Below are 72089 nucleotides of genomic sequence, written 5' to 3' on the forward strand. Positions count from 1 at the left end.
GGGACAGCTCATTACACGGGACAGCTCATTACACGGGACAGCTCATTACACGGGACAGCTCATTACACGGGACAGCTCATTACACGGGACAGCTCATTACACGGGACAGCTCATTACACGGGACAGCTCATTACACAGGACAGCTCATTACACAGGACAGCTCATTACACAGTACAGCTCATTACACGGGACAGCTCATTACACGGGACAGCTCATTACACGGGACAGCTCATTACACGGGACAGCTCATTACACAGGACAGCTCATTACACAGGACAGCTCATTACACAGGACAGCTCATTACACAGGACAGCTCATTACACAGGACAGCTCATTACACAGGACAGCTCATTACACAGGACAGCTCATTACACAGGACAGCTCATTACACAGGACAGCTCATTACACGGGACAGCTCATTACACGGGACAGCTCATTACACGGGACAGCTCATTACACGGGACAGCTCATTACACAGGACAGCTCATTACACAGGACAGCTCATTACACAGGACAGCTCATTACACGGGACAGCTCATTACACGGGACAGCTCATTACACAGGACAGCTCATTACACAGGACAGCTCATTACACAGGACAGCTCATTACACAGGACAGCTCATTACACAGGACAGCTCATTACACGGGACAGCTCATTACACAGGACAGCTCATTACACAGGACAGCTCATTACACAGGACAGCTCATTACACAGGACAGCTCATTACACAGGACAGCTCATTACACAGGACAGCTCATTACACAGGACAGCTCATTACACGGGACAGCTCATTACACAGGACAGCTCATTACACAGGACAGCTCATTACACAGGACAGCTCATTACACAGGACAGCTCATTACACAGGACAGCTCATTACACAGGACAGCTCATTACACGGGACAGCTCATTACACGGGACAGCTCATTACACAGGACAGCTCATTACACAGGACAGCTCATTACACAGGACAGCTCATTACACAGGACAGCTCATTACACAGGACAGCTCATTACACAGGACAGCTCATTACACGGGACAGCTCATTACACAGGACAGCTCATTACACGGGACAGCTCATTACACAGGACAGCTCATTACACGGGACAGCTCATTACACAGGACAGCTCATTACACGGGACAGCTCATTACACAGGACAGCTCATTACACAGGACAGCTCATTACACGGGACAGCTCATTACACAGGACAGCTCATTACACAGGACAGCTCATTACACAGGACAGCTCATTACACAGGACAGCTCATTACACAGGACAGCTTAGAAACAATAAACAGCTGGTCTCTAGTCATTACTTGACAAAAAAAGAGCATTTACATTTTTACACACAAATTAAACATAGTGTAATAGTGAAATGCAATGTATGCATGGCCGGTCAAATGCAGCTGGCATTTGAAAATACTGTAATCATGAATACGTACTACAAATAACCATTTATATTTATTGCTTAGCTGAGAGGACATTCTTATCAACGGTGACAATAATGAATAAATATTGCCATTACGCTAATGATCACACTCATGCATTGTATCGATCGAAGCATGAGGGTCTTGGCGAAGCCTCCATGTCATTATTATCTTAACTACTTCCTGGAACAATGAAGAACTGCATTCTGGTAATATCGGGAGCAGTCTAGAGGGTAAATGTAATCAATCACATTTCCACTGACGCTAAACATACAGGATCATTCTGTGCTTAAAAAGTCATTCTTCTGTCTGATAGCTACCATGCCTCCATGATGCTGTCTGCATCTAAGAATAGAATGATACTGTATGATATGAATCGGTCACACTTTATTTGGATAGTCCCATATAGATGATCTACAGATGGTCATACTATCAACAAACTATCTGTTGATAAGCAACTGTTTGCTAAGTTTAGGGTTAGGTTTGGAATAAAGGTTAGGATTAGGGTTAAGGTTAGGTTTATGGCTAGGGTTAGGGTTAGTGGATAGTTAGTTGAAATGTTGTTGACAATTATTGAACATCTACAAACCATCTACTAGGGACTATCCCAATAAAGTGTCTGAATGTACACCTCATGACTTATCCACATTTTACATCCTAACTAACTCAATGTCTTGTGGGCTCTCTAAATGAACTGATTAATTGTACAAATTATTTCATTCAGGCCATATGAGTGAAATCGTTAAGAAACATAAACAGCTATAATCATTATCACTGTGATATAATTGCTATTAATGTGATCCTAAATCTGATGATCTAGCTCTGGTTTTGTTTTGCAGTAAAATACAATACAATACAATGCACACATTTGCCTTTTTACGTACAACACATGCAGTAGGTCTTTTTTCTCACCATATGTGTCTAAAACATCTGTCTGTGTCAGCTTGAACAACTGAAGAATAAATTTAACCTTACGACACATTGGATGACACGTTGACATTTGTTAGCCACTGTAGAAATGGCTAGCCTGATCCTCAGCGACAGCTTTTCCACACTTTAGGTTCACACATGGCCGAATTACCTCCACTGTTTTTGTTATAATGTTTGTCACTCAGATAGCATAAGAACACGACATAAAGTCATGGCCTAAATGTGTAGAACTGTAGAAAATGTGTTTGAAAAGGGCAAAATAAGAGCCTGTGAGGCAGTGTTCTCTTATTGTGAGTGTCACATCCATTTAGCACCATCTTGCTTGGAAGCTCTGATATACAGATTTTATTATTTTATTCTCAAACCTTAGAGAATAGTTATGGATGCTTCAGAGCATGTTTCTCAGTTTTGACAAAGCACAAGTCTAGCACTTGTACCTCTAGATCTATGTAATCTAATCTGTGAAACACTAAAACACTCAGCCAAGAATAAAGAGAGAATAGAGAGAGAGAGAGAGAGAGAGAGAGAGAGAGAGAGAGAGAGAGAGAGAGAGAGAGAGAGAGAGAGAGAGAGAGAGAGAGAGAGAGAGAGAGAGAGAGAGAGAGAGAGAGAGAGAGAGAGAGAAAGAGAGAAAGAGAGAGAGGCAGAAGAGGCCTTAGGCCAGGCGTGTTTTGTAAGTAGATTTCTAATGTCTGCTGATGTCACGCATCTCATTATGGCACCCTTGAACTCGAAGTGCTAACCTGCAGGTGTCTGTCTTCATCAGTGTAATGTTTGTAACATAATTGTTCCACTTACATCCTGTATGAATTCAACCAAATGTTATTGTTAATAATAGTGCCAAAGTTCATCACACATCACACACTGGCTTCAGGACACAATTAAAGAAGCCCTGGATCCAGCTTATCTTTGTGAGTGGTCAATTAAATCATAATCTCTAGCCAAAAGCTACAGCAGAAACTGTCCTCATTCAAGTCACGCAGATGAAAAGGCACAGAATTCAAATGTCACATTTTTGAATGAGTGTTTATCATTTTTGTTGTGTGAATTTGGATCCCAAAGCTGTCTGGTTGGATCCCAAGCTGTCTGGTTGAATCCCGAGCTGTCTGGTTGAATCACGAGCTGTCTGGTTGGATCCCGAGCTGTCTGGTTGGATCCCGAGCTGTCTGGTTGGATCCCGAGCTGTCTGGTTGGATCCTGAGCTGTCTGGTTGTTTCTGTCATGTAATGAGAGGGAGAAATTAATCAATGAAGATGTTCTGTATACCTCAGATCAGTTTGAATTGCCTGTTAGATTTACGAGACACTGACACATTGTTTTCCCGGTCTCCAATAAGGCTCCTGTGTCTCCTCCATTCTATTTGCTTCAGTGACATTCTCATTGGTGATCAAATAGTTATAAAACCATTAGAGGGGCAGCTCAGTCATAAACCTGATTTATTAAACTACCCTCAATCATAGATTAGTCATGATATCAAAATAGAACCATTAATGATTGCCACCTGATTTCTGTTAACAAATCTTTAATTTACATTTAAGTCATTTAGCAGACGCTCTTATCCAGAGCGACTTACAAATTGGTGCATTAAGTATATTTTCCATAGGTTTACATCTCAAATGGAACCCAATTCCCTACATAGTGCACTATTTTTTACAAGGATTCTAGACAAAAATAGTGCACTATATAGGGAATAGGGTGCCATTTGGGACAGGTACCAAGTATATTTCCATAACAGGTGCTCTCTGAGGGTATAGGTAATAACACATAAAAAATGAATGTAATTAATTGTGACATAAACTGAATAAATCCAAATATAGCTTGAAGGAAAGAGGAGGATGAGCCTCAGAAATGTAATTAATTTCATATTTCATGTAAAATATAATCTCCAACTTATAACTGTCATAGACCTGATGTTTATAACACACACAGTTAGTTCTATGGTTACATTTTCACATCATTCTATAGTTTATCATGAGTGTTATAGTTTATCATTAGTGTTATAGTTTATCATGAGTGTTATAGTTTATCATGAGTGTTATAGTGATATAATATTTTGTGAGTAGTATACGGTTTACTACAATAGTACACCATTTATAAATCCTAACTATGGTTCAAGTATCCCTCTAAAATAAAGATGTACCTTTTAAACTTCCTCATACGTGTTCGTAACTGTCTTTGTGTGACCCCCGGTTGCAAAAATACAACAGGTCCTGAACTCATGTCAAACACTACATACAGTCATTCATCTCCTCAGACCCAGATACAGTGGGGAGAACAAGTATTTGATACACTGCCGATTTTGCAGGTTTTCCTACTTACAAAGCATGTAGAGGTCTGTAATTTTTATCATATGTACACTTCAACTGTGAGAGACGGAATCTAAAACAAAAATCCAGAAAATCAGCTTTTTGGTCTAAACTCCACTCGCTGTGTTTGGAGGAAGAAGAAGGATGAGTACAACCCCAAGAACACCATCCCAACCGTGAAGCATGGAGGTGGAAACATCATTCTTTGGGGATGCTTTTCTGCAAAGGGGACTGGACGACTGCACCGTATTGAGGGGAGGATGCATGGCCAACAACCTCCTTCCCTCAGTAAGAGCATTGAAGATGGGTCGTGGCTGGGTCTTCCAGCATGACAACGACCCGAAACACACAGCCAGGGCAACTAAGGAGTGGCTCCGTAAGAAGCATCTCAAGGTCCTGGAGTGGCCTAGCCAGTCTCCAGACCTGAACCCAATAGAAGATCTTTGGAGGGAGCTGAAAGTCCGTATTGCCCAGCGACAGCCCCAAAACCTGAAAGATCTGGAGAAGGTCTGTATGGAGGAGTGGGCCAAAATCCCTGCTGCAGTGTGTGCAAACCTGGTCAAGACCTACAGGAAACGTATGATCTCTGTAATTGCAAACAAAGGTTTCTGTACCAAATATTAAGTTTTGCTTTTCTGATGTATCAAATACTTATGTCATGCAATAAAATGCAAATGAATTACTTAAAAATCATACAATATGATTTTCTGGATTTTTGTTTTAGATTCCGTCTCTCACAGTTGAAGTGTACCTATGATAAAAATTACAGACGTCTACATGCTTTGTAAGTAGGAAAACCTGCAAAATCGGCAGTGTATCAAATACTTGTTCTCCCCACTGTACATCTCATAGTAGTACATCTTGTGTGTCCTGTCTTCTTTAAGATGTATTATATTTATTTATGTATTTATTTTTATTTAACCTTTATTTAATTAGGCAAGTCAGTTAAGAACAAATTCATATTTACAATGACGGCCTACCAAAAGGCAAAAGGCCATGTAGTGATTATGTAGTAAAACAAATGGAGAAACAAACATTCTGAGCCAGAGCTAAAGGTATTTTTGCTACATAAACGCATTTGCAAAAATGCTTGGGTCTCACAGGGTCAATAATCATCTTAGAAAGTAATCTTCTTGTAGAACTGGGAAAAGGAGGGTAAATATGATGAATATTAATGAAATAATGAGTATTCAACAACTAAGTTGACCCATTTAATCTTTGCTGTTGTACGTGACAGTTCTTCCAAAAGACTGCTTAGAGCAGCAGAGAGCAAGGCAGTGAATGAGTGAGTTTTGCTCATTGCTTTAAGTCTATGAGGCTATACTGGGGGTGGCAATTATTATAATATGTGATGGAAAAGTTATTTACAGCTTTCAGAGTGACGCACTTGAAATATTTGTATGCCTTTGTATCTCTAGCTGATCTCTTTCTTCATATGTCTTTATGTAATTCAGAAAACAGCATAAACGTAGCTCATTTTAAAGATGACAATATAAAATTAGCTGTAGGCCTCAGTCAAAACACTGACAAGGGTGCATTTGGAATGGTGATTCTTTGTTTACATTGCCTCAACGTAATGTGACAAATCAGATCATATTCTGTGCCGCTCAACAAGCAATTATTGTCTAACTCTTGGCAAATAATTAGTGTTTGTAGAACAAGCCTTAATTAACCATGTTTAATGTCACCTAAATCAGTCTTATTTTGTGCATACCTTCATTAGGAATATTGCTCATCTAATTGGTTTTGTAATGAAGGTAACAATATCCTGAATTAGTAGCATCTTCAGATTCAAAATCAAGCTTCTCACATTGATGAATACCTGCCTAGAGAGGCAACCTACGGGTGAGTCTGGAACAATTAGAGCTAGTCCTTTCCCTGTCTAATTATAGCCTGTGTCTTACATTCATACCCACACGAACAAGGTGCAGTGATGGTGAACAGTACATGTCAAACCCAGGAGGAAGATGATATGTAATGTCAGTGCTGTGACACAGAGGTTGGAGGTAGATGATATGTAATGTCAGTGCTGTGACACAGAGGTGGGAGGTAGATGATATGTAATGTCAGTGCTGTGTCACAGAGGTGGGAGGTAGATGATATGTAATGTCAGTGCTGTGACACAGAGGTGGGAGGTAGATGATATGTAATGTCAGTACTGTGACACAGAGGTTGGAGGTAGATGATATGTAATGTCAGTGCTGTGTCACAGAGGTGGGAGGTAGAGGATATGTAATGTCAGTGCTGTGTCCAAGAGGTGGGTGGTAGATGATATGTAATGTCAGTGCTGCGACACAGAGGTGGGTGGTAGATGATATGTAATGTCAGTGCTGCGACACAGAGGTGGGAGGTAGATGATATGTAATGTCAGTGCTGTGTCACAGAGGTGGGAGGTAGATGATATGTAATGTCAGTGCTGTGTCCCAGAGGTGGGAGGTAGATGATATGTAATGTCAGTGCTGTGTCATAGAGGTGGGAGGTAGATGATATGTAATGTCAGTGCTGTGACACAGAGGTGGGAGGTAGATGATATGTAATGTCAGTGCTGTGTCACAGAGGTGGGAGGTAGATGATATGTAATGTCAGTGCTGTGACACAGAGGTGGGAGGTAGATTATATGTAATGTCAGTGCTGTGACACAGAGGTGGGAGGTAGATGATATGTAATGTCAGTACTGTGACACAGAGGTTGGAGGTAGATGATATGTAATGTCAGTGCTGTGTCACAGAGGTGGGAGGTAGAGGATATGTAATGTCAGTGCTGTGTCCAAGAGGTGAGTGGTAGATGATATGTAATGTCAGTGCTGCGACACAGAGGTGGGAGGTAGATGATATGTAATGTCAGTGCTGTGTCACAGAGGTGGGAGGTAGATGATATGTAATGTCCGTGCTGTGACACAGAGGTGGGAGGTAGATGATATGTAATGTCAGTGCTGTGTCATAGAGGTGGGAGGTAGATGATATGTAATGTCAGTGCTGTGACACAGAGGTGGGAGGTAGATGATTTGTAATGTCAGTGCTGTGACACAGAGGTGGGAGGTAGATGATATGTAATGTCAGTACTGTGACACAGAGGTGGGAGGTAGATGATATGTAATGTCAGTCCTATGACACAGAGGTGGGAGGTAGATGATATGTAATGTCAGTGCTGTGACACAGAGGTGGGAGGTAGATGATATGTAATGTCAGTGCTGTGTCCAAGAGGTGGGTGGTAGATGATATGTAATGTCAGTGCTTCGACACAGAGGTGGGAGGTAGATGATATGTAATATCAGTGCTGTGTCACAGAGGTGGGAGGTAGATGATATGTAATGTCAGTGCTGTGTCCCAGAGGTGGGAGGTAGATTATATGTAATGTCAGTACTGTGACACAGAGGTGGGAGGTAGATGATATGTAATGTCAGTGCTGTGTCATAGAGGTGGGAGGTAGATTATATGTAATATCAGTGCTGTGACACAGAGGTGGGAGGTAGATGATATGTAATGTCAGTGCTGTGTCACAGAGGTGGGAGGTAGATGATATGTAATGTCAGTGCTGTGACACAGAGGTGGGAGGTAGATGATATGTAATGTCAGTGCTGTGACACAGAGGTGGGAGGTAGATGATATGTAATGTCAGTACTGTGACACAGAGGTGGGAGGTAGATGATATGTAATGTCAGTCCTATGACACAGAGGTGGGAGGTAGATGATATGTAATGTCAGTGCTGTGACACAGAGGTGGGAGGTAGATGATATGTAATGTCAGTGCTGTGACACAGAGGTGGGAGGTAGATGATATGTAATGTCAGTGCTGTGACACAGAGGTGGGAGGTAGATGATATGTAATGTCAGTGCTGTGACACAGAGGTGGGAGGTAGATGATATGTAATGTCAGTGCTGTGTCACAGAGGTGGGAGGTAGATGATATGTAATGTCAGTGCTGTGTCACAGAGGTGGGTGGTCGGATGTGGGCCGGGTCAACACAAGAACAGCCAGGTTACGCTCTGAGAAACACCATTTACAGGGAGAGCAAAACAGCTGGTCTCAGATGGGAAGGAAGGATTGTTAGATTAATTTGGATTTTAAGAATAATGACTAAATGATTTCACCCCAAATACAGTATAAATGTTAGAATTATCATGTAGTGTCAACCCACTAACAGAGGGGGCGGTACTAAACATTCAAGGGTGAAGGGGAAGGCGGAAACTGTTTAGAAAAGCCACCTAAATAATAATAATAATATAATATGCCATTTAGCAGACGCTTTTATCCAAAGCGACTTACAGTCATGCGTGCATACATTTTTGTGTATGGGTGGTCCCTGGGATCGAACCCACTACCTTGGCGTTACAAGCGCCGTGCTCTACCAGCTGAGCTACAGAGGTGGGAGGAGTCAAGTTCAGGAGGTATAAAACCGTATGTTTGTGTTTTTGGCGTCAGAGCTCTCCATGAATAAAAATACAAAAAATCATTCTTCGTGGTTATGGACCTTGAATCATTTATGATTAAAACCAGAGCCTTACAACCTCTGGTAATGATTCAAGCTTAGGTTGAATTAGAGATAGAAATTCACATAACAAGGATGTATTACATTCTCCTCCTCCAGACATTAACTCTCTGTGATGAGTGTGATAGAAGGAGTCAGGCGCAGGAGGGTAATCACCGAATGCAGAGTTTATTCCGTCGTACACAAATAGCGCTGGATAGCAACAAACGAAACAGGCACAGGGGAAAATCTACCCTGGCAATACAAGGTAACGGTAGCTCCAACAATAACAGGCACAGGGGAAATATCTACCCCGGCAATAACAAGGTATGAGTAGCTCCACCGAGCTCCACTACTCTCACAATTAAACAATCACCCACAAGGACAAGGGGGGCAGAGGGAACACTTATACAGGGACTAATGAGGGGATAAGAACCAGGTGTGTGTAATTGACAAGACAAGACAAATGGAATGATGAGATATGGAGCGGCAGTGGCTAGTAGGCCGGTGACGACGAACGCCGAAGCCTGCCCCGAACAAGGAGGGGAGGCAGCCTCGGCGGAAGTCGTTACACTCTCCCTTGTTTTCTCTCCATCCGAGTAGCCTTTCGTTGTGGGGAAATACTACTGACTTAGGGCTCTATTCAATCCATAGCGTGGAAGATCCGCGGTCGCGAGACTGCATTCACGGTAACCGCTGCATATGTCGGCTCAATCGGGAAAATGACCTTTTCATTTTAATGCGGATCTTTCGCGATACGGGTTGAATCCAGTCCTGACTTCTAACCTATCCTCTTCACTTCTTTCTTCACTCTTTTCTTTTTCACTCCATCTCAGTGGCCCTTTATAAAGGGGCGTTCTACTGTCTATCCTCTTAGTGCCTTCTGGGGATTAAGGCATCATTTGTGAGGAAATGCTCTGGCTTTAATGCTCTGGTTTGATCAAACTCAGAGACCACAGACTTAGTAACAACAGGAAAGATGGAATCTCCCATTATTAGCCATATACTTATAGAATTAACATTACTGATGCACTTCCTCTATGGCTGATAATTTCCCTGACCATAGTCATTAGTTAGATACTTCAAGACAAGCAAGCACACACATTCTCAAGATGTAATTCTATTTTTCACATAACATACTTTTTGCTGTTTGAATATACAGTATGATTCTATCAAACACGTCCAAGATAACATCAAGCAAAGCCAGTGTAACATGAATACAGAGCCACACTGCCACAGCATGAACAACGCTCACCAACAAGCATGTACTTAAAACAAAACTGTTGTTCACTCATCTGCCTTGATAAACAAATTACATGTCAGACAGGAAACACCAAGTATTCCTGGAATCTCTCCACCTGGTTGGAGGGCCCTGTTTATTACAGGAGGATTAGTAGTGTTGGACCTTTGACTATAGGGAGAGGGAGGGGAGGTGAAGGTGGGGCTGAGCAAGAGGGACCCCTCACTCTTGTTCTGTAACATGTGTCCTATATACTTCAATCAAGTGCTGTTTTCATGTTTTCCATCATGGCTTATTCAAGTCAGGTTGTTCTAAGAAAATGGGGTGCTTGAGCTCCTCCAGACTGAAGACATGTATTCATGAGATGACATGTATGGATCTAGTGCAGCAGATTAATGCTAAGAACTGTGTCAGAACCCCTGCTTGAATTAAGTACATGAGAATCTAAATTGGAACTGTCCTCCAATGCATCATGCATGACTGGTATGACTACCATGACTTACGCACATTACATGAAGTAGCCTACATACAATTCAGTTGGACGATGTAGCTTGCTGGGGTATGATACAGTCTACCCTCTCTGATGGAGTATCAAATGTGGATATTCTACTGTTCACACAGTGATTTATAGATCACTTACATTGGGTAACCCACATATAGAAGAACCTTCATAATATCCCACACAAAGTGGTGTGAAGTACAGGTAACTGCCTAAATAAAGGAAACAGTTGAGTAAATGAGGGATACAAAGTATATTGAAAGCAGGTGCTTCCACACAGGTGTGGTTCCTGAGTTAATTAAGCAATTAACATCCCATCATGCTTAAGGTCGTGTATAGCCCAGTTGCTACCATTGCTAGAAGAAAAGATCTCAGTGACTTTGAAAGAGGGGTCTCAAAGGAGCATAGGGGGTTTTAACGTGTGTGTGTGTGTGTGTGTGTGCGTGTGTGTGTGTGTGTGTGTGTGTTTGTTTGTGTGTGTCTCAGTCTCCAGATCTCAACCCAATTGAACACTTATGGGAGATTCTGGAGCGGAGCCTGAGACAGAGTTTTCCCCCACCATCAACAAAACACCAAATTATGGAATTTCTTGTGGAAGAATGGTGTCGCATCTCTCCAATTGAGTTCCAGACACTTGTAGAATCTATGCCAAGGTGCATTGATGCTGTTCTGGCTCGAGGTGGCCCAACGCCCTATTAAGACACTTCCGCTGTCTGCTGTGTAGTGCCAACCTCCCTCATACCCTCTCAGTCAGGGTAACAGAATGCAGAGCGATGGGGAAGGGTGGTATCAAAGGAACCAGAACATTCAAGGCTCCTCTTTGATGGTTATTCAGAGCGTATACTTCTGTCAATACTCCAGGGGACACGTGGCACAGGTTGCTTATTAGTGGCTCTGGGCTCCCAAAGTTCAATAAAACATCAGCTGCTAGGGAGGACCCTACAGGCCCCTACAGATGGTCAGTCCCCTGGCGCTGCCCCTGTTCAAAACACACTCATCAGGTATTTCTCTCTCTCTCTCTCTCTTTTTCTCTCTCTCTCTCTCTCTCCTACCTCGAGGCACACTAGGAAGATGTCAGTGAAATGGGCATTTCAGGCATTTCTATTCAGTCCTCCGAGGGTAAACTCAATCTCTCAGAACAGTGGAGCACCTTCAATGCCTCACTGGCTTCACTCCCCCATACAATGGCACCTTCAATGTTCCTTCTCTCTTTACTTGAATAATACAGTTGGAGAAGTGGAGAAGCAGCTTCAATAGCATCAGGGGCATCGTAAGTCTACTTTCTAGTCAACTGTCTTGACTCCTATGTTGATGTGTGCGAGCCTTTCTCCTTCCTGTCTCCTACCTGTAACATGAAGTAGAGCAGTGTTTGACTTGGACTGAAATAGGTTCCGCTACTCATTTTGGGTGCTGGTACTGTTTATATTTAGGTGCAAGAGCTCCACAATACTTTTGAGTTAATATTATATAAGAGGAACAGGAGCTCAAGCAGTAGAACATTTGAGGTGCCGGTACTCAGCTTCGGTGAGCTCCTGCCCAAGTCCTGCAGTAGAGCAGGGTTCCCCAACAGATGGCCTGAGGGCCAAGTTTTCCCAAAAAAATAAAATATATTTATTTTTAAATTGTTGGACATAAAAGACTGTAAAAACACCAGCAAATCAGCTCCAAGTGATTTTAATTTTGGAAATCTGTTCCAAAGTATTCCCACGCATAATAGAGAGATATATGTGATCATATACAAATGTAATAAAGGTTTGAAATTATTATGTTTCAAATATGAAATCTGTTTGGGCTTATTGAGGTCAATTTGCAGTCTACAAATTATTTGTAATTATGTTCCGGCCCCCTGACCATCCGTTCAAGAAAGAAATCGGCCTGTTGCTGAATCTAGTTTATGATCCCTGCAGTAGAGCAACCTCCCTCAATCTTTTTTTCCCATAATGCCTTTTTTCCTTTGCCATGAGCAAAGGTGAGTGGTGACTTCACTTGATATATTAGCAGGTTGTTTTCCAATTTAATCACAGACTGGTGGTAATTATTTTATTACAAAGCTGCAGTGTAGCTCTGTACTCAACACTACCCCTTGTGTGAAGGTGGCAGGGCCCACCTATTGCCGATAAAAAAACAACTTTATCAAATAATGTTCAAAAAACTATATTTTTCTCTCAAGGAATTGTATTCCTTTACAACTTGGGCTATGGTGAATATTTATTATCAAGAACTAGGACCACGTGTATTTGCAACACCTTATCTCTACAGTATGACCTCTCCTCAAATCTCCACAAGCTAATTCAGAACATGAAGAGCTTGTAAATGATGAGCCATCCGTGCCTATCACTCAATGAATCCCTGAGAATATTCCTCTGTAGGTGTGTGCTTCTTTCTCTTATGGCTCAGCAGGTCACTACAGTGTGCCTTGTTAAAGTTGGACAGCCCTGGAAAGTACCATGTGGACACCCTAATGACAATACAGTCAACACAGTAAGAAACAGCCTCTATCAAACAGCAACTGTCAGTGTGTCTACACATCATGCCCTTGGAGCAGCACAGACCGATATGATTGGACAAAGCAGATACATCACTTTCCCTTGTTCCAAGCCGACATGTGTTTTAATGGAACACTTTATCCTAATGGCCAGAGTGGTGCACAGATTCTCTCCGGCGTAGGATGTGTGTCTGAGCAGTCCAAAGGCCCTCTGGGCCCAATAAAAGCTTCACCTCCTCTCCGTAATAACTTCCTTGTCTATTGCAAATTACAGTCATTCCATGTAATTGCTTCGATTGTAAATTACGACAAAAAGCGTTCGCTTCTTGCAGGCCAAGCTTGGCCAGAGTATCTTTATTGAAACGTGTCAATGTGTTATTTGCTCTCGTTGATCTAATATCCTAATAGTCACACATTGTTCAAGTCTGAAGCACAGGAAGGACGTGACAAGGGTAGGACAATGTTACCTGACACAGGCTTGTACAGTACACCTGAGCATCCATGATTGAACCCTCCTGTCCTGGGTCTTTATCTAGTCCCTCTTACACTGGGGATATCCTGAATTGAATTGTATGGGCTATGGGGTGGCAGGTAGCCTAGCGGTTAAGAGCGTTGGGCCAGTAACTGAAAGGTCGCTGGTTCGAATCCCCGAGCCGACTAAGTGAAAAATCTGCTGATGTGACCTTGAGTAAGGCACTTAACCCTAATTGCTCCTGTAAGTCGCTATGGATAAGAGAGTCTCCTAAATGAAAACAAAAAGTAAGTTACTGTCCTTAGGGGACCCTCCATCTTTTCCATAATTAGAGGGTCCTTAGCTTGGCATCCAAGCTGATTTCAGTGTTGTTTCAAGTGAAATAATGTCGAGGACAGCGTTCAGTCTGGTTTAACCAGGCTAGTCGTCATTAACTTGCCACATCTCAATGATGCTGTAGCATTCACACTGCCTTGTCTCAGAGTTGTGATGATAGTCTCTGGGGAGCTATCATTAAGGCACTGTCTGATTGGGCACCCCAAGCAGTTACCTAGGATCCTCTGCTCCAAATCACAGTGGAATTGATTACCAGACCAACAGAGCCACTCTATCTCATAACCGCATTAAATAATCATTTCTACGTTTTGAGATCTTCATTTCAATGTCCTTGTTTTCTTGTTAAAAATGCTATTGGCGTAGCAATGACTCACTTAGTCAGAATGTCTACATTTCCCCTGTGCCCAAATACATAGAATAGTCATCCTTTCTCATTCTCCAGAGGTAAAATAACAGTCAATGAAGAGCTATCCATCACAATTCCATCTTAACCTGAGTAGTATATCTCTCTGTCTCAGCACCATCATTTCCTTCAAGTCAGAAGTTCAGGTGAAGTGCGGCAGTTTTAGGAGATACTGCCCTGTTATATTTTCCATTGATACGCATACATTTGTTTGCTCTCCTTTTCAATAATTTATACAATATTGGCTGACATTTTAATGAAAAGTGTTGTTCGGGATTGAGATGGAAAACATATAGCCACCGCCTTTGAGAAATTATACAGTATGTGTCAAATATTAGTCAAAAATGGCCCCAGTCCGTAGCTTAGCTTGAGCATATTGTTATGTTATATCTTCCATTGACCTTTTCACAAATATATCCAATACTGTGTGACATCTATTCCTGACAGAGAGTCTGAGTTAACTTTTACATTTCATTGAAAAGTATTCTTCAGGGTTGAGAGGGAAGCATATCACGTATTAGAACCTTTACCCTTTCACCTTCCCCCAGTCAAACCAGTTATAACAACTCATAAAGCTGTGGGTTTGTGTGGGCTTAACCATATAGTACATTGCTAAGGAAGAGAGCTGAGCTGCATCTGAAACTGACCATTCCCCATACACAGTCTGCTGGCCCTATCCACTGTCTCACGGGTAAAGGGGGGCTATTTGGGGGGGGGGGGGGGGGGGGGCTACCCCCCCCCCCCCCCCCCCCCCCCCCAAATTGTAAAGTGGTTATCCCACTGGCTATAGGGTGAACGCACCAATTTGTGAGTCGCTCTGGCTAAGAGCGTCTGCTAAATGACGTTAATGTGCCCTTGAGCAAGGCACTTAACCCTAATTGCTCCTGTAAGTCGCTCTGGTTAAGAGCGTCTGCTAAATGACTAAAATGTAAATGTAAAAAATGTTGTATAGTGAGAACAGGAGGAGTCCCTCAGAGCAATATTGCAGCCAGGGTTAGAATACTCCAGGATCAAGAAATACAGGAATTGCCCTCTGGTAATACATACAAACATGGCCATCAGTGTGCTGAGACTGTAGAATTAGGATCTCAACGATTCTAAACAGTGGTTCTAGCGGAGCATTCCATATTACTAATATTCCATATTGTTATCACTCACTCTCAAACTATTGTATTGATTTTTTTTTTATCAAACTATTTTTATGCTTGAATCAAAATAGTTATTATTTGGTTCACATGCTAAACTTTGAAATATATCCCTTCAGCTAATTAGGGAAACTTACTGTGAAACATCTTCAGTGGGCAAGTCTCTCCTCTTCGAGTTTTCACTATTGAGAGCAGGAACTGCCACCGGGGTTTCAACCATCTTTCAGTATCTTCTATTTCTTTTTTACTTTAACCGATCTCACTCTGGTTGCTTGATTCAAATAACCACAGACTGTGTGGAATTGCCTGAGTGAAATACAATTAAAAAGCCATTAGTGTTTTTTTTATGATCTTCCTTTTTGATGAGACAGAGAGAGATGGAGAGAGAGAGATGCTGTAACGATGCTTAATTGATTTTCATTATTAGCCTGCAGTACACAATTGGTTTACTTCGTCAGTTATATTGTAATCCCTGGAGCTTCACTACAGTATAGTGCAGCCCGTTTATAGTGAGAACATATGTTAACTGTCACAAAACTTCATTTCGTAAACGAAATTTCACATCAGATATTTGAAACGTGTCAAACCTGTGAAGCGAAGCAAAGCAATGATCAGACCTACTTATTTTGTATTTTTCTTATTTTCTTACTTACCATTCTTCAGGCCATCATCATGTATCAATAATGATAATTTACTGCCACCATGTGGAGATAAGTTAGGAGTACGAGCTATTGAAAACGGATGCAAAATGCTTGATTAGCTTTGGTTTTTGAGTAAGTTGAGCAGATCATGAATGTCTTCTGATAACCCGGTAATGCAAATGAATACACAGGATTATTAAATTTTATTTTACAGTGACAACATTATTTGATGTATGGGATGAGGGCTTTGAGTTGATGCACTTTACTTGCATTTCCCCTCCATACCGGTAGACGGTGCTATTTATCGGTATTGCCAGGCATCTGCGTCACGAGCTGCGCTTCTTTCAGATTTGTTTACTTCAGCATCATTTCAATGGCGGAACGCTGAAAAAAGCAGTTGAGAGCGGTCAGATTTCGGATATCTTGTTCTAGTTACGAACGAGCGGAGTACTTAAATTTATCCTTTTGGCTAGCTAACGTAGTCAACGAATCGTTGTGTCCCAATATTTATCTTAGTAAACCTTCTGGCTGGGGCATTTCCATCAATTAAAGCACGAGATCCCCGAAATGGCAGATAACAACACAGGTGGGAGAGTGACTAGCTTGCTAGCTAGCTAATATGTTTTAACTAAAGTGGCATGCTAACTCGGTTATTTATATCTTACTAACTATATACGGATAATTAGCTAGTACCAACACTAGTCTTAATCCACCAGCATTTACATGGGTTTTACATTTAACCAACCATCGGTTGATTGCTAGCTGGCTAATACTAGCTGACGCCAGTGTTAATGCTAGCTAGCTACAAAGCTATCCATCCAGTGTCCTTGCCCTAGCTGCGTTGGTAGCTAACTAGCTATGAATTGACATTGACTATCTAAACATGGCAATAAACAACTAGTTAGCTGGCTAGCTAGTTAGTAGTTAATTGTGTCACGTGTGGCCAACGTTGGCAGACTCGGCTAACTACGCACTAGCTAGCTAGTTCCCAAACTTGTCATGTCAACAATCTTGACTAGCGTGTAATGCTAACTGTCAACACACGCCCACCTGAATTTGGACCTAGCTAGCATACGTTAGCTAACTTGTTTTAACATTATGTTTTGGCTTGGTAGCAAACATTTTGCATGATTAGCTAGCTAAATGGGCTGTATATTGTTTTTTTATTCAACCAAAACTAAATGAAGTCAAGCATGATAACATTTCCTCCCCTGGGATTTCAGACCAAGAAAAAGAAATAGCTGCAAATGCGTTGGAGGCGTTTACGGTAACATCACTTTTATTTGCCATCAGCAGTGTTTTCTGCAAATTGTGCAATCCTAGGGAGTTGGCCAACTTGGCAACAACTCCGTCTGTCAAACCTATCTGATTTACAATATTTGTTTACATTTGTTGATGCTACTATTCATGAGTTCTTTTGTTACATTTGTTGATTTTAATTTGTTTACTCACAGGCCGGAAACTATGATGAATCTTTGAAACACCTTGGGAAGCTGCAAGAGTTGAACAAGGAGGACTACAAGATTGCTTTGAATAAAGCAATAGCTGAATTCTACAAGAGTGGCCAAACCACCACATGTACCCTGAAACAGACCCTCATTGCAATGAAAAACCAGGTGACTATCGTTAAAACCTTTTATATCCAGTTCTCTCAATGACATGCCAAATAAATGTTTAATATAGTGTAGTATAATTGATTCATGTTTTAAATGTCTTGATTCTTGATCAATATATTCACAGATGCACAGAATAGTTCAACCATTAAGTTGGCTGATCCTTAACCATTCATGCATTTTTGTCTAACCATTCATGCATTTTTGTCTATCAAGGTGCACACTTCAATGGAGGACATTGATGGTTTGGATGACGTAGAGAACAGTCTGCTCTACTACAATCAAGCTATCATTCACTACCACATGAGACAGTACTCCGAAGCTATCGCTATTGGAGAGAAGCTGTACCAGTTTCTGGAGCCATTTGGTAGGTTTTGGTGATTTATATGGAAATTCATATGTCAGAGAACACAAACACTGAAATATAGTGCATGATTACACAGTACACACACAGTCACACGCACACGCTTAGTCACAGCAACTGGTAATGTTCCTGATGAATCGGCCTGTGCATCCCATCAGTATAGCATGGCTTGATGGTGTTATTTGTCCTAGAAGAGAAGTTTGCTCTGGCGGTCTGCTTCTTGCTGGTGGATCTGTACCTGCTAACGTACCAGCCAGAGAAGGCCCTCCATCTCCTTGCTGTGCTGGAGAAACTGTCTGTACAGGGAAACAACAAGAACGGCAAAGGGGAGGTATGTGTCCGGTCACGTTTGTGACTTTGACCCATGATGTTTATGTTACTGTGCTCATGTATGTTGAATGTTATTTTCCACCTCTTAGAGAAATGACTGTTCTGCCTAAGTCCATATGTTCTTATTATTATTAGTGGCACCTGTAATGTTGTGAGATATTAAGGTTCTTGTGCAAAGATGTGCCGCTGCGTGTGTACTTACATTAAGGGTGTCTGTCATGTCCAGGTAATATTTCAGGCACAGTGCAAGTTCTACATTCACAGGGACCCGGTAGTGGAGGCAGCAGACCTCATTCAGGATAATCTCAGGGAGATTACTGGAGGACAGGTTACTAAAATACACTTCAGGCGCTTACACACTGACACAACATTGACCAACAAACACAGAATTGGATAGATGTGACTTGGCGGTTGTTGGCAAATGTTGGAGCGTTGGTCAGTGTGAAGGTGCCTTTAGAACCAAATACAACACACTCCTACTCTGGATGGCCACGGCATTTTTACACTAGGTCTGCCAAAATAAACATCTTACTGAGGTTATGCAGTTACACTAGTTACATCTGAGTGCAGGCTATTTTACCAATGGTTTTACATTTCAATTATACTGAGATGAGAAGACATTTTATATTTTCTGAATGCAATGTGGTCATTTTCTAATGTCTGTGTCTGTCTTGAAATTGCAGAGTGCCAACAGCACAAACAAAGATGGTCGGAACCAGAAGGCAGAGTTCATCGGCATGATCGAAGCGGCAAAATCCAAAATGCACCAGGTACATTTAACACCAATCCTTTTCCTGAGGTGGAGGAAATGAAGACAGGAAAGCAACTTTTGTATTGCTGCTTTTGTTTCACACTTTTGTCGTTATTTTCGTCCACAGTACAAAGTGCGAGCGTACATTCAGATGAAGTCATCAAAGGCGTGCAAAAGGGAGATCAAGTCTGTGATGAACACAGCAGGGAATGTGAGTCATGATGTTTACGTTGCTAAACCCATTACTAAACTAGCCTGGTTCCAGGTCTGTTTGTGCTGTCTTGCCAACTCCTATGGTCAACGGCTTGACAATGACCATAGAAGTTGTCAAGACGGCACAACACGATCTGGAAACCAGGCTATTGAACTGCCTTACTAAACCTGCTCTCTCCCAAACAGCCCCTTCCTACCTTTCCCTGCTTCAGTTGAATGCACTGATTGTAAGTTGTTTTGGATGAGAGCATCTGCTAAATGACTAGAATGTCAATGTTTCCATTCCAACCTGTGTTTCCTTCATCTCCCACTAGTCTGCGCCCTCACTCTTCCTCAAGAGTAACTTTGAGTACCTGAGAGGAAACTACCGCAAAGCAGTGAAGCTCTTAAACAGCTCCAACATCGCAGAGCACCCAGGGGCCATCAAAACAGGTATGTTTAGACCCCTTTTACACAACTGAGAACTGACCTGTACTGAGCTGTGCTTACCTGGTTACACTTCCACCATAGTTGTTGGACCATGCTGGAAAGGACAATGTCAAAGTATATATCCGAGCCAGGACTGTATGGATCGGGTCAGCTATATAGTATGGAAAGGGTATCAGAAAGACTGTCCTGTCAGTGACAGAGCACCATTGAGCATTACATATATGAAAGTTAACTTCCACTAAACGTTCTGACTTGTTTGTTTCTTCCATCAGGTGAATGTGTGCGCTGTATGTTCTGGAACAATCTGGGTTGCATACACTTTGCCATGGGGAAACACAACCTAGGTATCTTCTACTTCAAAAAGGCCCTGCAGGAGAACGACCACACGTGTGCACAGCTGGGTGACGGTGGGGCAACGGGTAACGGGCAATGTGAGTCAATAGAAACTGGGTTTAATGCTATTGATCGCAACAGGACAGTTTCCCGAACACAGATTAAGCCTAGTCTTGGACTTAAAAGTATGTTCAATGCAAATTCTCCATCAAAGGTGTATTTTAGTGCAGGACTAGTTTAATCTGTGTCCTGGAAACTGGTCTTACATGTTTCTCTCGTAATTGTACACTGACTAGCTCTGTTGTACACTGACTAGCTCTGTTGTACACTGACTAGCTCTGTTGTACACTGACTAGCTCTGTTGTACACTGACTAGCTCTGTTGTACACTGACTAGCTCTGTTGTTCACTGACTAGCTCTGTTGTTCACTGACTAGCTCTGTTGTTCACTGACTAGCTCTGTTGTTCACTGACTAGCTCTGTTGTCTCTCTGTCCTTCCAGCTAAGCAGTTCTCGGGCATCCCCATGTGCGCGCTGCTAGCCAACAAGCGTTATGAGCTGCTGTATAACTGTGGGATCCAGCTGCTGCACATCGGCCGGCCCCTGGCGGCCTTCGAGTGTCTGATGGAGGCTGTGCAGGTGTACCACTCTAACCCTCGCCTCTGGTTACGGCTGGCTGAGTGCTGCATCGCTGCCAACAAGGGCGTGAGTTGTGATAAAACACACACAAACTCACGCTCACACATACACACGTTTTCTTACAGTGAAATATAACGTACCAACATTCAAATTTGGCATTTTGTTATTTTTCAGAGCTTAGAACAGGAGAACAAGGGTCTTCCCAGTAAAAAGGGTATCGTTCAGGCCATCGTTGGGCAGGGCTACCATCGCAAGATCATCCTGGCGTCGCAGTCCTCCCAGAACACAATCTACAGGTCCGTTTTCCCTTTTCCCCATGGACCTAACCAGTACTGTCCAGGAGATGGCGTTAAAACATTTGTTTACATGGTAGTGTTTGCTGAAATCAATAGGGGCTAGCTCGCTGAAATTAGAGGGTACTCTGAGACAACTCAAGATGTTGATCATTACTATATCTCCATTAACTTCATGGTTGACTCTTTCCTCCCCTAAATGTGGGTGTGTAGTGATGGGCAGTCTGCAGCCATTCCGGTGGCCAGTATGGAGTTTGCAGCTATCTGTCTGAGGAACGGTCTGGTCCTCCTCCCTGATCACCAGCAGCAGGAGACCAAGGCAGAGAACGGCTCCAAGACACCCAGCCAGTCAGGCAGCACAGAGAGCGGCTCAGAGAACAGCGACGCCTGCAGGTCAGTGTCTCATCTCACCTTGAGATTGGCTTGATGCTGAAACATGTCTTGTCAAATCTTCCAAATCTATTTTTGTAGAGCACTGTGGTCATTAAGGGATAGACTATTAACAAGGATTCAGCTCTCCATGGCCTCAGATAGAAGAATAACTTTGCAGGGAGTATGTTGCTTTCCATTTCCCTGATTTTCTCTTTGTTGGTTTGACAGTGGGAAGGGTCAAGAAGGGGACAAGTTCCTTTCTGCAGCACCATCTTCACCTCTGAGGAAACAGGAGGTTGAAAACCTCAGGTAACAAACACCTCTCTACCTTTCTGTCTCCCTCCGTCTCCCCCAGTCAATTCATTCTCCTCTCCCTCCTTCCTATGCCTCTCAGGACTCATATCACTCTCCCCCTCCTCTCCCTCCTTCCTATGCCTCTCAGGACTCATATCTCTCCTCCTCCTCTCCCTCCTTCCTATGCCTCTCAGGACTCATATATCACTCTCCTCCTCCTTCTCCTCTCCCTCCTTCCTATGCCTCTCAGGACTCATATATCACTCTCCCCCTCCTCTCCCTCCTTCCTATGCCTCTCAGGACTCATATCTCTCCTCCTCCTCTCCCTCCTTCCTATGCCTCTCAGGACTCATATCACTCTCCTCCTCCTCTCCCTCCTTCCTATGCCTCTCAGGACTCATATATCACCCTCCTCCTCTCCCTCCTTCCTATGCCTCTCAGGACTCATATATCACTCTCCCCCTCCTCTCCCTCCTTCCTATGCCTCTCAGGACTCATATATCACTCTGCTCCTCCTCTCCCTCCTTCCTATGCCTCTCAGGATTCATATATCACTCTCCCCCTCCTCTCCCTCCTTCCTATGCCTCTCAGGATTCATATATCACTCTCCCCCTCCTCTCCCTCCATCCTATGCCTCTCAGGATTCATATATCACTCTCCTCCTCCTTCTCCTCTCCCTCCTTCCTATGCCTCTCAGGACTCATATATCACTCTCCTCCTCCTCTCCCTCCTTCCTATGCCTCTCAGGACTCATATATCACTCTCCCCCTCCTCTCCCTCCTTCCTATGCCTCTCAGGACTCATATCACTTTCCTCCTCCTCTCCCTCCTTCCTATGCCTCTCAGGACTCATATATCACTCTCCTCCCCCTCCTTCCTATGCCTCTCAGGACTCATATATCACTCTCCCCCTCCTCTCCCTCCTTCCTATGCCTCTCAGGACTCATATATCACTCTCCTCCTCCTCCTCCTCGCCCTCCTTCCTATGCCTCTCAGGACTCATATATCACTCTCCTCCTTCCCCTCCTCGCCCTCCTTCCTATGCCTCTCAGGACTCATAAATCACTCTCCTCCTCCCCCTCTCCCTCCTTCCTATGCCTCTCAGGACTCATATATCACTCTCCTCCTCCTCTCCCTCCTTCCTATGCCTCTCAGGATTCATATATCACTCTCCTCCTCCTCTCCCTCCTTCCTATGCCTCTAAGGACTCATATATCACTCTCCTCCTCCTCTCCCTCCTTCCTATGCCTCTCAGGACTCATATATCACTCTCCTCCTCCTCCTCGCCCTCCTTCCTATGCCTTTCAGGACTCGTATATCACTCTCCTCCTCTCCCTCCTTCCTATGCCTCTCAGGACTCATATATCACTCTCCTCCTTCTCCTCCTCTCCCTCCTTCCTATGCCTCTCAGGATTCATATATCACTCTCTTCCTCCTCCTCCTCGCCCTCCTTCCTATGCCTCTCAGGACTCATATATAACTCTCCTCCTCTCCCTCCTTCCTATGCCTCTCAGGACTCATATCACTCTCCTCCTTCTCCTCCTCTCCCTCCTTCCTATGCCTCTCAGGATTCATATATCACTCTCTTCCTCCTCCTCCTCGCCCTCCTTCCTATGCCTCTCATGACTCGTATATCACTCTCCCCCTCCTCTCCCTCCTTCAAATGCCTCTCAGGACTCATATATCACTCTCCTCCTCCTCTCCCTCCTTCCTATGCCTCTCAGGACTCATATATCACTCTCCTCCTCCTCTCCCTCCTTCCTATGCCTCTCAGGACTCATATATCACTCTCCTTCTCCTCTCCCTCCTTCCTATGCCTTTCAGGACTCATATCACTCTCCTCCTCCTTCTCCTCTCCCTCCTTCCTATGCCTCTCAGGACTCATATCACTCTCCTCCTCCTCTCCCTCCTTCCTATGCCTCTCAGGACTCATATATCACTCTCTCCCTCCTTCCTATGCCTCTCAGGATTCATATATCACTCTCCTCCTCCTCTCCCTCCTTTTTATGCCTCTCAGGACTCATATATCACTCTCCTCCTCCTCTCCCTCCTTCCTATGCTTCTCAGGACTCATATATCACTCCTCCTTCTCTCCCTCCTTCCTATGCCTTTCAGGACTCATATATCACTCTCCTCCTCCTTCTCCTCTCCCTCCTTCCTATGCCTCTCAGGACTCATATATATCACTCTCCTCCTTCTCCTCTCCCTCCTTCCTATGCCTCTCAGGACTCATATATCACTCTCCTCCTCCTCTCCCTCCTTCCTATGCCTCGCAGGACTCATATATCACTCTCCCCCTCCTCTCCCTCCTTCCTATGCCTCTCAGGACTCATATATCACTCTCCTCCTTCTCCTCCTCGCCCTCCTTCCTATGCCTCTCAGGACTCATATATCACTCTCTCCCTCCTTCCTATGCCTCTCAGGACTCATATATCACTCTCCTCCTCCTCTCCCTCCTTCCTATGCCTCTCAGGACTCATATATCACTCTCCTCCTCCTCTCCCTCCTTCCTATGCCTCTCAGGACTCATATATCACTCTCCTTCTCCTCTCCCTCCTTCCTATGCCTCTCAGGACTCATATATCACTCTCCTCCTCCTCTCCCTCCTTCCTATGCCTCTCAGGACTCATATCACTCTCCTCCTCCTCCTCCTCCTCGCCCTCCTTCCTATGCCTTTCAGGACTCATATCACTCTCCCCCTCCTCTCCCTCCTTCCTATGCCTCTCAGGACTCATATATCACTCTCCTCCTCTCCCTCCTTCCTATGCCTATCAGGATTCATATATCACTCTCTTCCTCCTCCTTCCTATGCCTCTCAGGACTCGTATATCACTCTTCCCCTCCTCTCCCTCCTTCATATGCCTCTAAGGACTCATATATCACTCTCCCCCTCCTCTCCCTCCTTCCCATGCCTCTCAGGACTCATATATCACTCTCTCCCTCCTTCCTATGCCTCTCAGGACTCATATATCACTCTCCTCCTCCTCTCCCTCCTTCCTATGCCTCTCAGGACTCATATATCACTCTCCCCCTCCTCTCCCTCCTTCCCATGCCTCTCAGGACTCATATATCACTCTCTCCCTCCTCTCCCTCCTTCCTATGCCTCTCAGGACTCATATATCACTCTCCTCCTCCTCTCCCTCCTTCCTATGCCTCTCAGGACTCATATATCACTCTCCTTCTCCTCTCCCTCCTTCCTATGCCTTTCAGGACTCATATCACTCTCCTCCTCCTTCTCCTCTCCCTCCTTCCTATGCCTCTCAGGACTCATATCACTCTCCTCCTCCTCTCCCTCCTTCCTATGCCTCTCAGGACTCATATATCACTCTCCTCCTCCTCTCCCTCATTTTTATGCCTCTCAGGACTCATATATCACTCTCTTCCTCCTCTCCCTCCTTCCTATGCTTCTCAGGACTCATATATCACTCCTCCTTCTCTCCCTCCTTCCTATGCCTTTCAGGACTCATATCACTCTCCTCCTCCTTCTCCTCTCCCTCCTTCCTATGCCTCTCAGGACTCATATATATCACTCTCCTCCTTCTCCTCTCCCTCCTTCCTATGCCTCTCAGGACTCATATATCACTCTCCTCCTCCTCTCCCTCCTTCCTATGCCTCTCAGGACTCATATATCACTCTCCCCCTCCTCTCCCTCCTTCCTATGCCTCTCAGGACTCATATATCACTCTCCTCCTTCTCCTCCTCGCCCTCCTTCCTATGCCTCTCAGGACTCATATCACTCTCTCCCTCCTTCCTATGCCTCTCAGGACTCATATATCACTCTCCTCCTCCTCTCCCTCCTTCCTATGCCTCTCAGGACTCATATATCACTCTCCTCCTCCTCTCCCTCCTTCCTATGCCTCTCAGGACTCATATATCACTCTCCTCCTCCTCGCCCTCCTTCCTATGCCTCTCAGGACTCATATCACTCTCTCCCTCCTTCCTATGCCTCTCAGGACTCATATATCACTCTCCTCCTCCTCGCCCTCCTTCCTATGCCTCTCAGGACTCATATCACTCTCTCCCTCCTTCCTATGCCTCTCAGGACTCATATATCACTCTCCTCCTCCTCTCCCTCCTTCCTATGCCTCTCAGGACTCATATCACTCTCCTCCTCCTCCTCCTCGCCCTCCTTCCTATGCCTTTCAGGACTCATATCACTCTCCCCCTCTCCCTCCTTCCTATGCCTCTCAGGACTCATATATCACTCTCCTCCTCTCCCTCCTTCCTATGCCTATCAGGATTCATATATCACTCTCTTCCTCCTCCCCCTCGCCCTCCTTCCTATTACTCTCAGGACTCGTATATCACTCTTCCCCTCCTCTCCCTCCTTCATATGCCTCTAAGGACTCATATATCACTCTCCCCCTCCTCTCCCTCCTTCCCATGCCTCTCAGGACTCATATATCACTCTCTCCCTCCTTCCTATGCCTCTCAGGACTCATATATCACTCTCCTCCTCCTCTCCCTCCTTCCCATGCCTCTCAGGACTCATATATCACTCTCTCCCTCCTCTCCCTCCTTCCTATGCCTCTCAGGATTCATATATCACTCTCCTCCTCCTCTCCCTCCTTCCTATGCCTCTCAGGATTCATATATCACTCTCCTCCTCCTCTCCCTCCTTCCTATGCCTCTCAGGATTCATATATCACTCTCCTCCTCCTCTCCCTCCTTCCTATGCCTCTCAGGATTCATATATCACTCTCCTCCTCCTCTCCCTCCTTCCTATGCCTCTCAGGACTCATATCACTCTCCTCCTCTCCCTCCTTCCTATGCCTTTCAGGACTCGTATATCACTCTCCTCCTCCTTCTCCTCTCCCTCCTTCCTATGCCTCTCAGGACTCATATCACTCTCCTCCTCTCCCTCCTTCCTATGCCTCTCAGGACTCATATATCACTCTCCTCCTCCTCTCCCTCCTTCCTATGCCTCTCAGGACTCATATATCACTCTCCTCCTCCTCTCCCTCCTTCCTATGCCTCTAAGGACTCATATATCACTCTCTCCCTCCTTCCTATGCCTCTCAGGACTCATATATCACTCTCCTCCTTCTCCTCCTCGCCCTCCTTCCTATGCCTCTCAGGACTCATATATCACTCTCTCCCTCCTTCCTATGCCTCTCAGGACTCATATATCACTCTCCTCCTCCTCTCCCTCCTTCCTATGCCTCTCAGGACTCATATATCACTCTCCTCCTCCTCTCCCTCCTTCCTATGCCTCTCAGGACTCATATATCACTCTCCTTCTCCTCTCCCTCCTTCCTATGCCTCTCAGGACTCATATATCACTCTCCTCCTCCTCTCCCTCCTTCCTATGCCTCTCAGGACTCATATATCACTCTCCTCCTCCTCCTCCTCGCCCTCCTTCCTATGCCTTTCAGGACTCATATATCACTCTCCCCCTCCTCTCCCTCCTTCCTATGCCTCTCAGGACTCATATATCACTCTCCTCCTCTCCCTCCTTCCTATGCCTCTCAGGATTCATATATCACTCTCTTCCTCCTCCCCCTCGCCCTCCTTCCTATGCCTCTCAGGACTCGTATATCACTCTTCCCCTCCTCTCCCTCCTTCATATGCCTCTCAGGACTCATATATCACTCTCCCCCTCCTCTCCCTCCTTCCCATGCCTCTCAGGACTCATATATCACTCTCCCTCCTTCCTATGCCTCTCAGGACTCATATATCACTCTCCCCCTCCTCTCCCTCCTTCCCATGCCTCTCAGGACTCATATATCACTCTCCCTCCTTCCTATGCCTCTCAGGACTCATATATCACTCTCCTCCTCCTCTCCCTCCTTCCTATGCCTCTCAGGACTCATATATCACTCTCCCCCTCCTCTCCCTCCTTCCCATGCCTCTCAGGACTCATATATCACTCTCTCCCTCCTCTCCCTCCTTCCCATGCCTCTCAGGACTCATATATCACTCTCCCTCCTTCCTATGCCTCTCAGGACTCATATATCACTCTCCTCCTCCTCTCCCTCCTTCCTATGCCTCTCAGGACTCATATATCACTCTCCCCCTCCTCTCCCTCCTTCCCATGCCTCTCAGGACTCATATATCACTCTCTCCCTCCTCTCCCTCCTTCCTATGCCTCTCAGGATTCATATATCACTCTCCTCCTCCTCTCCCTCCTTCCTATGCCTCTCAGGATTCATATATCACTCTCCTCCTCCTCTCCCTCCTTCCTATGCCTCTCAGGATTCATATATCACTCTCCTCCTCCTCTCCCTCCTTCCTATGCCTCTCAGGACTCATATATCACTCCTCCTTCTCCTCTCCCTCCTTCCTATGCCTCTCAGGACTCATATCACTCTCCTCCTCTCCCTCCTTCCTATGCCTTTCAGGACTCATATATCACTCTCCTCCTCCTTCTCCTCTCCCTCCTTCCTATGCCTCTCAGGACTCATATCACTCTCCTCCTCTCCCTCCTTCCTATGCCTCTCAGGACTCATATATCACTCTCCTCCTCCTCTCCCTCCTTCCTATGCCTCTCAGGATTCATATATCACTCTCTCCCTCCTTCCTATGCCTCTCAGGACTCATATATCACTCTCCTCCTCCCCCTCCTCTCCCTCCTTCCTATGCCTCTCAGGACTCATATATCACTCTCCCCCTCCTCTCCCTCCTTCCTATGCCTCTCAGGATTCATATATCACTCTCCTCCTCCTCTCCCTCCTTCCTATGCCTCTCAGGACTCATATATCACTCTCCTTCTCCTCTCCCTCCTTCCTATGCCTCTCAGGACTCATATATCACTCTCCTCCTCCTCTCCCTCCTTCCTATGCCTCTCAGGACTCATATATCACTCTCCTCCTTCTCCTCTCCCTCCTTCCTATGCCTCTCAGGACTCATATATCACTCTCCTCCTCTCCCTCCTTCCTATGCCTTTCAGGACTCATATATCACTCTCCTTCTCCTCTCCCTCCTTCCTATGCCTCTCAGGACTCATATATCACTCTCCTCCTCCTCTCCCTCCTTCCTATGCCTCTCAGGATTCATATATCACTCTCCTCCTCCTCTCCCTCCTTCCTATGCCTCTCAGGATTCATATATCACTCTCTCCCTCCTTCCTATGCCTCTCAGGACTCATATATCACTCTCCCCCTCCTCTCCCTCCTTCCTATGCCTCTCAGGACTCATATATCACTCTGCTCCTCCTCTCCCTCCTTCCTATGCCTCTCAGGACTCATATCACTCTCCTCCTCCTCCTCCTCCTCCTCCTCGCCCTCCTTCCTATGCCTCTCAGGACTCATATATCACTCTCTCCCTCCTTCCTATGCCTCTCAGGACTCATATATCACTCTCTCCCTCCTTCCTATGCCTCTCAGGACTCATATCACTCTCTCCCTCCTTCCTATGCCTCTCAGGATTCATATATCACTCTCCCCCTCCTTCCTATGCCTCTCAGGACTCATATATCACTCTCCTCCTCCTCTCCCTCCTTCCTATGCCTCTCAGGACTCATATATCACTCTCCCCCTCTCCCTCCTTCCCATGCCTCTCAGGACTCATATCACTCTCTCCCTCCTCTCCCTCCTTCCTATGCCTCTCAGGACTCATATATCACTCTCTCCCTCCTTCCTATGCCTCTCAGGACTCATATCACTCTCCCCCTCTCCCTCCTTCCTATGCCTCTCAGGATTCATATCACTCTCCTCCTACTCTCCCTCCTTTTTATGCCTCTCAGGACTCATATATCACTCTCCTCCTCCTCTCCCTCCATCCTATGCCTCTCAGGATTCATATATCACTCTTCCCCTCCTCTCCCTCCTTCCTATGCCTCTCAGGACTCATATATCACTCTCCTCCTTCTCCTCCTCGCCCTCCTTCCTATGCCTCTCAGGACTCATATATCACTCTCCCCCTCCTCTCCCTCCTTCCTATGCCTCTCAGGATTCATATATCACTCTCCTCCTCCTCTCCCTCCTTCCTATGCCTCTCAGGACTCATATATCACTCCTCCTTCTCCTCTCCCTCCTTCCTTTCAGGACTCATATATCACTCTCCTCCTCCTTCTCCTCTCCCTCCTTCCTATGCCTCTCAAGACTCATATCACTCTCCCCCTCCTCTCCCTCCTTCCTATGCCTCTCAGGACTCATATATCACTCTCCTCCTCCTCTCCCTCCTTCCTATGCCTCTCAGGACTCATATATCACTCTCCTCTTCCTCTCCCTCCTTCCTATGCCTCTCAGGACTCATATATCACTCTCCTCCTCCTCTCCCTCCTTCCTATGCCTCGCAGGACTCATATATCACTCCTCCTTCTCCTCTCCCTCCTTCCTATGCCTCTCAGGACTCATATAACTCTCCTCCTTCTCCTCTCCCTCCTTCCTATGCCTCTCAGGACTCATATCACTCTCCTCCTCCCCCTCCTCTCCCTCCTTCCTATGCCTCTCAGGATTCATATATCACTCTCCTCCTCTCCCTCCTTCCTATGCCTTTCAGGACTCATATATCACTCTCTCCCTCCTTCCTATGCCTCTCAGGACTCATATATCACTCTCCTCCTCCTCTCCCTCCTTCCTGTGCCTCTCAGGACTCATATCACTCTCCTCCTCCTTCTCATCTCCCTCCTTCCTATGCCTCTCAGGACTCATATCACTCTCCTCCTCCCCCTCCTCTCCCTCCTTCCTATGCCTCTCAGGATTCATATATCACTCTCCTCCTCTCCCTCCTTCCTATGCCTCTCAGGACTCATATATCACTCTCCTCCTCCTCTCCCTCCTTCCTATGCCTCTCAGGACTTATATATCACTCCTTCTCCTCTCCCTCCTTCCTATGCCTTTCAGGACTCATATATCACCCTCCTCCTCCTTCTCCTCTCCCTCCTTCCTATGCCTCTCAGGACTCATATATCACCCTCCTCCTCCTTCTCCTCTCCCTCCTTCCTATGCCTCTCAGGACTCATATATCACTCTCCTCCTCCTTCTCCTCTCCCTCCTTCCTATGCCTCTCAGGACTCATATCACTCTCCTCCTCCTCTCCCTCCTTCCTATGCCTCTCAGGACTCATATATCACTCTCCTCCTCCTCTCCCTCCTTTTTATGCCTCTCAGGACTCATATATCACTCTCTTCCTCCTCTCCCTCCTTCCTATGCTTCTCAGGACTCATATATCACTCCTCCTTCTCTCCCTCCTTCCTATGCCTTTCAGGACTCATATATCACTCTCCTCCTCCTTCTCCTCTCCCTCCTTCCTATGCCTCTCAGGACTCATATATATCACTCTCCTCCTTCTCCTCTCCCTCCTTCCTATGCCTCTCAGGACTCATATATCACTCTCCTCCTCCTCTCCCTCCTTCCTATGCCTCTCAGGACTCATATATCACTCTCCCCCTCCTCTCCCTCCTTCCTATGCCTCTCAGGACTCATATATCACTCTCCTCCTTCTCCTCCTCGCCCTCCTTCCTATGCCTCTCAGGACTCAGATCACTCTCTCCCTCCTTCCTATGCCTCTCAGGACTCATATATCACTCTCCTCCTCCTCTCCCTCCTTCCTATGCCTCTCAGGACTCATATATCACTCTCCTCCTCCTCTCCCTCCTTCCTATGCCTCTCAGGACTCATATATCACTCTCCTTCTCCTCTCCCTCCTTCCTATGCCTCTCAGGACTCATATATCACTCTCCTCCTCCTCTCCCTCCTTCCTATGCCTCTCAGGACTCATATCACTCTCCTCCTCCTCCTCCTCGCCCTCCTTCCTATGCCTTTCAGGACTCATATCACTCTCCCCCTCCTCCCCCTCCTTCCTATGCCTCTCAGGACTCATATCACTCTCCTCCTCTCCCTCCTTCCTATGCCTATCAATATTCATATATCACTCTCTTCCTCCTCCCCCTCGCCCTCCTTCCTATTACTCTCAGGACTCGTATATCACTCTTCCCCTCCTCTCCCTCCTTCATATGCCTCTAAGGACTCATATATCACTCTCCCCCTCCTCTCCCTCCTTCCCATGCCTCTCAGGACTCATATATCACTCTCTCCCTCCTTCCTATGCCTCTCAGGACTCATATCTCTCCTCCTCCTCTCCCTCCTTCCTATGCCTCTCAGGACTCATATATCACTCTCCTCCTCCTTCTCCTCTCCCTCCTTCCTATGCCTCTCAGGACTCATATATCACTCTCCCCCTCCTCTCCCTCCTTCCTATGCCTCTCAGGACTCATATCTCTCCTCCTCCTCTCCCTCCTTCCTATGCCTCTCAGGACTCATATCACTCTCCTCCTCCTCTCCCTCCTTCCTATGCCTCTCAGGACTCATATATCACCCTCCTCCTCTCCCTCCTTCCTATGCCTCTCAGGACTCATATATCACTCTCCCCCTCCTCTCCCTCCTTCCTATGCCTCTCAGGACTCATATATCACTCTGCTCCTCCTCTCCCTCCTTCCTATGCCTCTCAGGATTCATATATCACTCTCCCCCTCCTCTCCCTCCTTCCTATGCCTCTCAGGATTCATATATCACTCTCCCCCTCCTCTCCCTCCATCCTATGCCTCTCAGGATTCATATATCACTCTCCTCCTCCTTCTCCTCTCCCTCCTTCCTATGCCTCTCAGGACTCATATATCACTCTCCTCCTCCTCTCCCTCCTTCCTATGCCTCTCAGGACTCATATATCACTCTCCCCCTCCTCTCCCTCCTTCCTATGCCTCTCAGGACTCATATATCACTTTCCTCCTCCTCTCCCTCCTTCCTATGCCTCTCAGGACTCATATATCACTCTCCTCCCCCTCCTTCCTATGCCTCTCAGGACTCATATATCACTCTCCCCCTCCTCTCCCTCCTTCCTATGCCTCTCAGGACTCATATATCACTCTCCTCCTCCTCCTCCTCGCCCTCCTTCCTATGCCTCTCAGGACTCATATATCACTCTCCTCCTTCCCCTCCTCGCCCTCCTTCCTATGCCTCTCAGGACTCATAAATCACTCTCCTCCTCCCCCTCTCCCTCCTTCCTATGCCTCTCAGGACTCATATATCACTCTCCTCCTCCTCTCCCTCCTTCCTATGCCTCTCAGGACTCATATATCACTCTCCTCCTCCTCCTCGCCCTCCTTCCTATGCCTTTCAGGACTCATATATCACTCTCCCCCTCCTCTCCCTCCTTCCTATGCCTCTCAGGACTCATATATCACTCTCCTCCTCTCCCTCCTTCCTATGCCTCTCAGGACTCATATATCACTCTCCTCCTTCTCCTCCTCTCCCTCCTTCCTATGCCTCTCAGGATTCATATATCACTCTCTTCCTCCTCCTCCTCGCCCTCCTTCCTATGCCTCTCAGGACTCATATATAACTCTCCTCCTCTCCCTCCTTCCTATGCCTCTCAGGACTCATATCACTCTCCTCCTTCTCCTCCTCTCCCTCCTTCCTATGCCTCTCAGGATTCATATATCACTCTCTTCCTCCTCCTCCTCGCCCTCCTTCCTATGCCTCTCATGACTCGTATATCACTCTCCCCCTCCTCTCCCTCCTTCAAATGCCTCTCAGGACTCATATATCACTCTCCTCCTCCTCTCCCTCCTTCCTATGCCTCTCAGGACTCATATATCACTCTCCTTCTCCTCTCCCTCCTTCCTATGCCTCTCAGGACTCATATATCACTCTCCTTCTCCTCTCCCTCCTTCCTATGCCTTTCAGGACTCATATCACTCTCCTCCTCCTTCTCCTCTCCCTCCTTCCTATGCCTCTCAGGACTCATATCACTCTCCTCCTCCTCTCCCTCCTTCCTATGCCTCTCAGGACTCATATATCACTCTCTCCCTCCTTCCTATGCCTCTCAGGATTCATATATCACTCTCCTCCTCCTCTCCCTCCTTTTTATGCCTCTCAGGACTCATATATCACTCTCCTCCTCCTCTCCCTCCTTCCTATGCTTCTCAGGACTCATATATCACTCATCCTTCTCTCCCTCCTTCCTATGCCTTTCAGGACTCATATATCACTCTCCTCCTCCTTCTCCTCTCCCTCCTTCCTATGCCTCTCAGGACTCATATATATCACTCTCCTCCTTCTCCTCTCCCTCCTTCCTATGCCTCTCAGGACTCATATATCACTCTCCTCCTCCTCTCCCTCCTTCCTATGCCTCTCAGGACTCATATATCACTCTCCCCCTCCTCTCCCTCCTTCCTATGCCTCTCAGGACTCATATATCACTCTCCTCCTTCTCCTCCTCGCCCTCCTTCCTATGCCTCTCAGGACTCATATATCACTCTCTCCCTCCTTCCTATGCCTCTCAGGACTCATATATCACTCTCCTCCTCCTCTCCCTCCTTCCTATGCCTCTCAGGACTCATATATCACTCTCCTCCTCCTCTCCCTCCTTCCTATGCCTCTCAGGACTCATATATCACTCTCCTTCTCCTCTCCCTCCTTCCTATGCCTCTCAGGACTCATATATCACTCACTCTCCTCCTCCTCTCCCTCCTTCCTATGCCTCTCAGGACTCATATCACTCTCCTCCTCCTCCTCCTCCTCGCCCTCCTTCCTATGCCTTTCAGGACTCATATCACTCTGCTCCTCCTCTCCCTCCTTCCTATGCCTCTCAGGACTCATATATCACTCTCCTCCTCTCCCTCCTTCCTATGCCTATCAGGATTCATATATCACTCTCTTCCTCCTCCTTCCTATGCCTCTCAGGACTCATATATCACTCTCCTCCTCCTCTCCCTCCTTCCTATGCCTCTCAGGACTCATATATCACTCTCCCCCTCCTCTCCCTCCTTCCCATGCCTCTCAGGACTCATATATCACTCTCTCCCTCCTCTCCCTCCTTCCTATGCCTCTCAGGACTCATATATCACTCACTCTCCTCCTCCTCTCCCTCCTTCCTATGCCTCTCAGGACTCATATCACTCTCCTCCTCCTCCTCCTCCTCGCCCTCCTTCCTATGCCTTTCAGGACTCATATCACTCTGCTCCTCCTCTCCCTCCTTCCTATGCCTCTCAGGACTCATATATCACTCTCCTCCTCTCCCTCCTTCCTATGCCTATCAGGATTCATATATCACTCTCTTCCTCCTCCTTCCTATGCCTCTCAGGACTCGTATATCACTCTTCCCCTCCTCTCCCTCCTTCATATGCCTCTAAGGACTTATATATCACTCTCCTTCTCCTCTCCCTCCTTCCTATGCCTTTCAGGACTCATATCACTCTCCTCCTCCTTCTCCTCTCCCTCCTTCCTATGCCTCTCAGGACTCATATCACTCTCCTCCTCCTCTCCCTCCTTCCTATGCCTCTCAGGACTCATATATCACTCTCCTCCTCCTCTCCCTCCTTTTTATGCCTCTCAGGACTCATATATCACTCTCTTCCTCCTCTCCCTCCTTCCTATGCTTCTCAGGACTCATATATCACTCCTCCTTCTCTCCCTCCTTCCTATGCCTTTCAGGACTCATATATCACTCTCCTCCTCCTTCTCCTCTCCCTCCTTCCTATGCCTCTCAGGACTCATATATATCACTCTCCTCCTTCTCCTCTCCCTCCTTCCTATGCCTCTCAGGACTCATATATCACTCTCCTCCTCCTCTCCCTCCTTCCTATGCCTCTCAGGACTCATATATCACTCTCCCCCTCCTCCCCCTCCTTCCTATGCCTCTCAGGACTCATATATCACTCTCCTCCTTCTCCTCCTCGCCCTCCTTCCTATGCCTCTCATGACTCATATCACTCTCTCCCTCCTTCCTATGCCTCTCAGGACTCATATATCACTCTCCTCCTCCTCTCCCTCCTTCCTATGCCTCTCAGGACTCATATATCACTCTCCTCCTCCTCTCCCTCCTTCCTATGCCTCTCAGGACTCATATATCACTCTCCTTCTCCTCTCCCTCCTTCCTATGCCTCTCAGGACTCATATATCACTCTCCTCCTCCTCTCCCTCCTTCCTATGCCTCTCAGGACTCATATCACTCTCCTCCTCCTCCTCCTCGCCCTCCTTCCTATGCCTTTCAGGACTCATATCACTCTCCCCCTCCTCTCCCTCCTTCCTATGCCTCTCAGGACTCATATATCACTCTCCTCCTCTCCCTCCTTCCTATGCCTATCAGGATTCATATATCACTCTCTTCCTCCTCCCCCTCGCCCTCCTTCCTATTACTCTCAGGACTCGTATATCACTCTTCCCCTCCTCTCCCTCCTTCATATGCCTCTAAGGACTCATATATCACTCTCCCCCTCCTCTCCCTCCTTCCCATGCCTCTCAGGACTCATATCTCTCCTCCTCCTCTCCCTCCTTCCTATGCCTCTCAGGACTCATATATCACTCTCCTCCTCCTTCTCCTCTCCCTCCTTCCTATGCCTCTCAGGACTCATATATCACTCTCCCCCTCCTCTCCCTCCTTCCTATGCCTCTCAGGACTCATATCTCTCCTCCTCCTCTCCCTCCTTCCTATGCCTCTCAGGACTCATATCACTCTCCTCCTCCTCTCCCTCCTTCCTATGCCTCTCAGGACTCATATATCACCCTCCTCCTCTCCCTCCTTCCTATGCCTCTCAGGACTCATATATCACTCTCCCCCTCCTCTCCCTCCTTCCTATGCCTCTCAGGACTCATATATCACTCTGCTCCTCCTCTCCCTCCTTCCTATGCCTCTCAGGATTCATATATCACTCTCCCCCTCCTCTCCCTCCTTCCTATGCCTCTCAGGATTCATATATCACTCTCCCCCTCCTCTCCCTCCATCCTATGCCTCTCAGGATTCATATATCACTCTCCTCCTCCTTCTCCTCTCCCTCCTTCCTATGCCTCTCAGGACTCATATATCACTCTCCTCCTCCTCTCCCTCCTTCCTATGCCTCTCAGGACTCATATATCACTCTCCCCCTCCTCTCCCTCCTTCCTATGCCTCTCAGGACTCATATATCACTTTCCTCCTCCTCTCCCTCCTTCCTATGCCTCTCAGGACTCATATATCACTCTCCTCCCCCTCCTTCCTATGCCTCTCAGGACTCATATATCACTCTCCCCCTCCTCTCCCTCCTTCCTATGCCTCTCAGGACTCATATATCACTCTCCTCCTCCTCCTCCTCGCCCTCCTTCCTATGCCTCTCAGGACTCATATATCACTCTCCTCCTTCCCCTCCTCGCCCTCCTTCCTATGCCTCTCAGGACTCATAAATCACTCTCCTCCTCCCCCTCTCCCTCCTTCCTATGCCTCTCAGGACTCATATATCACTCTCCGCCTCCTCTCCCTCCTTCCTATGCCTCTCAGGATTCATATATCACTCTCCTCCTCCTCTCCCTCCTTCCTATGCCTCTAAGGACTCATATATCACTCTCCTCCTCCTCTCCCTCCTTCCTATGCCTCTCAGGACTCATATATCACTCTCCTCCTCCTCCTCGCCCTCCTTCCTATGCCTTTCAGGACTCATATATCACTCTCCCCCTCCTCTCCCTCCTTCCTATGCCTCTCAGGACTCATATATCACTCTCCTCCTCTCCCTCCTTCCTATGCCTCTCAGGACTCATATATCACTCTCCTCCTTCTCCTCCTCTCCCTCCTTCCTATGCCTCTCAGGATTCATATATCACTCTCTTCCTCCTCCTCCTCGCCCTCCTTCCTATGCCTCTCAGGACTCATATATAACTCTCCTCCTCTCCCTCCTTCCTATGCCTCTCAGGACTCATATCACTGTCCTCCTTCTCCTCCTCTCCCTCCTTCCTATGCCTCTCAGGATTCATATATCACTCTCTTCCTCCTCCTCCTCGCCCTCCTTCCTATGCCTCTCATGACTCGTATATCACTCTCCCCCTCCTCTCCCTCCTTCAAATGCCTCTCAGGACTCATATATCACTCTCCTCCTCCTCTCCCTCCTTCCTATGCCTCTCAGGACTCATATATCACTCTCCTCCTCCTCTCCCTCCTTCCTATGCCTCTCAGGACTCATATATCACTCTCCTTCTCCTCTCCCTCCTTCCTATGCCTTTCAGGACTCATATCACTCTCCTCCTCCTTCTCCTCTCCCTCCTTCCTATGCCTCTCAGGACTCATATCACTCTCCTCCTCCTCTCCCTCCTTCCTATGCCTCTCAGGACTCATATATATCACTCTCCTCCTTCTCCTCTCCCTCCTTCCTATGCCTCTCAGGACTCATATATCACTCTCCTCCTCCTCTCCCTCCTTCCTATGCCTCTCAGGACTCATATATCACTCTCCCCCTCCTCCCCCTCCTTCCTATGCCTCTCAGGACTCATATATCACTCTCCTCCTTCTCCTCCTCGCCCTCCTTCCTATGCCTCTCAGGACTCATATATCACTCTCTCCCTCCTTCCTATGCCTCTCAGGACTCATATATCACTCTCCTCCTCCTCTCCCTCCTTCCTATGCCTCTCAGGACTCATATATCACTCTCCTCCTCCTCTCCCTCCTTCCTATGCCTCTCAGGACTCATATATCACTCTCCTTCTCCTCTCCCTCCTTCCTATGCCTCTCAGGACTCATATATCACTCACTCTCCTCCTCCTCTCCCTCCTTCCTATGCCTCTCAGGACTCATATCACTCTCCTCCTCCTCCTCCTCCTCGCCCTCCTTCCTATGCCTTTCAGGACTCATATCACTCTGCTCCTCCTCTCCCTCCTTCCTATGCCTCTCAGGACTCATATATCACTCTCCTCCTCTCCCTCCTTCCTATGCCTATCAGGATTCATATATCACTCTCTTCCTCCTCCTTCCTATGCCTCTCAGGACTCGTATATCACTCTTTCCCTCCTTCATATGCCTCTAAGGACTCATATATCACTCTCCCCCTCCTCTCCCTCCTTCCCATGCCTCTCAGGACTCATATATCACTCTCTCCCTCCTTCCTATGCCTCTCAGGACTCATATATCACTCTCCTCCTCCTCTCCCTCCTTCCTATGCCTCTCAGGACTCATATATCACTCTCCCCCTCCTCGCCCTCCTTCCTATGCCTCTCATGACTCGTATATCACTCTCCCCCTCCTCTCCCTCCTTCAAATGCCTCTCAGGACTCATATATCACTCTCCTCCTCCTCTCCCTCCTTCCTATGCCTCTCAGGACTCATATATCACTCTCCTCCTCCTCTCCCTCCTTCCTATGCCTCTCAGGACTCATATATCACTCTCCCCCTCCTCCCCCTCCTTCCTATGCCTCTCAGGACTCATATATCACTCTCCTCCTTCTCCTCCTCGCCCTCCTTCCTATGCCTCTCAGGACTCATATATCACTCTCTCCCTCCTTCCTATGCCTCTCAGGACTCATATATCACTCTCCTCCTCCTCTCCCTCCTTCCTATGCCTCTCAGGACTCATATATCACTCTCCTCCTCCTCTCCCTCCTTCCTATGCCTCTCAGGACTCATATATCACTCTCCTTCTCCTCTCCCTCCTTCCTATGCCTCTCAGGACTCATATATCACTCACTCTCCTCCTCCTCTCCCTCCTTCCTATGCCTCTCAGGACTCATATCACTCTCCTCCTCCTCCTCCTCCTCGCCCTCCTTCCTATGCCTTTCAGGACTCATATCACTCTGCTCCTCCTCTCCCTCCTTCCTATGCCTCTCAGGACTCATATATCACTCTCCTCCTCTCCCTCCTTCCTATGCCTATCATGATTCATATATCACTCTCTTCCTCCTCCTTCCTATGCCTCTCAGGACTCGTATATCACTCTTCCCCTCCTCTCCCTCCTTCATATGCCTCTAAGGACTCATATATCACTCTCCCCCTCCTCTCCCTCCTTCCCATGCCTCTCAGGACTCATATATCACTCTCTCCCTCCTTCCTATGCCTCTCAGGACTCATATATCACTCTCCTCCTCCTCTCCCTCCTTCCTATGCCTCTCAGGACTCATATATCACTCTCCCCCTCCTCGCCCTCCTTCCTATGCCTCTCATGACTCGTATATCACTCTCCCCCTCCTCTCCCTCCTTCAAATGCCTCTCAGGACTCATATATCACTCTCCTCCTCCTCTCCCTCCTTCCTATGCCTCTCAGGACTCATATATCACTCTCCTCCTCCTCTCCCTCCTTCCTATGCCTCTCAGGACTCATATATCACTCTCCTTCTCCTCTCCCTCCTTCCTATGCCTTTCAGGACTCATATCACTCTCCTCCTCCTTCTCCTCTCCCTCCTTCCTATGCCTCTCAGGACTCATATCACTCTCCTCCTCCTCTCCCTCCTTCCTATGCCTCTCAGGACTCATATATCACTCTCTCCCTCCTTCCTATGCCTCTCAGGATTCATATATCACTCTCCTCCTCCTCTCCCTCCTTTTTATGCCTCTCAGGACTCATATATCACTCTCCTCCTCCTCTCCCTCCTTCCTATGCTTCTCAGGACTCATATATCACTCCTCCTTCTCTCCCTCCTTCCTATGCCTTTCAGGACTCATATATCACTCTCCTCCTCCTTCTCCTCTCCCTCCTTCCTATGCCTCTCAGGACTCATATATATCACTCTCCTCCTTCTCCTCTCCCTCCTTCCTATGCCTCTCAGGACTCATATATCACTCTCCTCCTCCTCTCCCTCCTTCCTATGCCTCTCAGGACTCATATATCACTCTCCCCCTCCTCCCCCTCCTTCCTATGCCTCTCAGGACTCATATATCACTCTCCTCCTTCTCCTCCTCGCCCTCCTTCCTATGCCTCTCAGGACTCATATATCACTCTCTCCCTCCTTCCTATGCCTCTCAGGACTCATATATCACTCTCCTCCTCCTATCCCTCCTTCCTATGCCTCTCAGGACTCATATATCACTCTCCTCCTCCTCTCCCTCCTTCCTATGCCTCTCAGGACTCATATATCACTCTCCTTCTCCTCTCCCTCCTTCCTATGCCTCTCAGGACTCATATATCACTCACTCTCCTCCTCCTCTCCCTCCTTCCTATGCCTCTCAGGACTCATATCACTCTCCTCCTCCTCCTCCTCCTCGCCCTCCTTCCTATGCCTTTCAGGACTCATATCACTCTGCTCCTCCTCTCCCTCCTTCCTATGCCTCTCAGGACTCATATATCACTCTCCCCCTCCTCTCCCTCCTTCCCATGCCTCTTAGGACTCATATATCACTTTCTCCCTCCTTCCTATGCCTCTCAGGACTCATATATCACTCTCCTCCTCCTCTCCCTCCTTCCTATGCCTCTCAGGACTCATATATCACTCTCCCCCTCCTCTCCCTCCTTCCCATGCCTCTCAGGACTCATATATCACTCTCTCCCTCCTCTCCCTCCTTCCTATGCCTCTCAGGACTCATATATCACTCTCCTCCTCCTCTCCCTCCTTCCTATGCCTCTCAGGACTCATATATCACTCTCCTTCTCCTCTCCCTCCTTCCTATGCCTTTCAGGACTCATATCACTCTCCTCCTCCTTCTCCTCTCCCTCCTTCCTATGCCTCTCAGGACTCATATCACTCTCCTCCTCCTCTCCCTCCTTCCTATGCCTCTCAGGACTCATATATCACTCTCCTCCTCCTCTCCCTCCTTTTTATGCCTCTCAGGACTCATATATCACTCTCTTCCTCCTCTCCCTCCTTCCTATGCTTCTCAGGACTCATATATCACTCCTCCTTCTCTCCCTCCTTCCTATGCCTTTCAGGACTCATATATCACTCTCCTCCTCCTTCTCCTCTCCCTCCTTCCTATGCCTCTCAGGACTCATATATATCACTCTCCTCCTTCTCCTCTCCCTCCTTCCTATGCCTCTCAGGACTCATATATCACTCTCCTCCTCCTCTCCCTCCTTCCTATGCCTCTCAGGACTCATATATCACTCTCCCCCTCCTCCCCCTCCTTCCTATGCCTCTCAGGACTCATATATCACTCTCCTCCTTCTCCTCCTCGCCCTCCTTCCTATGCCTCTCAGGACTCATATCACTCTCTCCCTCCTTCCTATGCCTCTCAGGACTCATATATCACTCTCCTCCTCCTCTCCCTCCTTCCTATGCCTCTCAGGACTCATATATCACTCTCCTCCTCCTCTCCCTCCTTCCTATGCCTCTCAGGACTCATATATCACTCTCCTTCTCCTCTCCCTCCTTCCTATGCCTCTCAGGACTCATATATCACTCTCCTCCTCCTCTCCCTCCTTCCTATGCCTCTCAGGACTCATATCACTCTCCTCCTCGCCCTCCTTCCTATGCCTTTCAGGACTCATATTACTCTCCCCCTCCTCTCCCTCCTTCCTATGCCTCTCAGGACTCATATATCACTCTCCTCCTCTCCCTCCTTCCTATGCCTATCAGGATTCATATATCACTCTCTTCCTCCTCCCCCTCGCCCTCCTTCCTATTACTCTCAGGACTCGTATATCACTCTTCCCCTCCTCTCCCTCCTTCATATGCCTCTAAGGACTCATATATCACTCTCCCCCTCCTCTCCCTCCTTCCCATGCCTCTCAGGACTCATATATCACTCTCTCCCTCCTTCCTATGCCTCACAGGACTCATATATCACTCCTCCTTCTCCTCTCCCTCCTTCCTATGCCTCTCAGGACTCATATCACTCTCCTCCTCTCCCTCCTTCCTATGCCTTTCAGGACTCGTATATCACTCTCCTCCTCCTTCTCCTCTCCCTCCTTCCTATGCCTCTCAGGACTCATATCACTCTCCTCCTCTCCCTCCTTCCTATGCCTCTCAGGACTCATATATCACTCTCCTCCTCCTCTCCCTCCTTCCTATGCCTCTCAGGACTCATATCACTCTCCTCCTCCTCTCCCTCCTTCCTATGCCTTTCAGGACTCGTATATCACTCTCCTCCTCCTTCTCCTCTCCCTCCTTCCTATGCCTCTCAGGACTCATATCACTCTCCTCCTCTCCCTCCTTCCTATGCCTCTCAGGACTCATATATCACTCTCCTCCTCCTCTCCCTCCTTCCTATGCCTCTCAGGACTCATATATCACTCTCCTCCTCCTCTCCCTCCTTCCTATGCCTCTAAGGACTCATATATCACTCTCTCCCTCCTTCCCATGCCTCTCAGGACTCATATATCACTCTCTCCCTCCTTCCTATGCCTCTCAGGATTCATATATCACTCTCCTCCTCCTCTCCCTCCTTCCTATGCCTCTCAGGATTCATATATCACTCTCCTCCTCCTATCCCTCCTTCCTATGCCTCTCAGGATTCATATATCACTCTCCTCCTCCTCTCCCTCCTTCCTATGCCTCTCAGGACTCATATATCACTCCTCCTTCTCCTCTCCCTCCTTCCTATGCCTCTCAGGACTCATATCACTCTCCTCCTCTCCCTCCTTCCTATGCCTTTCAGGACTCGTATATCACTCTCCTCCTCCTTCTCCTCTCCCTCCTTCCTATGCCTCTCAGGACTCATATCACTCTCCTCCTCTCCCTCCTTCCTATGCCTCTCAGGACTCATATATCACTCTCCTCCTCCTCTCCCTCCTTCCTATGCGTCTCAGGACTCATATATCACTCTCCTCCTCCTCTCCCTCCTTCCTATGCCTCTAAGGACTCATATATCACTCTCTCCCTCCTTCCTATGCCTCTCAGGACTCATATATCACTCTCCTCCTTCTCCTCCTCGCCCTCCTTCCTATGCCTCTCAGGACTCATATATCACTCTCTCCCTCCTTCCTATGCCTCTCAGGACTCATATATCACTCTCCTCCTCCTCTCCCTCCTTCCTATGCCTCTCAGGACTCATATATCACTCTCCTCCTCCTCTCCCTCCTTCTTATGCCTCTCAGGACTCATATATCACTCTCCTTCTCCTCTCCCTCCTTCCTATGCCTCTCAGGACTCATATATCACTCTCCTCCTCCTCTCCCTCCTTCCTATGCCTCTCAGGACTCATATATCACTCTCCTCCTCCTCCTCCTCGCCCTCCTTCCTATGCCTTTCAGGACTCATATATCACTCTCCCCCTCCTCTCCCTCCTTCCTATGCCTCTCAGGACTCATATATCACTCTCCTCCTCTCCCTCCTTCCTATGCCTCTCAGGATTCATATATCACTCTCTTCCTCCTCCCCCTCGCCCTCCTTCCTATGCCTCTCAGGAATCGTATATCACTCTTCCCCTCCTCTCCCTCCTTCATATGCCTCTCAGGACTCATATATCACTCTCCCCCTCCTCTCCCTCCTTCCCATGCCTCTCAGGACTCATATATCACTCTCCCTCCTTCCTATGCCTCTCAGGACTCATATATCACTCTCCCCCTCCTCTCCCTCCTTCCCATGCCTCTCAGGACTCATATATCACTCTCCCTCCTTCCTATGCCTCTCAGGACTCATATATCACTCTCCTCCTCCTCTCCCTCCTTCCTATGCCTCTCAGGACTCATATATCACTCTCCCCCTCCTCTCCCTCCTTCCCATGCCTCTCAGGACTCATATATCACTCTCTCCCTCCTCTCCCTCCTTCCCATGCCTCTCAGGACTCATATATCACTCTCCCTCCTTCCTATGCCTCTCAGGACTCATATATCACTCTCCTCCTCCTCTCCCTCCTTCCTATGCCTCTCAGGACTCATATATCACTCTCCCCCTCCTCTCCCTCCTTCCCATGCCTCTCAGGACTCATATATCACTCTCTCCCTCCTCTCCCTCCTTCCCATGCCTCTCAGGACTCATATATCACTCTCCCTCCTTCCTATGCCTCTCAGGACTCATATATCACTCTCCTCCTCCTCTCCCTCCTTCCTATGCCTCTCAGGACTCATATATCACTCTCCCCCTCCTCTCCCTCCTTCCCATGCCTCTCAGGACTCATATATCACTCTCTCCCTCCTTCCTATGCCTCTCAGGACTCATATATCACTCCTCCTTCTCCTCTCCCTCCTTCCTATGCCTCTCAGGACTCATATCACTCTCCTCCTCTCCCTCCTTCCTATGCCTTTCAGGACTCATATATCACTCTCCTCCTCCTTCTCCTCTCCCTCCTTCCTATGCCTCTCAGGACTCATATCACTCTCCTCCTCTCCCTCCTTCCTATGCCTCTCAGGACTCATATATCACTCTCCTCCTCCTCTCCCTCCTTCCTATGCCTCTCAGGACTCATATATCACTCTCCTCCTTCTCCTCTCCCTCCTTCCTATGCCTCTCAGGACTCATATATCACTCTCCTCCTCTCCCTCCTTCCTATGCCTTTCAGGACTCATATATCACTCTCCTTCTCCTCTCCCTCCTTCCTATGCCTCTCAGGACTCATATATCACTCTCCTCCTCCTCTCCCTCCTTCCTATGCCTCTCAGGACTCATATATCACTCTGCTCCTCCTCTCCCTCCTTCCTATGCCTCTCAGGACTCATATATCACTCTCCTCCTCTCCCTCCTTCCTATGCCTCTCAGGATTCATATATCACTCTCTCCCTCCTTCCTATGCCTCTCAGGACTCATATATCACTCTCCCCCTCCTCTCCCTCCTTCCTATGCCTCTCAGGACTCATATATCACTCTGCTCCTCCTCTCCCTCCTTCCTATGCCTCTCAGGACTCATATATCACTCTCCTCCTCCTCCTCCTCGCCCTCCTTCCTATGCCTCTCAGGACTCATATATCACTCTCTCCCTCCTTCCTATGCCTCTCAGGACTCATATATCACTCTCTCCCTCCTTCCTATGCCTCTCAGGACTCATATCACTCTCTCCCTCCTTCCTATGCCTCTCAGGACTCATATATCACTCTCCCCCTCCTCTCCCTCCTTCCTATGCCTCTCAGGATTCATATATCACTCTCCCCCTCCTTCCTATGCCTCTCAGGACTCATATATCACTCTCCTCCTCCTCTCCCTCCTTCCTATGCCTCTCAGGACTCATATATCACTCTCCCCCTCTCCCTCCTTCCCATGCCTCTCAGGACTCATATATCACTCTCTCCCTCCTCTCCCTCCTTCCTATGCCTCTCAGGACTCATATATCACTCTCTCCCTCCTTCCTATGCCTCTCAGGACTCATATCACTCTCCCCCTCTCCCTCCTTCCTATGCCTCTCAGGATTCATATCACTCTCCTCCTGCTCTCCCTCCTTTTTATGCCTCTCAGGACTCATATATCACTCTCCTCCTCCTCTCCCTCCATCCTATGCCTCTCAGGATTCATATATCACTCTTCCCCTCCTCTCCCTCCTTCCTATGCCTCTCAGGACTCATATATCACTCTCCTCCTTCTCCTCCTCGCCCTCCTTCCTATGCCTCTCAGGACTCATATATCACTCTCCCCCTCCTCTCCCTCCTTCCTATGCCTCTCAGGATTCATATATCACTCTCCTCCTTCTCCTCCTCTCCCTCCTTCCTATGCCTCTCAGGACTCATATATCACTCTCCCCCTCCTCTCCCTCCTTCCTATGCCTCTCAGGATTCATATATCACTCTCCTCCTCCTCTCCCTCCTTCCTATGCCTCTCAGGATTCATATATCACTCTCCTCCTCCTCTCCCTCCTTCCTATGCCTCTCAGGATTCATATATCACTCTCCTCCTCCTCTCCCTCCTTCCTATGCCTCTCAGGACTCATATATCACTCCTCCTTCTCCTCTCCCTCCTTCCTATGCCTCTCAGGACTCATATCACTCTCCTCCTCTCCCTCCTTCCTATGCCTTTCAGGACTCATTTATCACTCTCCTCCTCCTTCTCCTCTCCCTCCTTCCTATGCCTCTCAGGACTCATATCACTCTCCTCCTCTCCCTCCTTCCTATGCCTCTCAGGACTCATATATCACTCTCCTCCTCCTCTCCCTCCTTCCTATGCCTCTCAGGACTCATATATCACTCTCCTCCTTCTCCTCTCCCTCCTTCCTATGCCTCTCATGACTCATATATCACTCTCCTCCTCTCCCTCCTTCCTATGCCTTTCAGGACTCATATATCACTCTCCTTCTCCTCTCCCTCCTTCCTATGCCTCTCAGGACTCATATATCACTCTCCTCCTCCTCTCCCTCCTTCCTATGCCTCTCAGGACTCATATATCACTCTGCTCCTCCTCTCCCTCCTTCCTATGCCTCTCAGGACTCATATATCACTCTCCTCCTCTCCCTCCTTCCTATGCCTCTCAGGATTCATATATCACTCTCTCCCTCCTTCCTATGCCTCTCAGGACTCATATATCACTCTCCCCCTCCTCTCCCTCCTTCCTATGCCTCTCAGGACTCATATATCACTCTGCTCCTCCTCTCCCTCCTTCCTATGCCTCTCAGGACTCATATATCACTCTCCTCCTCCTCCTCCTCCTCCTCCTCCTCGCCCTCCTTCCTATGCCTCTCAGGACTCATATATCACTCTCTCCCTCCTTCCTATGCCTCTCAGGACTCATATATCACTCTCTCCCTCCTTCCTATGCCTCTCAGGACTCATATCACTCTCTCCCTCCTTCCTATGCCTCTCAGGACTCATATATCACTCTCCCCCTCCTCTCCCTCCTTCCTATGCCTCTCAGGATTCATATATCACTCTCCCCCTCCTTCCTATGCCTCTCAGGACTCATATATCACTCTCCTCCTCCTCTCCCTCCTTCCTATGCCTCTCAGGACTCATATATCACTCTCCCCCTCTCCCTCCTTCCCATGCCTCTCAGGACTCATATATCACTCTCTCCCTCCTCTCCCTCCTTCCTATGCCTCTCAGGACTCATATATCACTCTCTCCCTCCTTCCTATGCCTCTCAGGACTCATATCACTCTCCCCCTCTCCCTCCTTCCTATGCCTCTCAGGATTCATATCACTCTCCTCCTGCTCTCCCTCCTTTTTATGCCTCTCAGGACTCATATATCACTCTCCTCCTCCTCTCCCTCCATCCTATGCCTCTCAGGATTCATATATCACTCTCCTCCTTCTCCTCCTCGCCCTCCTTCCTATGCCTCTCAGGACTCATATATCACTCTCCCCCTCCTCTCCCTCCTTCCTATGCCTCTCAGGATTCATATATCACTCTCCTCCTCCTCTCCCTCCTTCCTATGCCTCTCAGGACTCATATATCACTCCTCCTTCTCCTCTCCCTCCTTCCTTTCAGGACTCATATATCACTCTCCTCCTCCTTCTCCTCTCCCTCCTTCCTATGCCTCTCAGGACTCATATCACTCTCCCCCTCCTCTCCCTCCTTCCTATGCCTCTCAGGACTCATATATCACTCTCCTCCTCCTCTCCCTCCTTCCTATGCCTCTCAGGACTCATATATCACTCTCCTCTTCCTCTCCCTCCTTCCTATGCCTCTCAGGACTCGTATATCACTCTCCTCCTCCTCTCCCTCCTTCCTATGCCTCGCAGGACTCATATATCACTCCTCCTTCTCCTCTCCCTCCTTCCTATGCCTCTCAGGACTCATATAACTCTCCTCCTCTCCCTCCTTCCTATGCCTTTCAGGACTCATATATCACTCTCTCCCTCCTTCCTATGCCTCTCAGGACTCATATATCACTCTCCTCCTCCTCTCCCTCCTTCCTGTGCCTCTCAGGACTCATATCACTCTCCTCCTCCTTCTCATCTCCCTCCTTCCTATGCCTCTCAGGACTCATATCACTCTCCTCCTCCCCCTCCTCTCCCTCCTTCCTATGCCTCTCAGGATTCATATATCACTCTCCTCCTCTCCCTCCTTCCTATGCCTCTCAGGACTCATATATCACTCTCCTCCTCCTCTCCCTCCTTCCTATGCCTCTCAGGACTTATATATCACTCCTTCTCCTCTCCCTCCTTCCTATGCCTTTCAGGACTCATATATCACCCTCCTCCTCCTTCTCCTCTCCCTCCTTCCTATGCCTCTCAGGACTCATATATCACCCTCCTCCTCCTTCTCCTCTCCCTCCTTCCTATGCCTCTCAGGACTCATATATCACTCTCCTCCTCCTTCTCCTCTCCCTCCTTCCTATGCCTCTCAGGACTCATATATCACTCTCCTCCTCCTTCTCATCTCCCTCCTTCCTATGCCTCTCAGGACTCATATCACTCTCCTCCTCCTTCTCATCTCCCTCCTTCCTATGCCTATCAGGACTCATATATCACTCTCCTCCTTCTCCTCCTCTCCCTCCTTCCTATGCCTCTCAGGACTCATATATCACTCTCCTCCTCCTCTCTTCTTTCTTTCTTCCATTTCTCTGTTGCCCTCTCTGGTCCTCCTGTGTTTCTCTTCTATGGACTAATTGGACAAAGCTTTCCCTCATTCCTTTCACTTTTCGTTGGGAGAGTTCGGGAGGGGGTAGAGCTATAGAGGAGGTGCTGAATGAAGGGCTGACCCCACCGGGAAAGTTTACGGGTATCCCGTCAACTACTCTGGTTTATTTCCTGGAATCTGAGTCTGTTCAGTTGTGGCCCAGCCAGCCAACCAGTGAGAGACCTGGGAGGGACACACCCACTACAGTCCAGACTCTCCCCGCCTGCACATTTTTTTTCACTAACAAAAATAATTGAATGAATTGTTTAATTAGTATTAATTTCAATATATAATTAATTTCTCCCACATCTGAATGTTATACAACCCACTATGTTTCCCACTGCATGGTTGATGTGATCTGTCATGTGTGTATCTGAATGGGTATTCATGTGTGGTGTTGGCTCTCTAGGTGTTCCCTCCTGGCCTGCAGTGCCTACGTGGCCCTGGCGTTAGGAGACAACCTGATGGCCCTGAACCATGCAGAGAAGCTCCTTCACCAGACCAAGCTGTCTGGATCACTCAAGTAAGGACTTCATCACTCTCTCTATCTCCATTTCAATGTAAGGGCTTTATTGGCATGGGAAACATATGTTAACGTTGCCAAAGCAAGTGAAATAGAGAATAAACAAAAGTGAAATAAACAATCAAAATGAACAGTAAACATTACACTCACAAAAGTTCAAAAAGAATAGACATTTAAAATGTCATATTATGGCTATGTACAGTGTTATAATGATGTGCAAATAGTTAAAGTACAAAAGGGAAAATAAATAACCATAAATATGGTTTATTACAGAGTTTGTTCTTTACTGGTTGTCCTTTTCTTGTGGCAACAGGTCACACATCTTGTTGCTGTGATGGCACACTGGTATTTCACTCAATAGATATGGCTATATATCCAGGCTCTGTCATTGCCGGCCGCGACCGGGAGACCCATGGGGCGGCGCACAATTGGCCCAGCGTCATCCAGGGTAGGGGAGGGAATGGCCGGCAGGGATGTAGCTCAGTTGGTAGAGCATGGCGTTTGCAACGCCAGGGTTGTGGGTTCGATTCCCACGGGGGGCCAGTATGAAAAATAAAAAAATAATGTATGCACTCACTAACTGTAAGTCGCTCTGGATAAGAGCGTCTGCTAAATGACTAAAATGTAAATGTAAATATGGGAGTTTATCAAAATTAGCTTTGTTTTCAAATTCTTTGTGGGTCTGTGTAATATGAGGGAAATATGTTTCTCTAATATGGTCATACATTTGGCAGGAGGTTAGGATGTGCAGCTCAGTTTCCACCTCATTTTGTGGGCAGTGTGCACATAGCCTGTCTTCTCTTGACAGCCAGGTCTGCCTACGGCGGCCTTTCTCAATAGCAAGGCTATGCTCACTGAGTCTGTACATAGTCAAAGCTTTCCTTAAGTTTGGGTCAGTCACAGTGGTCAGGTATTCTGCCACTGTGTACTCTCTGTTTAGGGCCAAATAGCATTCTAGTTTGCGCTGTTTTTTAAAAATTATTTCCAATATGTCAAGTAATTATCTTTTTGTTTTCTCATGATTTGGTTGGGTCTAATTGTGTTGCTGTCCTGGGGCTCTGTGGGGTCTGTTTGTGAACAGAGCCCCAGGACCAGCTAGCTTAGGGGACTCTTCTCCAGGTTAATCTCTCTGTAGGTGATGGCTTTGTTATGGAAGGTTTTAGAATCGCTTCCTTTTAGGTGGTTGTTGAATTTAACGGCTCTTTTCTGGATTTTGATAATTAGCGGGTGACGGCCTAATTCTGCTCTGTATGCATTATTTGGTGTTTTACATTGTACACGGAGGATATTTTTGCAGAATACTGCATGCAGTCTCAATTTGGTGTTTGTCCCATTTTGTGAATCTCCCCCACTCTCCTCCTTTACCCTCCATCAAGTCCCTCAATATCCCTCAAGTAAGGACTTCATCCCTCCCTCCCTCTATCCGTCCCCCCTCCCTCTCTCTATCCATCTCTCTGTCCATCTCTCTCTCTGTCCATCTCCCTCTCTCTGTCCATCTCCCTCTCTCTCTATCTCTCTGTCCATCTCTCTCCCTCTCTCTATCCATCTCTCGCTCTCTCTCTATCCATCCCTCACTCCCCCTTTTCCCCCTAGCCTTTGATTCCTCTCCACCTTTTCCCCTTTCATTCCTCACTCCCCCTTTTCCCCCTAGCCTTTCATCCCCCCCCCCCCCCCCCCCAAAGCTTACGGCACGTAACATGACACACCGTCTGGTAATGGTAATGTTGCCATAGCAGACCTCTTGACTATTCAGACTGCTTCATGACTCAGATGATTTGATGAAAGTATCTGACCACAGACTTCCCATCAGTCCCTCCTCCTTCCTTGGACTGCACTCCTGTCCTCCTCACCACAGAATGTGGAGGGTTATTGACAGACCAGGGGGGGGTTATCCAGCAAGATTCAATGCAGTGTTTCTCTTACCATTGTCTATGCAGAACCCCCCCACCTTCTATTTGTTTCAATGGATGATTTTGGTGCCAGAGGGCTTGGATATAGCTTTGGAGGACTTTTGTTAAGTCATCTAGGGGAATGACTGATGCAACATTTACAATGGATACACGGTTGCGGCCAAATATATTGGCACATTTCTTAAATAATTCCCTATTTTTCCTAAAATAAGTTGAAATGTAAATCAACTTTTGGTCACCACACCTTGTTACACCATGTGCATCCATAACCTATGGTGAGATCTGAAAACAGCAGTTTGGTGGATGGCACCCCTCACATTAAAGAATTAGAGCAGTTTGCTGCTGAAAAGTGGGCCAAATAGTCAGTAGAAAGGTGTAGCAAGCTTATTGATGGCTACAAGAAGCATTTGTCTGCAGTTATCTTGGCTAAAGGTTGTGCAAGCAAGTTATTATTTTATAGTTCCGGGGTGCCAATCATTTTGTCCATGCCATTTGTCTTTATTTTATCAATTAAAATTTTACATTTATCTTGGCTTAAGTTTACAAAACTAAAATTGGAATGTTGAATGTTGAAAATCCAATAACAAAGTATGGAAACCAACATTTAAAAAAAATAATTAAACTTATTTGAGTATAGGGGAATTATTTAAGAAAAGTGCAGGGGTGCCAATATATTTGGTTGCACCTGTACATACCGTAAAACTCAGTTTCAAATAGCCACCAGTCCCTTTTTAATAGCCGGGCAACAGCAGACTTTAAAGCAAATAAACTTTATGAGATTAGCATGAATTGTTTACGAGGTTTGATTTGCAACATTAAATAATTCAGTAATAACGTGAAAAAATTATGGCAATCATCCATTTTTATCACCAGTAAGAAACTGTTACCCATTGGCTGCTAACAATTAATAACTTCTAGCTAACTGGCAAGCATAAAAACAGTCAACAACTTCGGGAGTACAGAACACTAGAAATCGTCTGATCGCACCTCTAGTGGCGAGAGTAAGAACTGCTGAAAATGCACAGTCATAGTGGAGAATAATTGTCAAGGAAAAGAAGCCTGTCTCTAAGAAGCGCCTGTTGTGTTCAGTGATTTAAGCAAATGAACTCCCAGGCTATCAATTGAAGTTTGAAATTATAGTCTAGACATAATCCTATATGCTATATACTATGTTCTGTAACGTCACATCCCCATGAACAAGCCCCAGTAGTAGTGAGTGAATGGTTGATCTGATTCTATGTGTTTGACCGTGCGTCCTCCCTGTCTCTCTCTCGCTCTCTGCTCCAGGTTCCTGGGCCACCTGTATGCTGCAGAGGCCCTCATATCCCTAGACCGGATCTCAGAGGCCATCGCTCACCTCAACCCAGAGAACGTCACTGATGTCTCCCTGGGGGTGTTGTCCAGCGAGCAGGACCAAGGTTAGTCCTCACACCCACCTCTCTAGTGCCAATTGAAGGCTTTGCTGGAAAACCCAGCACCCCACCCAGTATTCTGCCCTAACTGAAATGAACTATCTATGTAACCACATGATGACTGGATCAGATCAGTGTCTGATAGTGTGTTGGTGTTCACAGGGTCAGATAAAGGGGATCTGGAGCCTGTCGAGTCATGTGAGTCTACACACACACACACACACAACCCCACACACACTATTTTCACTGAACACACTCCCTGCAGTCTCTGTAGAGACACCCCATCTAAAGTATGTATGTGGTGACATCCCGCAATGGTTCATCCCGCGATGGTTCATGGGTTGACAGTGTATTGTGTGTCCATACAGCAGGGAAGCTGACTCCTCTGACAGGGTTTAGTTGATTAATTAGACCATAAAAATAAAAAGCCATACATGTACATGAGTAAAATCATGTTGTATAACACAGTCTGGGACTTCTTTCCATTGTGTTCCTCTTGAGACAAGATGGCTGTGCAAGATCCAACAGGGTTTCACATGGTATGACAGAGAGATAATACAACATAAAAACAATGAAGAAGAATATCTATCATCATTGCAGTTACATCGTAAGGAACATTCGTATGGGCACAGAACACATCAAACCGTTTTTAACTTTATTTTTAAAGCTGTCCAGAGAGGCTGTGTTGTGTTCATACAGCAGGGAAGCAGACGAGCTTGCATCCCTCTTCCAATAGCCTATTAGTATAAGAAATGCTTGAAAAAATGTCCAAGCTATTCTAGTCTAGCTTTTTCTGGGACAGCAAAAGCCAAGGGGCGTGTTGAGCAAGAGACGGAGGCTAAACGTTAGAAGCTTATGGATAACCCATCATTCGTTAGTTAAATGTAAAGCTAATACTGCATTGAATTTATTACCTGAAAGAGGTAAGCTAGGACATCTATATCTCTGTGTGTGTATATATATACACACACACACGTATCTCAGTCTTGAACAGGATTAGACCTATCTATTTTGGATGGAATTGATAGACAGTGTGAGCATGCTCGCGTGCACACTGATTTTTAAAGCAGCGATATTCGAGTGATGGGCTGTTTTAAAACTCTGCAGCTACAATTTTAAAAAATGCATCTTTACAAAGAAAAAGTATGGTAACTCCCGAAAGCCAGATGGAGATGTGTAAATTAGACACGCATTCGGTCTTTATATTACTGTAGCATAGGCTATGCTGTAGCAAATGTAATCCTACCTGTCACAATAAGAACACATGATGAGATAATACGTGCACTGTGAACTGCGCTCCATACTGAGATGTGCTGTCAGTCATCATGCAGATGGCTCCATACTGAGATGTGCTGTCAGTCATCATGCAGATGGCTCCATACTGAGATGTGCTGTCAGTCATCATGCAGATGGCTCCATACTGAGATGTGCCGTCTGTCATCATGCAGATGGCTCCATACTGAGATGTGCTGTCTGTCATCATGCAGATGGCTCCATACTGAGATGTGCCGTCAGTCATCATGCAGATGGCTCCATACTGAGATGTGCCGTCTGTCATCATGCGGATGGCTCCATACTGAGATGTGCCGTCTGTCATCATGCGGATGGCGCCATACTGAGATGTGCCGTCTGTCATCATGCGGACGGCTCCATACTGAGATGTGCTGTCTGTCATCATGCGGACGGCTCCATACTGAGATGTGCTGTCTGTCATCATGCGGATGGCTCCATACTGAGATGCGCTGTCTGTCATCATGCGGATGGCTCCATACTGAGATGTGCTGTCTGTCATCATGCGGATGGCTCCATACTGAGATGTGCTGTCTGTCATCATGCGGATGGCTCCATACTGAGATGTGCTGTCTGTCATCATGCGGACGGCTCCATACTGAGATGTGCCGTCTGTCATCATGCGGACGGCTCCATACTGAGATGTGCCGTCTGTCATCATGCGGACGGCTCCATACTGAGATGTGCCGTCTGTCATCATGCGGATGGCTCCATACTGAGATGTGCCGTCTGTCATCATGCGGATGGCTCCATACTGAGATGTGCCGTCTGTCATCATGCGGATGGCTCCATACTGAGATGCGCTGTCTGTCATCATGCGGATGGCTCCATACTGAGATGCGCTGTCTGTCATCATGCGGATGGCTCCATACTGAGATGCGCTGTCTGTCATCATGCGGATGGCTCCATACTGAGATGCGCTGTCTGTCATCTTGCGGATGGCTCCATACTGAGATGCGCTGTCTGTCATCATGCGGATGGCTCCATACTGAGATGCGCTGTCTGTCATCTTGCGGATGGCTCCATACTGAGATGCTCTGTCTGTCATCATGCGGATGGCTCCATACTGAGATGCGCTGTCTGTCATCTTGCGGATGGCTCCATACTGAGATGCGCTGTCTGTCATCATGCAGATAGCAGAGTAGGCCGTGGCCTGCAGAGAAGCCAGATTTAGACATTGCATATAATTTAAGTTCCATTTTAAATGTCATGCTGTTCATTTAAATCATTTATTATAATTTACCGGTTTCCCGCAGTAATTCATCCCAGGAAAAGGGAGTGGGTTTGGCCGGGAAATCTCGGTAACCCGGTTCCCACTATTCAACCCTAGTCCTACAGCCAGGGAAGCAGACTCCTCTGTTGACAGGGTTTATTGTGTGTCCATACAGCAGGGAAGCAGACTCCTCTGTTGACAGGGTTTGTTGTGTGTCCATACAGCAGGGAAGCAGACTCCTCTGTTGACAGGGTTTGTTGTGTGTCCATACAGCAGGGAAGCAGACTCCTCTGTTGACAGGGTTTGTTGTGTGTCCATACAGCAGGGAAGCAGACTCCTCTGTTGACAGGGTTTGTTGTGTGTCCATACAGCAGGGAAGCAGACTCCTCTGTTGACAGGGTTTGTTGTGTGTCCATACAGCAGGGAAGCAGACTCCTCTGTGTTACCCCAGCACAGTGAGCTCAGCCCGGGCCATAATGCTCTTCAACCTGGGCAGTGCCTACTGTCTGAGGAGCGAGTATGAGAAGGCCCGCAAGTGCCTGCATCAGGTACGGTACACACTCGTAGACACGTGCCCCCCCCCCCCACACACACACACACACACACACACACACACACACACACACACACACACACAGCTACAGTACATGCGTATCTCTTGAAACCATTCAGATGTGTTATTGTCCCAAACATGACTGTGTTTAGATGTGTGTAGTATGTCTGTGTGACCTGTTTACCTCTCTCCCAGGCGGCCTCCATGGTGAACACGAAGGAGATTCCTCCTGAAGCCATCTTACTGGCTGTCTACCTCGAGCTGCAGAACGGTGAGTCAGCTACGTCTCTCTGGGTTCTCATTCCGATCTGCAAAGTTGTGAAGTGGCCGCATCAGGTTTCCCAATCTTGTAGTTGGTCCTTTCCTCTTCTGACAGTTGTCTTTATTACTTTGATAGTCAAGAAGAATCCATTGTTCTCTAGCATAGTATGGTGGTTTTTCAAGGAAGTGCTGGGGCTGATGTCAGTCAAACTCTGACATTCCACTTCTAGAATTCAGCAGGTAGAATGCTGAAGGCCACAGGCTGACACAAAGGCAGTGGTGACAGATTACAGCCGTCAGTCCCCTTCTGTCCAATGGGTGGGTCAATGTAGAAGGGTCAGGACTTTATGACCTTACTAAGAGCTGTGTATGATCTCTGTTCCTCTCTCTCCTCCTCGCTCTTTCTCTCTTTGTTCCTCTCTCTCTCTCTCCCCCCCCCCCCCCCCCCTCACCTCAGGGAACACACAGCTCGCCCTGCAAATCATCAAACGTAACCAGCTCCTCCCCTCAGTGCTCCAGACGCCCTCTCCAGACACACGAAAGAAGCCTGTTCCCTCCTCCTTCCAGCCTGTCCAACCACCCATCCAGATGCCCTCACCCTTCACAACAGTCCAGCGCAAATGAGCCCTCAACCCTTGGTTCCCCTAACCCTCCTTGCCCCATTGCACACCAACATGTACCTGTCGACCCGTCTTATCACTTCACCTCAGTGTATTATTTATTTAAGGCAAGCTGACCCCACTCAGCGCCGGTGAAGTTGTCCCTAGATGCTGATCTTCGGTCAGCTTTGCATTTCCCCCACTAATGGTTAAGGCTAGGATTGGAAGGCTAGGAAGCTGATCCTAGATCTGTACCTAGAGGAAACTTCACACCTCAGCGCCCAGACGGAGCCCTCCAGGTCCTCCTGGTATGAAGTGCAGTGGTTTCCTGTCGGGTGGACGACGGTTGCGTTCCAAATTACACCTTATCCCCTATATAGTGCACTCCTTTTGACCAGGGCCCTAAAAAAGTATTGCACTATATATTGGGTGCCATTTGGGACAGAGCCTTTATTCAGTGTGGTTATGGTGAGAGGAGGGGGGCTTTCATCACCTGCAGTGTCTTTGGAGCAGATCTGACATCATTTCTCTGTTCTTTGAGTTTTAACTTTCCATTTGTGACAGAAACATCCGTTATAATATATACTGACCGACTTCCGCTTGGGGCAAGTTAAATACCTGTATAAAAATAAATTTTATTTACAGAAATAAGCTGACTTGAATTTTATATGGTGGTTGGGTCTGAAATCATTGTTCAAAGGACCCTTGAGGGAGAATGAATTGGAGTTGTGCTACTGTTATGTCCGAGGAGGAATGTGTTTTTTTTGTGTGGGGGAGGGATTTAGAGCTGGCTTCAAGGAGAGGTGGCTGGCTGTCCTTTTAAATGAGGGTACAAAGAACACAACTAAAACCTGGTACACGTCCCAAATTGGTTCCCTATTATGTATATAGTTCAACACTTGATTGACCAGGGCCCATTGAGTTTGGAATAGGGTACCATTTAGACAATCCAGCTATTGAACTTTTCCTGTTGAAAAACAATATCCCATGTATGAATACAGGTCATGTACACACACTTGAGGGTCAAAAAAACGTTTTGTTTTGACAAATGCAAATTTCATGGAGTAGGAATTCCAGGAGTTGGTCTGATGATGTCATCGGCCTCCCCCGTTGCTTGAGGAGCAATAGAGAACAAAAGAGGAAAGGTCCACCCCCCCACTTGGGCCATGTCATGAGGATATCTGGACCCACATTGAGATGTATGCACTCACTAACTGTAAGTCGCGCTGGATAAGAGCGTCTGCTAAATGACTAAAATGTAAATGTACCTTAATTAAATCAGGTGAGAACTGGGGTGTGACTTCTTAAAGCTCCTCCCCTTCACTGCTGACAGACTGAATACTCCTCACTTGTAAAAACGAATGGCCTTACCTGATCACTGCCCTCACCTCTTGGTATTCTACTGTGCCTGAATAATAGTGGACTCAACAAAAGATGGATTTGGAAATGGATGTTGGATACAAGAATCACATTTATTGAGGCGTAAACAGGGAAATCCCAAACTGCATAGGAAATGTTTAAAGTCCATTTAGACCAGTGAAGAACACAGCAGGTTAACAGCAATCACCTGACCTCCATTCAGAATGCTTCTTGTTATGTTCCAAATGGCACCCTAGTCCCTATATAGTGCACTACTTTTGATAGGACTCTAGTCGAAAGTAGTGCACTCTATAGGGAAGGTGTATCAAACTCATTCCATGGAGGGTCTAGTGTCTGCAGGTTTTTGGTTTTTCCCTCTCAAGACCTAGACAACCCAGGTCTGGCTTGGGTTGTCTAGTTTGGCTCAGTTGGTAGAGCATGACTCTTGCAATGCCAGGGTTGTTGGATAGATTCCCACAGGGGACCAGTACAAAAAAAGTATGCACTCACTACTGTAAGTCGCTCCTTACTAGTGACCTTAATTCATCAATCAAGTACAAGGGAGGAGTGAAAACACGCAGCAACTCGGCCCTCCGTGGAATGAGTTTAACACCTGTGCTATAGGGAATAGGGTGCCATTTGGGACTCAAACCAACCAGTCAAGAGAGGAGGGTATAGGGAAGGAGGGAGTAATGGAACTCTTTTAGAGTTCTACTATCCCTTTCAAACACATAAGTAAACCCCATCCTGGAATCCACACAGAGTATCCTTCTGCACTATATAAACACCACAAAAAGGGTCAAACGATCCCTGAAAGTTTTCATACACAGTGAAAGAGACATGCAGCTGATTTCTTTTGGTTTAACACAATTCCAGAGTAAATGGCCTAAGAAGTATTAAACAATAAGTGAATAATATACCCCATTCCCATTACTGTTTACCACGCTCAAATGGCATGACTGGGACTAAGGATCAGAGACATCTGACAGTATAATGTATATTTCACATCAGCATAGAATTGCTGCCACAATATTGGATATTTTTTGTTGGTCTCTGGAAAAATGAAAATCACCCACATATAAGACACACCCCAACAAAAATGATACATTGAAAAAGTAAAACAAATCTGCTAGATTGAGTCCACTCCCACATTCATATTCAATCTTATTTTTTGCCAAAATTAACTGATGAAGCATTTTAAAAGTTTGATCTTATGTAATTTCAACAACATATATATTTGGATGGCTCAAGTTATAATCAACAGAAGAGGTAAAAGCTGCTTATTTTAAGGTATTGAGGGTTGCTTTCAAAACGTGGAACACTAGCATTGTATGTATTAGAGTTCACCTTATATTGACAAAATGATCACATTAGTCTAAGACCATGTTCTTATGAACAGCTTCTCTTGTTTACCTCCATGAGAGGAACATTACTAATGCTGGAATCCTCCCATACTGCTCAACCAGATACGTTACTGTGGTTGACAGTGCACTGAACACAGAGCATTTCTAATAGTTAGGATTGACTGAGGCTCGATTCAATATGTATCGAAGAAGTTCAGCGCTATAGCGCGATTAAAATGTAAAGGTCATTTCTGATTGAGTCGACATATGCAGCGTTTACCATGAATGCAGTCTCCGAAATACGGGTACATTGTGTTTAATCTCTCAATCTCTCTATTTACGTGATACGGATTGAATGGAGCCCAAATTATACTTCCAGCTAGGGTTGCAAAATAACTTTCCCAGAAATCCCATTTGGAAGATTCCCTCCCTCTTTATCCCCTCTGATTCCGGAATCCTCCAACCTGGAATTCTTGAAAACCTGGGAAGTCACCAGAATTTTGCAACCTGACAATAAAAAACAAACAGCAGATACAGAACCGGGTGACTAACACAGTTCAACAAAGGTTACCTTTACTTTAAGCTCTTTGGTCGTTTTCTTGATTCATTGTGATACTTCCAACTGTGGAAGTATAGACAGAGTACATGTTGAACATCCTTCCTAGTATAGTGTTAAGTACTGCTTTAGCAGTAGCTAATGGGGATCCTAATAAAATACTGAAATACTTAAGGCAAATGGATTTCTGTTTGAACTCTCTGTTGTTGTTTGACATCATGATGAGGTAACCTGATTGGGCCCAGTAAAGCTATTCATAAAAGATACAATCTTATAGTCAATGGAAGCCGTCCTCCTCAACCTAACATGCAATTATTTTAGGGGTATATACAGTTATAGTGTCACTGGTTTTAAAAGCAGTGACAAATCTTTACAATTACTTTTTGAATCATGCATTAAAATGAAAATATTAAAGTCTTGTCTTCTTATAGTGTCAAGACCTTGAGGTCTTTCAAGAAACTTTCACGGCAAACTTAAGTTCAAACTATAGGAACAATATAGGAACCAACAATGTACTTAAAATACATCAGATCAGTGGATTTGAAGCAGCATTGTCCTCGGTTTAATCTACTCGATCAAACTGTTCATAACTTCTCCAAGCCTTCCCTTTCCATTCTCTAGCGCCATTAAGTGATGCAACAACAGCACACTATAAGCCGACGTCTAACTGCAATTCAACGGAGGTTTGAAAAATGCAACTGTGCCAACGAGGTATTAACAGTTCAGCAATGAGGTAATGGTGTACATATATACCTATATCAGTCTGTATAGAGGAATACAGTATATTCCAGGGGTCTCACCAGCAAGGACAATATGAAATACTGATCAACTAAATGATAGTGAGCAATTTAAAAAAAGTAAAACATTTCTATAAGAGTTGTATTTTTATTTTACACAGTTTTTTGGCACAATGCCTTTCCTGCTGGTTACAAATTGGCCCAGAAACATAGTGTAATTTATCTCCTGATATAACAAAAGGCACAAGATAAAACACCGGAACAGTGTCAATATGAATAAATCTACTGAAACTCAATATCTAAAAATTGCCATTTTGGTTCAATCTTTAAGAGGATATAACCGAGTAAGCTGTGTCTGGAGCCCAATGTCTCACTGGTCCCCCTGTACACCCAGCTGGGATTATTAAGGTAAGAGAGATATGAGGTGTGTCTGGGAGGCTGCCTGCCAGCTCTTCTGGTGGTTAGAGCAGCTGGAGGCCTGCAGCCATGGTGCCTCACCAACTCACAGAGGAAATGGCAACCTATTCCCTATTTAGCGCACTACTTTTGACCAGGGCTCATAATGCTCTGGACAAAAGTAGTGCACTGAATAGGGTGCCATTTGGGACAGAGGCGAGCTCTCCTCGTAAACCAGCACTTTAGCAATGTGGCTCAACAGACAGGAAATACTGGCCCATTAGAGGCAGTCAGAGACACAGAGGGAGGAGAGACAATGACTTGGCTTTAACAGTTAATGCTATAAGTACAATATTAATAGCTATGAACAGCTAGCTTATAACATAGTGCAGGCTACAGTGGAAAAAAACACACAAATTATATTTTAACATTTGCATTTTTACTGGTTCTTGATGTTCTGTAGTTAATAGCCACTGTGGAACCATGAACGATTTTGGTTTGGTTATGTTCTCTCAGATTGAGGTACATCCAATAGAGGGGAACTGCTGTGCTGACTGAACTGTCTTATTACAACGTCTAATGGAATATACGGACTCAGGGTGAATGTGGGGATGGGGGGATTCTAATTATGTGGCGCCTTTTGCTTTTGTTACTCAGTCATATGTAGGCTACATGAGTGGGTCATCAGGCAACTGACAAGCAACTAGGGGTTACTATGGAGAATATCTACTGAAACTACTATGGAGGCAATAGAGATCAACATCAATGCTTTCACTAATTTCATTTACTTGTCAGTTCTACTTTTTAAAAAACATATTTTATTTGCCACCAGGATAAGACAATATTCTCTTTCAGAGTGGTTTCCCATGAATGACGCATTCCATTTTGAAGGAAAAAAATTATAAACGGTTGACTTTCTTTGATGGGAACAGAGTCGAGGCACAGAGGCAACTTTAGACTTTGTAACAACGATCACAAAGAAAGGAACATCGTAACATCATTAGGGTGCCAATCTAAACTACCAAACATTTGTGCAGAAACGTTGTTCTTCAAACATATCAGAATGAGACCGCTCTCTACTCTTAGGAAAGTTAGTCTACACAGATTTCCTTGATTTCTAAATGATATCAATAAATATATTTAGACTGAGCAGTCCTACATGGTTCGGATTAAATCCAAGTTAACCAGCACCAGTGTGCATTTAACAAAGTAATTGTCTAATCTTTCCTGTGTTGTGGCCAGATGCACTAGTTTCATTGGATGAATGAATACATGTCAGGATTAATATATCCCAACAATAATTATTCCCAGTAGTTTTCAAAAGTCATAATTCTTTCACAGATCCCCAGAAAATAACAATTCTGATGATTCACCCGATTCAAGGTGGTCAATTACTTGTTAAATGTTTTTTCCCTTAAAGCTGAAATCATGTGACTGACTGAACTGACACTTGTCACTGATATCAAATATTAAACCTGTCTGTAGCAAACTGGCAGCAGCCATTTTGTGGAGAGAATCCACTTACAGGATGAGTCTCAGATTACAACCTATTCGCTATTTAGTGCACTATTTTTGACCAGGGTCCATAGGGCTCTTGTCAAAAGTAGTGCACTATATAGGGAATAAGGTCCCATTTGGGACTCAGCATTACTACCGACCTGAGGACACTGGAGTTCTGAGGTACTATGTGGTCGTGACATGAGGTAAAAAGGTATGGAGGCAAATTTAAAAACTAATGGAAAAACAGTTGGTAAGTTTATAAAAAATATCTGTCTCCATATGTATGTAGCATTGAGTCGTTATTATATTTTGTTCTCAGCAACATTCTGGGATTTCACATGCTTTATGTGCACAGTAACAATTAGATAAAATGTGTGAGCACTGTCTGTGCAAATATCAACAAAAATGTGCTTCATTTTAACTATACTTTTCTCTTGCATTGAGGTAGTTATTTTATCAAAACTCCACTGGCTAAATCTCTGCACCAAATAATAAAGGAGTACATTCATACACAGCTGAATGAGGTAGGTATGATGCAGTGGAAATCTTTCAAGAATGCAAGAAATTCCCTGAGAAAAATAATCAGAGCGAGATTGACGCACACATCAGGAGCAAAGACAACTAACGAGCCAGATACTGTCACAGAAGGCCTACTATAGGGTTAAAAATGACTGCTTTTGACAATAACCCATTGTTGGCATTGGTTCATGTACTGCATTCATTTGCTCTTTTTATTTAACCTTTATTTAACTAGGCAAGTCAGTTAAGAACAAATTCTTATTTACAATGACGGCCTACACCGGCCAAACCCGGACGACGCTGGGCCAATTGTGCGCCGCCCTATGGGACTCACAATCACGGCCGGTTGTGATACAGCCTGGAATCGAACCAGGGGGTCTGTAATGACGCCTCAAGCACTGAGATGCAGTGCCTTAGACCGCTGCGCCACTCGGGAGCCCACTCTTACAAGCTAGATAGGAGGTAATAACTGAGAGAAAAGGTCAAGTTTAAATATTACTGGCTCCATTTGCTCACAAAGACATTTGCATCTGATGGGTGTGTTTAAAAATCTCCTTCTCTTCAATGTTTCTTTCTTTGCAAACCAGCAGACAAACTGCCTAGCCTAGAACATAAGGATTCTGTTGTTTCCAAAGTCCACGGCAACAATCCTTCCGTCTGGAGTAACAGCTATACCCGACGGGCGATCCATCTGTCCAAAGCTGCTACCCTGAGTCCCCAACTTGCATAGGAAGTTACCGTTGGTTTCGAACACCTGGATCCTGTGGTTCCGGGAGTCGGCCACCACGATGCGGTCCTCCTGGTCCACTGCTACGCCCTGCGGCCGCAGGAACTGACCATTACCGGTTCCCTCTGATCCCAGGAAGCGGGCCGACTGGCAGTCCGACCGGATGATCAGCAGACGGTGGTTGTTGAAGTCTGTCACCACCAGGTGGCCCTCCTGAGTGAAGGCCACGCCCCTGGGGGAGTCAAAGTGTTTCCATAGAGCCCCTTCGAAGCCGTACTTGTTGAGGAAGGTGCCGTCCTGCCTGAAGAGCTGGATGCGGTGGTTCCGGGTGTCTGAGACGAGGATCTTTCCCTCCGAGCTGACCGCTACGTCCCAGGGGTAGCTGAACTGACCGGCCTTGGTTCCCTTCTCCCCGAACTTGAGGAGGAACTGGCCTTCAAAGGTGAAGATCTGGATGCGGTGATTGTCCTTGTCGGCCACGATGATTCTCCTCTGGCCGTCGCAGGCCACCCCAGCTGGTCGGTCCAACTGGCCTGGTCTGGAGCCCAGCGTACCAAACTTGTGGTGGAAGGAACCGCACGGCTTGAAGATCTGCACCCTGTTGTTGCTCCGGTCAGCTACAATTATGTAGCCCTCTTTGTCCACACACACCCCCCAGGGGCGACACAGCTGCCCGTCTCCGTCCCCCTCCCTGCCGAACGAGTCCACCGGCAGGGGGATACCTCCATAGCTGCGGCCAGACTTTACCAGCACTTTAAAGGGGCTGCCTTCGATGTGCCGGTTGCAGATAAGGACTGACACCAGATGTTCTCCCTCTACCTTGGGCAGGTAGCTGACCGTGTACGATCCGTTCTGGTGGTCGGACACCTCAGCGTTCAGCAGGTTACCATCAGGCGCCATCACCGCAGCTGACACACCGTCCCCCCCAGACAGCCTGGGCTCTCCATCATGATCATACCCCACCACAGTGAAGGAGGCCTGCTTACCCTGCAAGCCCCGACAAAGCCCCTCTCCCTGGGCCTTGGTGAGGGGGGCGAAGGCCCCAGAGCTGACCAGACCCAGGGACTGGATGGCGAGTAGCAGGGTCTGGTCGGGGGCGGTGAACATGATGTGGTCATCGTCCTGTGGTAGTAACAGCTCCCTGAGGGCCTTAAGCTCTGTGATCTGGATAAGTATGCTCTCTCTGGCCAGCAGCAGGTCCAGACTACTGCCCTTCTCCAGGACCTGGGCTACTGTAACAATGGTGCTGTCCAGCTTGGTCAGGTTCTGGTGCAGCTTCTCTAACTGGAGATAGAGGGACTTGGCTTTCACCTGACGGATCTTCTCAATCTTGAGAGAGAGAAAGAGAGAGAGAGAGAGAGAGAGAGAGAGAGAGAGAGAGAGGAGAAGGGAGGGGGGGATAAATAAAAGAGAGTTACACAGACCTGTTAGGCAGGGGTGAAGGTTTTGTAACACTGCTGGAATGTGTAAATGTACTGTACTGTATGATACTACTTCGCACAAAACCAACTTACTTTCCACAGCAGCTCACACTCTCGTTCCTCCAGGGCCTTCTTATGACGCTGTGTGATGGCTTTGACCTCTGACTGGACCACCATGGCCTTCAGTTCCACCTGCTCGGCGATGGCCTGGGCTTTCTCAATGCTCAGCTGCAGGTAAATCATTAAGAAACAGCTTTAGTGTGGGGACTAAATGTAGCATGACCTTTGAATGGTACATTGACACATTATTCACAGGTTAAGTCCTTTGAATAGTGACACATTGTTCCCAGACAGATACAGTAGGTTAGTGTTTCTCAACCTTTCTGCACCAGGGACCAGCAAGCTACTGGGTATCATGAGTCTATGGTGTAAATGACTCCCCGCTCCTCCATATCAGTGGATGAAGTGATGAGTGACCTCTCAAAGTCCTTTCAGTATGAGGCCAGTTGGTTAGGTGAATGAAATACCTCAGACTGTCTCCAGTACTACTGCTGGAGAGAGGCTGTTGACCCCAGGCCAACACAGCAGCTATTTTACAGCCAGTAGTTGGACCTCATCATGAAGTCACCCCATAGAGGCACCTCTGGTGGATATAGGGGTTAGAGCACAAGCTCAGAACGTTAAGGATAAAAGTGTCTGCCTTGATATAGTGTGACTGACTAGAATAAAAAAAAAGGTTCAATTAACTTCTCACTAGGTTCAATTAACTTCTCACTAGGTTCAATTAACTTCTCACTAGGTTCAATTAACTTCTCACTAGGTTCAATTAACTTCTCACTAGGTGGGACCTAATGACAGTCCATGACCTGATCCATCTCAGCAGGACTGAGCTCAACCAATGGAATGAGGGGTACTACCAGGGTGGTGGTGTCAATCAGAGAGGAAGCACCAATGACATCATCTATTGGGAGTAACAAATCCCGGGTCAGAGGTTAAGGGGGTGGACAGAGAGACATGAGGCGAATGAGATTATGGTGTTTTAATGCAACCCTTTAGGCCAAGGCTTTTCTACCTTTCAGGACAGAGTTCTACAGCTCGGGCTTTGTTTCATTCAAGCCCATGAACATGTGTGCGTCCCAAATTGCACCTATTTCCTATGTTGTGCACTACTTTTGACCAGGGACAATTGGGAACAGGATGCCATTTGGGACACAGCCCATGAGATCTCTTCATAGGAGATAATGGATTATCAGGCTGGTCCTAGTCATAGCACAGCCTCTTCACAGGAGCTAAAAACCCTAGATTGAGTTAGCAGCATTTGGTGAAATAGGTCTTCAAGCTAAGTGAGCCTCAACTTCAACTGAGCATCACAAGACTGAAGGGGGTAAGGGGGAGGTGTGTTTTTCTATTGTGTTTTGAGAAAGGGGAGGGGCATACATATTTAATTGGCATGTAAGTGAGTTGGTTTGGGGGATATGGGAGAGGAGGGGGTGTATGGGGAGAGGGTGGGGGAAGGAAGCGTCTTCCTAGAATTCCTCTCCATTGTGGCCGTCCTTCTAAAGCCATCCTGTTCCCAACACTCTTCACTTTCTCTTCACAGCTGGATGACACACCACCTGCCAGCCAGCTGGCTAAGGAGGAGTGGCCTAATGTTCTGAGTGGTTGTCTGCATCCCAAGTGACACCCTATACCCTTTATAGGGCTCTGGTCAAAAGTAGTGCACTATGTAGGGAACATGGTGCCATTTGGGACGCATTCATGTTATTAGAGGGGGCTATAAATGGGCACTATGGCCTTTTTTTTTTTTCCTCTCTCTCTCCCTCTCCCTCTCTCCCTCTCCCTCTCTCTCCTACCCTCCCTCCCTCCCTCTCTCTCCTACCCTCCCTCCCTCCCCCCTCTCCTACCCTCCCCTCCCTCTCTCCTAACCTCCCCTCCCTCTCTCCTAACCTCCCCTCCCTCTCTCCTAACCTCCCCTCCCTCTCTCCTCTCCCTCTCCGGGCCCTATGAGGCTGGAGTGATGGAGCACACTAATTATCCATTCTGCTCCTGATGCCGTCAAGTCTCTGAATACAAACTGACAGAGCTGCCTAGTGGCCCACACATACACCAACGTAGAGTGTCCCTGCTGTATATCCCCCTATACTGCCTAGTGGCCCACACATACACCAACGTAGAGTGTCCCTGCTGTATATCCCCCTATACTGCCTAGTGACCCACATACACCAAAGTAGAGTGTCCCTGCTGTATATCCCCCTATACTGCCTAGTGGCCCACACATACACCAACGTAGAGTGTCCCTGCTGTTTATCCCCCTATACTGCCTAGTGGCCCACACACACACCAACGTAGAGTGTCCCTGCAGTATATCCCCCTATACTGCCTAGTGGCCCACACATACACCAACGTAGAGTGTCCCTGCTGTTTATCCCCCTATACTGCCTAGTGGCCCACACATACACCAACGTAGAGTGTCCCTGCTGTATATCCCCCTATACTGCCTAGTGGCCCACACACACACCAACGTAGAGTGTCCTTGCTGTTTATCCCCCTATATATCTTCTGATCACAAGGATGAAAAGAAGGTCCTTATATCCTCATTTAGAGACACCTCTACCTAAAGGGACAGAGACCAGGATCAAACCCACAAACCCAGTGTTGCCAACACCATACTAAAACCCAGTGGCAGTTGAGAGACGGATTTCTCGGATGGTCAGAGATGCGTCCCATTACCCACCTGTACAGTGTGCCCGCCCTGCATCACATTACCTACCTGTACAGTGTGCCCGCCCTGCATCACATTACCTACCTGTACAGTGTGCCCGCCCTGCATCACATTACCTACCTGTACAGTGTGCCCGCCCTGCATCACATTACCTACCTGTACAGTGTGCCCGCCCTGCATCACATTACCTACCTGTACAGTGTGCCCGCCCTGCATCACATTACCTACCTGTACAGTGTGCCCGCCCTGCATCACATTACCTACCTGTACAGTGTGCCCGCCCTGCATCACATTACCCACCTGTACAGTGTGCCCGCCCTGCATCACATTACCCACCTGTACAGTGTGCCCGCCCTGCATCACATTACCTACCTGTACAGTGTGCCCGCCCTGCATCACATTACCTACCTGTACAGTGTGCCTGCCCTGCTGGGCGTCTGCCAGCAGCTGGATGGTGAGGGTCCTGGAGTCCTGCAGGGAATCCTGGAGGTAGCGGAGGCTGTGGCCTGAGTGACAACTCGCACTGCCCTCCCCACAGACGGGCACAGAGCACGTGTCACAGAAGAAATACAGAACCTGCAGAGGGACAGTCAAAGAAGCACACAGTCAGCAACAGAACAGTCATCCTCTCACATACAGCAACAACCAACCGCAGACAAAGTTTTATTGTTACATTCTGTACAATATCTAACATGTTGACTGTCGGGTCCTGACGATTGAATAATAGTAACAATGACATTAAGCTATGGCTCTGCCTCGGTCTGCACAACGATGTACTGTACGGCATCACATACTCAGTGTTTTGGACACAGTCCTGTCTAAAGCAGAGTAGAGTGAAAGAAAGAGTGAGGGGAAGAATGAAAGAAAGAAAGAAAGAAAGAAAGGAGGGGAAGCAGGAGTGAAAGGGTAGAGCGAACAGGAAGAGGGGAAGCAGGAGTGAAAGGGTAGAGCGTACAGGAAGAGGGGAAGCAGGAGTGAAAGGGTAGAGCGTACAGGAAGAGGGGAAGCAGGAGTGAAAGGGTAGAGTGTACAGGGTTGGATGGAGAAAGTAGGGTGAGTGATGCAGGCCAAATCACCACATAATATAGGCCAATAAACAATTACATTGGTCAGTTGCCAAGAACATCAATATTTACAATACAGAGCCCCTAAAGACACGTTTATCTTAGATATGTTCCTATGTATTAGCACTAAAGTGCATGGATGCGTGGCACGTATCCAGAACTTCATTCAAGGACCATATAGTACATAGCTAGTACATGTCTCTATAGCAACAGTCATAATATGATTTGGTGCTGGTGTGGGGACATACTTCTCTGACGATACTAAGGCTTAATGCAGAGGTGAAGTTGTCAGAGTGTTTTCACAATGAGAATTAATTTAGACTGGATACTCGAGTTCGTTCTGGAGATTCAGTATGAGAGCGAGTGTGTGTAATCCACTCAGAACCACAAAGTCCTCATAAAATGATGGATCACTCAGCATGGGCCGGGGTACATATCTCACCCATTGGCCCCTTCTCTCTACCCAGTGAGCAATTTGAAAATGTCAACGGATCTATCCGACAGTAATCACTGAGGCAGATTAATCTCAATGAAATTACCAAATTAAGGAGTTTGGAGGTGCTTTCCTCTCCCCACCACACAGGCCAATCCATCAGTGGTGACTAGCACCTCGAATACAGCCTTCAACACCACGTTTTGGACTTCGGTAAGGGTTCCTTCGGCTGTTCGGCCACACAAAACATTTTTTCCTTGAGGAAAGCCAAAGTCCGTAGCCGAAGTCCGTGGCTGAAGTCTACGCTCCTTCGTCTGTGATTGGTCAACAGTAGGGATTCGTCAATAAAGTCTTTGTTGTCATTCAACGAGAAAAGACTGGTTTTCGTGCTAATTTTTTCATACTGCACCAAACATCAAAATTTCAAAGTGGCAGATTTCTTGGGTTATTTTAGATGAATTCTGACTATGTTGATGATTTGGCTACAGCGTCTCAAATCGACAAAATGGTACTATTGCTGCTTGTTTCTCATTTTTCAAGCGAAGGTCTTTAAAAGGTGTTTGCGAGCACACTCATTTGGTTCGGCTAGCCGCCAGCTGAACTGAAGCATGCTGACGTCTTTAGACCCCAGCTCAGAGCAGGAGAGCCAGACTGATGGGGAAGATCCCAATTGTATACTCCTCGCATCCTCTCTCCTCGTCTCTTTCTCTAAACCCATTGGAGGAGAAAGCCAGAGGTTTTTCCCCTCTGACCTTCTCCTCCAATGGGTGTTGAGAAGGAGACAAGGAGAGAGGACACGAGGAATATGCTATTGAGATTCCCAGGGACCACTAGGTTGTGCTGTCTAAGGTGATTTTCATCTGACTGACCAATATGCAATCACTCACTCACTGATGTTATGTAGTACCCGTCCCATGCCTCTGGCACAGAAAGAATTCCCTTATCCTAGTGTGTGTGTGTGTGTCTGATACCGATATGAAGGTCGATATATCGTACTAAATGCCTACTAGTGACATCATCTTGGTATGAGCCCCTCCCTCCCTCCCTCCACTTCCGTTCCACCCCACCAGCTCAAATGTCTCTAGCGTCATTCACGCATTAGCGCAAATTGTCCTGGGTTTATACTGTATGTGGAGTTCCACGCATGATACTGAAGTTGAGGGTTTGGGTTGGCATTTCAATGACAGATACAGTTCCCCAGTGCCAGGAAGAAGTGTACTCTAGGATTAGGCATCTCCTCTGAACACACGGCATAAAACTACTGGAAACATAGCACATGCGTCCCAAATGGCACCCTATTGCACATGACTGCCAGTAGAGAGGAGAGCAGAAAACCTCAGCCAAAAAACGTTAATAATAATATATGTTTGTTATTCAAACGGTTATTACAGTGACCGCGGTCATTTGGCTAGCCAATTACAATCATCCAAGATTCCATGACCGTTACAGTCCTAGTGTTGTGTTACCCTACCAGAGGTTGTGATCCTGTATCTATCAGCATCAGAGGGAGGGGAGGAATAGTATAGGCCTTTAAAACACCAAACTGCCAACAGAAGTGGCCAAAGGTGACCCAAAGCTGGGGTAAAAGGAACCAAAGTCAGGATGCACTGGAACTTCTGTGGAACTGGACAGAGCTGTTATCACTTTCCAGTCCATATTATGGTATTTAATGTGTCTGAAGTAAAAAATAAAAAAGGGACTCAAACCATTCCCTGGAATGGTGGACTTCAAAAACTTCTAAATCAGAAAACATCTGGAATTATGATTCATCAGAATCTCAGACAGTAAAATCAACTAAATTGTTGTTTCCTCGCTAGCCTGTAGATCCATGAGAAATGTAAAGAGAGAGAGAATAATGTAAAAATGCCAGAATTCCCACACGGGGCTGATGTAAAACACACACACACACACAGAGCGTGGACCGTACAGATCAACACAACCCGGTGTTGCCCTTTCCGTGCTCATCCTGTTTCACAGAAGTCACACGTGGCCTAGAATGCTAAGCGCTGCACACACACACACACACACACTGAAAACAGTGTGCACGACCACCGTATCAAGACAAATGGGGTGACCTCATTGGCTGCTTACGAGAAGACAAACAATATCAGCTCGGGCCCCAGCAGAGAGTGTGTGTGTGTGTGTGTGTAAGAGGGGAGAAAGAGAGAATGCGTTCAGAGCACCATGACGGAGTGTGTACCGCTCTAAAAAATGGCCAGCAGTGTTTGTTGGTTTGTGCGTCCTTCCAGTAACATGCATGACTTGATCTCTATGGCTCAGCCTCAGCAATAGAACACTACAAGCATATGCCAAGTCTTTCTGTGTGCAGATAGATTACTTCCAGTTGTGATTCACTCACCAAAACTCCCAGGTTTTCTTCTCCAATCCCGGTTGGAGCGTTCCTAGATGTTCTACTTATTCCCTCCAGATTCAAGTGATCTTCCAACCAGGATTTCTGGAAAAGTTTTTGGGGAAGTTCCCAGAATTTCAGAACCCTAATAAGAACTGTGCCTCCTCATGGACTGACTATGAGCCAGAAACAC

General features: G+C 46.9%; 2 protein-coding genes across 3 annotated transcripts in view; one reads left to right on the top strand and one right to left on the bottom strand.

Annotated features, from left to right (window-relative positions):
- Positions 1-16719: 16719 nt before the first annotated feature.
- LOC311139541 (CCR4-NOT transcription complex subunit 10-like) lies at positions 16720-58062 on the top strand. 2 transcript variants are annotated; one of them, XM_084174428.1, is made up of 19 exons: positions 16720-16939; positions 17577-17620; positions 17808-17969; positions 18183-18333; positions 18525-18661; positions 19344-19430; positions 19539-19622; positions 19939-20056; positions 20326-20484; positions 20888-21090; positions 21199-21320; positions 21531-21710; positions 21918-21998; positions 49418-49531; positions 52729-52859; positions 53016-53051; positions 55777-55904; positions 56105-56180; positions 56628-58062. In XM_084174428.1, exons 1-19 carry the CDS (start codon positions 16921-16923, stop codon positions 56792-56794), a joined length of 2199 nt encoding a protein of 732 aa, XP_084030554.1. In that variant the 5' UTR covers positions 16720-16920; the 3' UTR covers positions 56795-58062. The 2 variants fall into 2 exon arrangements, with proteins under 2 accessions (XP_084030554.1, XP_084030553.1); XM_084174427.1 differs by having other exon boundaries at positions 16738-16939; positions 18522-18661; positions 56628-57702.
- Positions 58063-63783: 5721 nt separating this feature from the next.
- The window catches only part of LOC311139539 (E3 ubiquitin-protein ligase TRIM71-like), a gene marked incomplete at both ends in the record, with an annotated part of 11185 nt that continues 2879 nt past the window's right edge, over positions 63784-72089 (bottom strand). The window contains 3 exons of the mRNA XM_084174424.1: positions 63784-65235; positions 65421-65555; positions 68458-68625. Coding sequence (XP_084030550.1) covers positions 63784-65235; positions 65421-65555; positions 68458-68625 — 1755 coding nt within the window. The remainder of the gene's footprint in view (positions 65236-65420; positions 65556-68457; positions 68626-72089) is intronic.

Source organism: Coregonus lavaretus (assembly GCF_964263955.1).
Source record: "Coregonus lavaretus genome assembly, chromosome: 13".
NCBI lineage: Eukaryota > Metazoa > Chordata > Actinopteri > Salmoniformes > Salmonidae > Coregonus > Coregonus lavaretus.

Coding starts and splice junctions, on each gene's coding strand:
- LOC311139541 (XM_084174427.1), top strand. Junction 17,970..18,182: donor TCATTGCAATGAAAAACCAG/GTGACTATCGTT, acceptor TTGTCTATCAAG/GTGCACACTTCAATGGAGGA. Junction 21,711..21,917: donor GAGAACAGCGACGCCTGCAG/GTCAGTGTCTCA, acceptor TTGGTTTGACAG/TGGGAAGGGTCAAGAAGGGG.